The sequence below is a fragment of the Pinus tabuliformis genome, chromosome 9 (genome assembly GCF_031772625.1).
Source record: "Pinus tabuliformis cultivar Carrire ecotype Pingquan chromosome 9, CPIR1, whole genome shotgun sequence".
NCBI classification, from domain to species: Eukaryota; Viridiplantae; Streptophyta; class Pinopsida; order Pinales; family Pinaceae; genus Pinus; species Pinus tabuliformis.
Window position 1 is genome coordinate 1,865,569,315 of NC_142307.1, and position 72,089 is coordinate 1,865,641,403.

General features: G+C 38.8%; 1 long non-coding RNA gene across 1 annotated transcript; it reads right to left on the reverse strand.

Moving 5' to 3' along the window:
• Positions 1-35,976: 35,976 nt before the first annotated feature.
• On the reverse strand, positions 35,977-36,672 carry LOC149156331 (uncharacterized). Its single transcript, XR_016262415.1, has 3 exons — positions 36,588-36,672; positions 36,335-36,399; positions 35,977-36,257 (listed from the first exon to the last, which is right to left on the reverse strand). It is a non-coding gene; the product is annotated as an uncharacterized LOC149156331 (long non-coding RNA).
• Positions 36,673-72,089: the final 35,417 nt, after the last annotated feature.

Below are 72,089 nucleotides of genomic sequence, written 5' to 3' on the forward strand. Positions count from 1 at the left end.
TATAGTCGGAGAAAATGGCTAGATTTGATGATGTACTAGAGCTACTGAATACACTAATACACTCCACTATTGGTGGGAAGGTAAATGTTAGCAAAGACACTCTTTGTGACATTCAGACCTGCCTGCATGATGCACAAGAAAAAATCGATTTTTTGCAGCTTGAATCACAGCTACAGCAAGAAGAGCTACATCAAAATAGACACCATTCTGGACCTGTTTCTGTTCAGAACATTGAGACAACCACCCATCAGCATCATGTTACTAATGGTATAGTTCATTCAAATAAAGCAGTAGTTGTATATGAAGATGCAGAAACTAAGTCTGCACTTCCCAAGCCCATCATCAGACCTTGGGAACAGCTTGTCCACAACAAGCACAGAACTGGTCTTGGATATGAGAAGGACTTGTCCTTTCATATTCCAGACTATGCCAAGCCCATTCAGTTTCAAAGTGCTGGATTCATTTATGACAGTTCACCTGCTCCTCATGAAAGTTCACCTCCAGCTGTTCCAGATTCTGCCCCTCTTCCACAGCAACAACAACAACAAAAACAACAGATCGTGAAATTCCAACACGGTGATCGAGTTGGCCATCTGAAAGATCACTGTTTTGATCTTCATCCATGTAAGCATTGTCATAAAACCATCCATTCTTCACACAGATGCTTCAGAAATAAACATCCTGCAAGAACAAAGATTCATATTGGATGGATCGCTTCTTGGCAATGGGCATCAACAACCAAGAAGATATTCCAAACACATGTCAAAACTTGTTCCAGAGTATTAAACAGTCTTGCAGTTGAGTTTTCTCCATCTTCTCACCTTGTACCTGACAGGGGGGGGAAATGATGGTCATCTACAAGCTTCAAAGTCACATCAAGCGAGCCTGAGCCACAACCTGCCACACCAGTTTTAGAGTTGTAGCCAAAGACAAAGATTCCTGAACATGCCTTCAGTTGGCAATCTGGGACACTTCCTCTAGCAGAAGACTTCAGCTTCTTGCCAGTTTTGGAAGAGTTCCAGGAATCGCAGAGTTGTTGGTCATCCTTAAACCATCATAGATTGAGAACACTTCCTCTAGCAGAAGACACCAGCTTCTTGCCAGTTTTGGAAGAGTTCCATGAATTGCATTAAGCATTCCAGAGTTGTTGGTCATCCTTAAACCATCACAGATTGAGAACACTTCCTCTAGCAGAAGACACCAGTTTCTTGCCAGTTTTGGAAGAGTTCCGGGAACTGCACTAAGCGTTCCAGTGTTGGTGGTCATCCTTAAACCACCGCCCTTTATACCAACATTTCAGAGAGCACATTCAGCCTAGTGCTGCCATGCATTTTTTGCACATTTTGTATTACAGCTCTCTTCTTGGACTCATACATAACCCTTCGAATTAAGGGGGGGAATGTTGGACACCTAATCCTAAAGGGTTAGTGTGGAAGTCGAATGGACAAAAGGAGTCCAAGATACCTTGGGATCTGAAACCCAAGAGTCATATGTTGTACTATAAATGTATATCTTATGGTAATAAAAAACGTATTGAATGATTTATCTTTCATATGTTTGAGTTGTCCATGTGTGTTTAACAGATGGCAAAAAGCACCCCATATGGAAGTCTGTAGAAGCGTACTTATCTAGATAATTGTTCATGTGGTAGCAAAGAGGCAAAGATCTTTAAATTTTTTAAAATGGCCCAACAAGGATAGCAACACTTTTACAAAACCGTCAAACTTCGATTGACTTTCCTAAGACTTAACAAACTTTGGTACCCCAAATAATAGTGAAAAAACCAATACCTCTTTCAATACATTTTTTTCATACTTGATTTGGACATTGGAACATTAAACCATCGCAACACTTCAACCTGAATCTGAGAAGCTTCATGTGTTTTTCTTAGATTTTACAAGATGTTTCATTTATCATATGTAGGGAAACATTAGTTCTTCTACAAATTGATATATTCTATGCATAAATTCAACTAAATAAAGTAGAAATGGAATAGAAAACTTATGCTTGCTAATCAATGTAGTCAATGAACTCTAGATAGTTGATTGTTAAAATGTCTTTGTCTCAACATATATTTCTAGCAGCATAGTAATTCAATAACCATATAACGTGTTGAAGCACATATAAATGCTAACAAAATAGGAGGCATAGTATAAATCACCTCAAAGTCAACACATCCCAACTATTGGGATTCAATCTCACCACTGCAAATTATTTCTATATTCTCTAGTTGTTGACACCTGAATCTTTATTCTATCAATGTTAGAGTGGATATTTATTGTAACATGAATGATCTTGTTTTATATCATATCTTGTTCTTAGTGGAAATCCAACAATTCAATAACTACAACCATTAGTCACTATAGCAAAATAAAATAATTGATATAAAGAGTGTACACAACACTTATCTAGAGGAGAAAATATGTTAGGTCCCTATACTACTAGTGTAGCCTCTTATTATTATTCATGCAACCCCCTTATTGTATTGTTGTGCCCATGTAGTCCCCATGTTGTTATTATTTCGCCCCATAGAAGCCCACTATTCTTATTGTAGTGCCCCTACAATATTATTGTTATGCAAACTCTGATTATATTGGGACCACTTAGACTCTATATATAGAAAGGAAGTATTTCCATTTGTATAATTCAAGAATTATTCATTTGTGTAATGTAAAGGAGGTTTCCCCCTCAAAGAGGTTGATTTTGAAGTCATTGATCTATCTTTTATTCCATTTTGTGAGCTGGTTACATAACATTTGGTATCAGAGCTTTGGATTCTAGGGTGTTGCTGCTCCAAACAGGACATTGTGGAATTTTTGCTATGAAATTTTCTCTACAAAGTTTCAAAAGCTTAAACAAAAACTTGTTTGAGCTGAAATTGTTATAAATCCCAGGTCCAAATTTCACATCTTGTCTCACCATATTTTCGGATATATGATCCGAGGAAGTTAGGGTTTTTGCAAGCTCCAGAATTCCATCGCAAACCCGTCATCGTCAAATTTTCACTATAATTATTTATTTACGAAGTTTCAGAATCTAAAATTAAAACCCATTTGATCTAAAATCTTGATGATGCTTGGGCCCAAATTTCAAATCTTGTTTCACTGTAGTTTCAGAAATATGATCCAAGGAAGTTAGGGTTTTCCAGGCTACTGAATTACATCCCAAACAGGTGACCTTGGGTAAATCTTCATAGCTTTCTATCTGAGCATCGGATTCAAATTTAATAAGAATTTATAGAAAAAAGATGGACTTTAGTTTTTTTTGAGTCGATTTCAGGTCCGAAGGTCAAAGCAGTGAGACGTGGTAGGTCGTACAAGTTCGTTCTACTGAACTAGTCTATAATCAGGTCATTGTAGGAGATTTGGCATAACTCTTTATTGAAGAATCCAATATTGATCAGACTGGTGGGGTTAGAAATAGAACTCAGAGAACTACCATAGCTAAAAATTTCAAAACTTGAAGACCTGAAATTTCAGAGTTACAGTCATTTAAATATCGAGCTCCTAAAAGTAAGAAAAATAATGACTCGAATCAAGAAAATACAAACACCTAGTGAGAAAAATTGGATAGATGATTTGAAGAATGCAATCGAAGCTAAGATAAATAGTTTTATATCTATGATGGAAGCTAATATCGATGGTATGGAAGCATATTTGAAGAAAGCCATGGAAGATTGGAAGAAAGACATGGAAGGTTTGAAGGAAGGTGGGACAAAGCTGCTACAAGAAAGGCCTCCTAATGACGAAAAGGTAGTAGAGGAAACTCATGATGAGAAAAAAATAAATTTTAATCATGATTTCATAGAATCTAACAGTGGATTTAAGACCCATCATATTCCAAAGATCGATATGAGGAAGTTTGATGGCAAGGATCCCATAACATAGATACTACAAATGGAGAAATATTTTGATCTACATGATGTGCAACTATTACAAAAGGTACGTATTGCATGTTTATATTTAGAACCAAATCAATTTTTATGGTATAAATGGATTTTTTCTCGTAAACCAATTGTCACCTGGTCAATTTTCACAGAGGAAATGATAGCACATTATGAGGATACAAAGAGCAAGACCTTCTTTAGCCAATTGATAAATCTCAAACAAAAGGGTTTAATGGCAGAGCACATTGAGGACTTCCAATTATTGAATATAAGGGTAAACGATATTACAGAGAAGCAGAGGATTGATATCTTCATAGGGACTTTAAAGGATAACATTCAACATGAGGTTCATCTTTGGGAACCTCACTCATTGGAGAAGCCATTCATGTTGGCAAGAAAAATTGAAATCAAAATTATGGCAACAAAAATCATACCACTCACAATTATAAAGATGGAAGTGTTGTTTCTCCTAGCCTTCCACAACCTATGAGGTTGACACCACAACAATTGGAGGAAAAAGGAGAAAATGACTTTTTTTACAATTGTGATAGAAAATACACTAAAGTTCATAAGTGTGCTGAGAAGAAATTATTTTACATTGATTGTGAAGATGAGGAAGAAAAGGATCAAGAAATGTCAAAAGAAGAGGATATACAACAGGAACCAACCCAAGAGAAAGAATAAATGAATCCGACCATATATTTTAATGCATTGGCAAGAATTACCACTCCTAAAACCCTCAAGATAGAAGGACATATCAATAAGAAAAAGGATAACCTCACTTTCGCATAGAATCGAATGAAACAACAGGCAGATCAACATCGTAGTGAAAGAAGTTTTCATATAGGCAACTGGGTATTTTTACGAATACAACCATACAAACAAATGTCCTTCAAGCAAGCTAAGAAGGATAATAAATTATCATCAAATTAATATGGTCCTTACAAAGTGCTCCAAAATATTAGTACTATGGCATACAAATTGGACCTTCCTGCATCTTCCCGAGTGCCCCCAGTTTTCCATGTTTCATTCTTAAAGAAGGTTATACGTCACAAGCTTTCAATTCAAACAATATTGTTAGAACTTGACGAGGAAGGAAAAATCATATTGGAACCTGAAGGAGTCACAGAAACAAGAACACAACAGGTGCAAAATCGATCAATTTCAGAGTATCTCATCAAGTTGAAGAACTTACCCCCTAAAGGTTCCACATGGAAGTAAGAGAATTTTATATAGAAGCATCCAAAACTACTCAAGCATTGAGGAAAACACTTTTTGAAGGAGAGGGACATGTTAGGTCCCTATACTACTAGTGTAGCCCCTTATTGTTATTAGTGCAAACCCCTTATTGTATTGTTGTGCCCATGTAGTCCCATGTTGTTATTATTGTGCCCCATAGAAGCCCACTATTTTTATTGTTGTGCCCCTACAATATTATTTTTATGTAGGCTTTGATTATATTGGAACCACTTAGACTCCTCTATATAGAAAGGAGGTATTGTCATTTGTATCATCCAATATTTATTCATTTTTGTAATGTAAAGGAGGTTTCCCCCTCGAAGAGGCTAATTTTGAAGTCGTTGATCTATCTTTTCTTCTATTTTGTGAGATGGTTACATAACAAAATGAGATTTTGTGTTTAATCAAATGCAAATGGTGAGGATAAATTGCTGAAGATTCTATAGGACCCATTATTGATTCCCATACCCTTCCCAAAAGAATCATATTAAAAGTACTAGACTGAGTTGAAACAATCCTTTTCAGAATAGGACTTTCATTCCTCTCAGTAGGATAAAGGATTCATAGATTCAAACCCATATATTGTGTTCATTAACTAAATTTCTCAATGTATTTCAATCCATCTCAATCCTAACAAGGCAGATCGAGTGAAACAAAAATTCCAGTTGGGATAGAACCCCAAACCCAACCCCATAGAAGATAGGAAACTGAGGTCGGGACATTGAATCTCCTCCCAACCTTAGGAAGACTAAAAATAAACCTTTTTAATGTATTTTCCACCCTCGAGCCAGACTCAAGGGCATAAGGGGATCACTCCAAGGACATAGTCAAAGCTTTGCATTGCTTCTAGATGGCTACTAGAATCACTCTTGATGTGCACTCATGCATTTCTTTGACAATGTAACCTTCACAATAGTGCTCAAACCCCCTATCTCACTTTCTAATGTGTGCTTCTTTCCTAAAAATTATCTCGACTAGTCTTCCTTGTCTGAATCTATTTCTTGGTTATTTTCCAGTCTAGCCTCATTTCCTTTGACCAATAAACATAACTCTAGTTATACTTTGTACTCTAATTTTTTGTGGTGGTTGGCCTAATCTTCACTAGTCAATCTTGTAGGCTAATGATCGCCATGCCATTTTTCTTTTTTCCCCTTTCTTTCCATCTATCCCAAGTAGCATGTCCAGCTAAGCCTTGGAATCCATTGTCCCTTTTTCCTCATCACATGTGCCTATAATATTTTTTTTTTCTTAAGAATTATTTTACAAGGGTGAAAAGTGACCATGCTATTACAAACCCCTCCCCCTATGGGAACACAATCCTCGGTGTTCAATGAACATATATAATACACAATAATTGCATAAAAGGCACAAAAAAACTAATGTGGACTTTATACATACAACTTGTTTCATTTTTTTACAGTAAAATTTGTATGCATGGTGGCTCATCCAGCCACTCAATAACATTTTTTAATAAAATTATCCCTTTTCCCATGGCCCATTTTTGCTATATTTTGATTCATTCCAATCTTATATTTGTTCCCTTTCCTTGGACTGTTTCCTACCTACACTAGCCAACGTCATTATCCTTATTCTCCTTCTTCCTTCAATGAACAATTCCAAACTCATTATTTTTAGGAACACCCCTAATGTGCTTTTGATTCCACCCATCTATGCTCATGATAAAAAAAAAAAAGTATTTTTTGACCTTGCCTTCTATGTTTCATAATCCCTTGAGAATTCTGGTCACTACCCCCTTTCGTGCTTCCTCGCATTGAAGGGGTCTAAAAAACAACGCATATCCCTACCTAAAACTATCATATTGGTCATAGCATGCTTTATGGTGATCAATTGGAACCATTGGTGTAGGTGGCCCAAAATGGCCCCGTCCCTGAAATCTTTGACTTTTGCACACTCCTATTGTTCCATCTTGTGGCTAGGTTTGTTCATATGAAGTGAGAAGTCTCATGTCTATTCCTACATCATAGACATACATATCCCATGACACTCATCATAAAGAAAAGTGTAATGAATGTAAACATACCTTATTAGTGGTTTATCCTTGCAGTGAACTTGGAATTTTCCATAATTCTTAAAGCAACCATGTTGGTGCATAAATCAAATCATCATAAACTATAACATATCATTAAGCTAGCTCAATAATCCAAGTCATCATAAATCATACTCATAATTGGTTCAAAAAATTAATAAAGCATTGGTACTTATCTTGATTTGATGACTTCCTCTGTTCTCATATGCACATGGGGGTTGATTTCCTAAATGTTTATGGGAGGTTGGTTTATGGCCACTAGTTTTTGTGTATGTATCTACCACTAGATGACGACCTATTATTCCATGTGTACATTAGCTACTAGTATCTTGCTATGAAGCCAGGAATCTACCTTATCCCCATTCAAAGCTTTGTTAAATTATGGGACAAATATCTTGGTCTCCAATTTGAAGATTTCATAATTTTATTAAAACTAGGTTACTGGAACTAAAGTAAAATTAATTATGATAGTTTGAGGGAGTACACTAGGTTATTTTGAAGTTTGAACAAATAATAAATAAATAAGATAGAATCTATGAAAATGGTATTATTGGGAAAGGTATTCTCATGGCTTGTTGGCTTAGTGGGTCCTGACCCAAGTTCAGAGTTAATTGCGGCAAACAAAACTCTACACTACTGGCCCTTTCGGAATCAGCCCACATAGCATAGGCTGAAGTCACTTGAAGTAGTATGGGGTGATGCTGGAACTAATTTTCCACATCCAGAGATCAGTGTCATGTCCTTTTATGCCCTAGATCTACCTTCGCACAAATCTATAAGCCCTTAGGGTTTGGTACTGCAACTTCCTTTAAACGACCTTGAGACCTTCGCGAAGGTCTATGATAGGTCTTTGTATACCCCTAACAATTGAATCATCCACTTATGCGCATCAGAAAATAACCCTAGATTTGAGCTTGTGCAGATCTACTTAAGTATTTAATAAATATAATGAAATGTATTATAATCTTCGTGAAAGTACTTAACATGCTTTGTGTATAGTTATTAAGACTTATCCCATAGAGCCATGCATCAATAGATCAATATTTCATAAAGACATTATTCAATTACAACATATTTTGCAAACATAAATAACAGAAGTAACAGATAAACACAGAGATTGTTCAAGAGTCTTCTTTATTGATCTTCAATATGGTATTACAGAATCAAAACTACCCTGCACACTCCACTGCAAGGGTCCATGCACTTAGTCGTGGACTCTACTTTAGGCCTCCACGCACTCAGCTATGGAGGCTTTCTTCTTCTATATACTTGATCCTTACTTTACCTTTTTCCTCTTTCAAACCTAGACATGCCTTAGAATCTCTAAGAAACACCTATTTATATATTTTTACATATAATCCCATGGTCTGCAGACTAAGGGTGGATCTCAAGACCGACTCAACTTTCACATAAAAAATGGGCTTAAACCCCTTTTAATCCTAATTACCTACGCCCTCTGCATCCACAAATCGCAAAGACTTTACATCTTTTCAAAAAAATTACATCAAAAGTTGGGTTTTTAACCCCAAAGCTAACCTAGGGGACCCCATCCCAATAGGCACCCAACACAAAGGTTGTGACTCGCCCTCGAGTCACTCAGCTGGCACTACGATCTTTTTGCGAAGATACCCCAGGCTCACCTGCATGACTGCAACCTCGGTTGTGCTCTGCGTAGCTACCTTCTTGACCTCTTCTACTAGTTACTTGGTAGATGGTCCTCTCATGGCCATCCTCATCATTTGTTGGGTCTATTGCAAGTTCGCCAACTTCTCCTAAATGTTGGTTGTGACTTGATAACCTTCTTCTAACCAAGGTCCCAACCTGGCCTTAAGCACGACCTCCTTTTGCTGGGTTGCTTCTACCTGTGTGAGGAGCTACTTCCCCTCCTACAACTTGGCAAGGCGTTGTGTTGGAGAAATTGAGCGTGTCGTTGCCCTGATCTCATCGTTCTGCTTCTGCAACTCGCGAACCTCTGTATTCAATATCTGCAAGTTTGGGTCTTCCTACAGAGTCGTCACGACTTCCATTTCCTTCTCAAATAAGGTCGAGCAGTTAGCGGCTGTGGCATCAAAAGTGTCCATCCCTTCTTTTTTGGTGGCTTCGCACTAATCCCTAACCTCAGGCAGAGTCGTAGGCTATAATTTGAGTTGCGATTGTGTGATTTTCATGTTGAGTTCGAATTGAACTCATCCAACTTATGCATTTTCCTCGCGTACGCTAGTGGCTAACTTCTTGATTTTAGCTCCCAGTTATGCGTCCTCTGGAATGTGAAGCTTTGGCATTGTTTTGAATGCCTCTGCAACTGCAGACTCGAGTCTAGAATTTTGTGCCTGCAATGTTTCCTTTTCCTTCAAGGCCTACTTTTTCTTGATGAACATCTTCTCGTTTTTCAGCCTATATTCACTGATAAAAATGAGAGCATGATGCTCTCAAGCTCTCAATTCCTACGTCACCCCTACCTGTAGTGCATGAAGAAGCTCATTGGGGAGCACTGCAATGTTCAAACTGATGTTCTTAAGGGTACTTTAGATGATGTGGTCATCAGACGACTCTGTGCATAGGGATCATTCTTGTAAACCAACAGTTCAAAGGTCTAGGGTCCTTACCAATTCTACAGCCTAACTCATCCCCGATGCCAAGATCACTTGTACTGCGCTTGCTTGACCTGCTTCCACCTGTATCCTACTAGCTTGGATATGTAGCTCACACAGATCCTTTTGGACACTCCTTAGTGTCTACATATACTTCTGCTCAAACTATTGCATCACTTTAGTTGTAGTGTCCTGGACTTTGTCGCCAATCTCATCGAGATCACCCTCCATCAATACCATGGGATCACCCTGCAACTTTTCTGATTTTTTCTTTTTGCGGGGACCTTCCCGCTGCTCCTGTCTGCACTTCTTTAGTTAAAACGAGGTGCTCTGCCCCTCATCTCCTCTATCGCCTTGTTCGGACTGCTCTTCCTCCTTGGTCTCAGGCGAAGGGGATTTTCCACTTCGTTTTGATTTGTGATACTCTTGCTCAACCTGCTCCTTAACAACGTGCTCCTTCTCCATCTGAGCCTTCTTGGTGGCTTCCTTTTTTCGTTGCATGGCCAAAATTTGTGCAACCTTCTTGGCTACATCCTTCCTTTTCATTTCTACCGATATTTCCTCGCCCTTACTGGTTTTGGAATCCAAGTATGAGGGGGTGCGCCAATCTACTGGCCATTGCTTAATTACCTCTTGTATATCTGTATCTATGACCAAATATGGAAATTCATGCCATTTCTATTGTGGATCCTTCTATGCCTAAATGTAGACTCGGTGGAAGTTAGCATGCAACGTGGCATAAGCTGAAAAACACTTGTACAAGGTCGAGGACAACCTTGGACGCTAGTTGATGGCCATGCAGAGGCTTGATTTTGTCAACACCCAGAATATTTTTGTTTCTGTGACCCGCATGGGGTCCTTTGTGGCCCATAGGGAGGCACACTACACAGCCTCCAACAATCCTTCTTCTAATGGGAAAAACTGGCAGTCCTCCGGAAACTCCCATGTCACCAACAAAATGGAGAGCAGCAACCAAGAATAATGGAATGGCTTGGTCTCATCCTAGACCTCACAGCAATTCGCGAGGAATTAACTGCAAAAGTACCTTAACCAGTTAAACTGCACACCCTTTGCACATTGTGCAACTAGAGAAACCACAGGCACCGAGAATTCATCTACGCAACACTTCCTCATTACCTTCCTGGCTAAGATTTGTGTGGAAATTTTCATCACGGGGTTGTTTATGGAAGTGATTTAGTATCCACATGGCTTTGTCATGAGGGAAAATTCCTTCTTCATCTTATCTGCCAAATCCTTTTGTCCTGCCTTTTAAACTCCTTAGCCAGATTCAAACCCTCATATGGCAGGTGCGTGATCCTATGGATGAGCATGTCAGTGATGGGTATAGGCCCTCCTAGCCATAAGCACCCATCGTGCACCAAAGTAAGTAATTGATGCACACAGGTTGTGTTGATAGTGGTGTGGTGATAATGGGGCACCCACAATAGGTTCAACAATCCTGAATTCTCCACTCTGCGTATCCATTCCACCATCTCTAGCTCGGTGACACCCGAGTCTGTGTAGTAGACGTGCTTCATATAGTTGGTTTTCGCTAGGTGAGGGAACCTATCATGATTTGCAAGGTCCCAATCTTCCATCTTTAGCAGGGGGATCCACACAAGGCGCAAACCTTCAAAGGGAACCTGCTCCAGCACCAAGGGTGTAGAAATGACAAATTTGTCGAAGTCTGGGTCCTTGGTGATGTTCGAATTCCCCTTGTGCATAGGGATATAGTCAGGAAACTTTGTAATGGGATCCATTCCCTCAGCATCTATGTCCTTGGTGCATTGTCCTTCCTTGGCCTCCAAATTGACAACCTTCACGGGTTGGTTGTCTTTCTTCTATTTTTGATTTGTACAGTGTTTTGGGCGATTCGCGTACAAGCACTAACTTCTTTTATTTATCCTTCTTCGGTTTTTGGGTTTCTCTAACAGTGGTAGGCTTAGGCCTAGGTGACCTCGGTGCCATAGGCATAGGAGCTGGAGCTTCCATATTCACTACCTTTGGAGCAGCTCCTTTAGACGTGACATCACCCCCAGTACTCACAGTCTCGACAGGGCTTGGTCCTAACATGGTTTCAAGGATGAATTTATGATTCAACTCCATTAACTTGGAAAATATCAATCTCACAACCAAATCCTCAAAATACGAGCGATTCATAGGCAACAGACAACACAGCTCAACAAAAACTTTAAGGCTGCAAAGTGTTCTCTGTTGGACTGGCACACGTAATTTATAGGGGTTTTTGAATTCAAATCCAACACTTACCCCCAAAATTCAACCATTAATTTTGTTTTGGAGACAGATCTTCAACGATTTTGGCCTCAAATGTCGACAACCCACTCCTCTTAATTATCTTCTTGCTATCAAATCATGAACAGTGACTCCAACGGTCACTCTCCTATGGAGCTACGCAGTGCCTCCCTTCATAGTGCAATGTCCTTCATGCAGCCCGCCTACTGCGTAGTCATCCAACCTTGGAAGTGTAGTTTATATTCCCGCTCTCCCTTACAACTTCCTAGAGCACTAAGACTGTCCTACCACCATATAGTCATTGTGCTGGATCCCCTGTATATGGCTTCAATCGACTTCCATTCACCCTTCCTAGAAAAGGTTCTCCATTCAACTTCACAAGTTGAACTGTGCCTCCATCTGTAATTTCTTTGATAATATATGGGCCCAACCAATGCATCTGAAATTTCCCCAAAAACTTAGTGAAATTACTATCATATAACAATACCAGATCATTTACCTTGAAGTTGTGAAGCTTGATGTGTCGATCGTGCCATGCTTTTTCACATTCCTTTTGTACTTGTTGATGGAATCTAGCCAATAATCTGTCTTCTTCAAGTTCCATCAGCTACTTGAGTCGTTCTTCCAAGTCTTCACGATCTGCCATACCTATGAAAGATGCTATGAGTAGACTAGGCATGATATATTCCACAGGCCTCACGGCTTCTACACCATATACCAATATAAAAGGTGTCTTCCTTGTGTCATAATTTGTGTCGGATCCCTTGTATATGGCTTCAATCGACTTCCATTCACCCTTCCCAGAAAAGGTTCTCCATTCAACTTCACGAGTTGAACTGCGCCTCCATCAGTAATTTCGTTGATAATATATGGGCCCAACCAATGCATCTGAAATTTCCCCAAAAACTTAGTGAACTTACTATCATATAACAATACCAGATCATTTACCTTGAAGGTGTGAAGCTTGATGTGTTGATCGCGCCACGCTTTTTCACATTTCTTTTGTACTTGTTGATGGAATCGAGCCAATAATCTGTCTTCTTCAAGTTCCATTAGCTACGTGAGTTGTTCTTCCAAGCCTTCACGATCTACCATACCTATGAAAGATGCTATGAGTAGACTAGGCATGATATATTCCACAGGCATCACAGCTTCTACACCATATACCAATCTAAAAGGTGCCCTCCCTGTCATATTTTTACAAGTAGTCCTGTACGCCCATAGCACTGCAGGTACACGCACATCCCAACCATTCCACTATGTGTTGCAAATCTTCGTTAGCGAGTTCTCTAAAATCTTATTAAAGGCCTCAATTGTTCCATTAGCTTGAGGATGATATGGTGTGCTCTTCTGATGATAGACCTAGAACTCCTCAGTCAACACGTTGATTTTCTCATTTAGGAAGTGCATACCTCGATCACTCATCAACACTTTTGGGTAGCCAAACCTGTTTAGCACATACTCAAACAAGAAATTCGCTATTGTAGCTTATGTACAATCCTTAACCAGTTTTGCCTCTATCCATCCGGTTACATAGTCCTTCACGGTGATGATATAGTGTGCGCCTGTCTTCTTCCCTGGGGGCTGAATTGGCCCAATGAAATCAATTTCCCATTTTTCAAATAGCTGCAATGATACTTGAGGATTTAGTGGAAACTGGTCCCTCCATGATGGTCTGCTAGTTCATTGACATGCATTGCATGCCCTACAATGCACTTTAGAGTCCTTATGCTACGTAGGCCACCGTAAACCTACGTGTAAAATATTTTGTGATGTGGTCTTTCCTACATAATGTCCTCCCACATCCCTTCCATGAGCTTCAGCGAGGATGCTATTCCGCTCAAAATTAGGTACATATTGTCGCAATATCTCATCTACACCCATCTTATACAAATGTCCTGCAATCACTGAGAAATTTGCCCCATGCACTAATAGTTCCTTCTTTTGTTGACTTGTGTAACCTTCTGATGTCATCCATGTAGTCAAAAAGTGAATAATATCTCCAAAGTGGTTATCTACGACGCGTACAGTGAAGAGCTGCGCATCGGGCAACCCTTCCTCCAAATTGTAGGCTCTTCTCATGTTTCGATCCGCGATAGATGGCTAGGTCCTGCATTCAACCTACCTTGCTTTACAGTAACCTCAAATTCATACTCTTGGAATAGCAGCAACCATCAACATATCTTCCCCCCAACACAAGCTTATTGACGAGGTATTTCAAGGTAGAATGCTCTATGTATATTTTGAAATGTCTGCCCAACAAATAGAGCCTGAATTTTTGAAGTGTGTACACCATAGCCAATCCTTCGCGCTCTATCATTGAGTAATTCTTCTCGGCCTTTGATAATTTCCTACTCACGAAGGATATAGGGTGGTCCGTCTCTCCTTCACCAGCCTGTGTTAACACTGCTCCCAACACAATGCAAGAGGCATCGATATGTACAGGGAATTCCTTCTTCCAATCAGGGAAGACCAAAATCAGTGTGGTGACCATCTTCTCCTTTAATACATCCAAACTGCACTGACATTCTTCATCCTAACATAATGTAACATCCTTCTTCAGTGGTTTCTCCATAGGCATGGTAATCTGAGCATAAGCCTTGATGAACTTCCTGTAATATCATGTATGCTTGAGCATTGCGCGTAGCTTTTTTACACTTCTTAGGGCCTCCTAATTCACTATTACTGCATCCTTAGCAGGGTCTGCCAGCAGCCCTTGCTTGCACACCACATGAACCAGCAAGATCCCAAAGGGGATGCAGAATAAACACTTCTTCACATTCAACGCGATCTGGTACATGTGACACGTATCCAACATCAAGCGCAAGATTGCTACATGGCGCTTCACTAACCCAAATATTGTCCAGTCATCAAATTACACTTCCAACAACTTCTGAATAGACTCCTTAAATGTCACAATGACCACCCGAGAAAATATTGTAGGCACATTCTTGAGTCAAAACGACATTATAGTATACTGGAAACAACCCCATTCTATCACAAAAGTTGTTTTTCTCCTATCCTCTGGTGCGATCTTGATCTGATGGTACCCTAAAAAACCATCAGTGAACGAATAGGCCTCCTACCCTCCAATGTTGTCCAATAATTCATCTATAAATGATGCTAAGAATGGATCATGGACGCAAGCATCATTAAGATTCCTCAGATCTACACAAATCCTTATTTCTCCCTTCTATTTCTTCTCCCGAACCACCATCGAGCTCACCCAATTAGATTATTCCATAGGTTCGATGATCCCTACTTCTAGCATCTTATCCAACTCCAAGAAAACCTTTTCCTTCTATTTGGGATTAAGGCGATATGACCTTTGCTTAACAGGCTTCGTGTCCAGTTTCAAAGTTATTTTCATTACACCCAAGTCGCATATTATGCCCTTCAGGTCCGAAAACTTGGTAGGAAAAAGATCCTGGTACTCATAGAGTAACTCAGCAACTTTATCAACTATGGCATCATCCCAGTAATCCCCAATCTTCACAAATTTTGGCTCTTCTTTGATACCAATGTTCACTTGTTTGGTTTTCAATGGCACGGTGATGCCAAAGTTTTATATTTGCAGACCTTTGACCTTGAGATGGCCGTTTGCTTCTGGAATATTAATATTTCTTGGATATTCATCCTCCCCCTCAGTGGTTCACATTATAGAATTCAAGTGCATGGCACAGCTGTGTGGTCAAATCTAATTGAAACCAATCCAAAGGTTCTTGCATTATTTTGAAGATCACTGCCTTAATCTCCTGTAGAGCTTCTTCAATTCTCTCGAACCCATCTTCAAGGCTGAAGGTCATTAAGAATCCTTCCCTTAATATATCGCACTCTGTAGTGCCACGGTGGAGCTCCATTTCCAAATACCAATTCATAGGAATTGTATCCAAAGTGTTACAAAATAAGTGCATCCACTCCAGCTATGGCTTCATTCCATAAGCTTTAGTACACTTCACTAAATGATCACGCGGATCATTTCTCCGATCGTATTTCCTAGTCATTCGAATTTTAGGATGACCAAATCACAACTTCATCATCCTTTTGTAATCTTGCCATCCATCAAAGCTATCCTTGTGCATACCCCACCATCGTGCGGGTGTAGTGCGCACTGCCAAATCTAGTGCTTGGAAGCAATGATCCTTAGGGACTTCTCATTCAAAAGTATAAAAACTTATCTATGTCAGTTAAACCATCATAATGGGGCAAATTTATTACCTCCAATGACACACAGCATAGCGATTTAGTCATCATGTTGCAGCGCAACGTAGATACTTCATGCAGCCTATTCTACAAGTGCTCCAACTCTTCATCTAAATCCGAGGTACAGGAACTTTCCCGATCCCATGAAATCCGTACATTAGCTATTGGATTAATCCAATATTGATCTCACGTTGTTATTTTGTAGATCTGATCCAAAGTCATCATCACTCTCTTTGTAGTCATGAACTAGTTTAGTATAACACAACCCTTTTACAAGGTCCAATGGTACTATAATCCGAAGTGATTTCCTTTCAAACGACATCATCCTCTTATTTAAGTTGATGACTCCATTCATATCAATGGCCCAGTGAATTCCAAGAAGTGCGGGGTATGGATTGTTGTCATCGAAGATCTCTATTACTTCGAAATTAGCTAGCACACTCGCACATTCTATATCCACCATTATTCCATGTAGTCATCCCATAGGGATGATCTTCTTTTGGTTTTCCATTCTCATCTAGATCGGAGACCACTGCACCGCGGGTCTCCCCATTCTTTCCCATGTCATTTTAGGCAAAGCGTTCACGTCAAACCCCAGATCCAGAATGACTTGATCCATCTCATAATCTTCTATCTGCGCGATGAGCCTCATCTTGTGCCTTGTTCTTGCCTTATGTTTGCCAATTTTTCTAACCACGTAGTGTCCATCGAGGGCGTTTATTTACCAGCACACTTGTTTATCAATTCCCACACACCTTTCATAGCCTTGCTATCATGCAAAAGTTTCATGCAGGTCTCTAAGAATGTGGTTAGTACAGAGGGATCAACCTCTGTAGTCGCACTGGTTTTAGGTACTTTTTTCTGGCTTCCTGAGGTGGATGCTTGAGCGAAACTTTTTCCGGCTTCCATAAATGTCTCCTTTGTATGCACCAGATCGAACCCAACTTCCTTCTTTGGGGCCTTGTAGACCCATCTGTCCTCTTTAGTTTGCTTTCCCTTATCAAACCTAGTTGTGATCCCACTTCTCAACACAATATTCACATTTGGATCTTCCTCGCAGGGCTCATATCTCATCATTTGTAAGTTTTGTATAGGTTTTTGAGGCTGTGCATTTTTCTCTTACATATTAGCTATCAACATAGGGCATTCTTCTATTGTGTGGTCAAATTGGCTACAGTGTTGACATGACGGGCATGTCTAATTCTAACACTCTCATGCGTAGTTCCCTAGTGTTCCACAATTGTAACAAATAACCTGACCTCGGCCTCTACCAGGGCCTCCTCCTCCTCGACCTCATCCTCATCCTTGATATCCTCTGTGCATTCCTTTGGTACCCTGATCCAGAGGCTGAATTTCTTCTTACATCCATTACATAGGCATTCTTTCCATCATTAGTTCATAGCTGTGACAGTGGCGCTCATCGTGGCCCACTGATTTCCATAAGTTGTAGAACAATTGTTTCGATGTTTGAATGAACTTTTGAAGCAAGAGACAATTATCCACAGTGTGTTTTCCAGCGACCTGACAAAGAATAAACCATAGCGTGGCCACCATGCTTAACCCTACTAGAGCTTCTAGCCTCAGGATAATTGGTCCCCCTCCTGTGATATAGTTCACAAATACAGGACAATGGTCTTTATCATGCCCCTAGCTATTACATTTTAGGCACCAGACTTCCTGGCGTACCTCTGGTTTAGTCTCCTTCTCTTTCTTCAAGCTTTGCAATTCTAAGAAGAGGTTCTGCAACTGGGAATGAATATGTTGTACCCCCAAGGTTGCATCCTGTTGAGGTAAATTAATTACCTATCATTTAGTTGTCAACCCAGGGGTTTCGTAAAACTTATGAACCATGTAGCACTATATATGCTAGAAATTAACTTTTAATTTAAATAAATCTAACTACGAAACCAAATAATGACAAACCAAATTCACCTATTCTAATTCAACAATCAATTCAAAATAAATCATGGTAGAGTGCGAGGGATTGAAATCTTAATCTACCACACTTGCAGGAATTGAAATCTTGATCTACCACACTTACAAGAATTGGAATTTTAATCTGCCACACTTGCAAGAATTAAAAAGCACACCACTCTTTCAGAAATGAAATTGCATGAAATGATATCTACTCTAAGGGATCATGTGTGCATTATCAAATCAGGATCCTATGAAATGAATAATTAAAACCACATGACATAAAATTAAAGCAAAAACAATCACTCTTGATTTATAGATATGAAAGCAAATAAAAACAATCACTCTTAACTTCTCACACAAGAAAATATATGAAAGAAATAAATCTTAACGTATGAAAGAAATAAATCTTAATCTATGAAAAACAATAAATCTCACACATTATAGGTGGCTAATCCAAAAGCATGAGGGATGGAAAGTTGGGAGGCTCCAAATACAAGAATAACCAAATCAAAGTGAACATCACTCATGAGCATGGTGTCAAATCCAAATTCTATATTCAAAACATGAGCATTTCCCCAACTTTACACATGCCTTTGAAAGGCAGAGGCTCTCCTATTTATACAAAAACATAAGAAGCTACCTCATTAATGAGGGTCCATTATTCTCTCCCTAAATCCATAAAAAATCTCATAGAGTTACAACTTAAATAGGTAACTATGAGACACATCCTCTTTGACCTTTATCCAAATCTTCTTCCATATATTGAAGAGAATTCGAATTTTAGCATTGGAGGCCACATAAGGGTGCCTTGGAAGCTTTCAAATGACCTACACATGTCATGAAACTCAAGCCACTTTAAGTATTAGCAAGTATATGCCATTTTTCTAAGTTTTAACCATTTAATTCACTTATAATACTAGAAATCATTAACTTTTGGAAAACACAAATGGAACCCATATAATTATGAAAATGGAGGCTAATGAAAGGTTGTACAGTCATGGAGTTGCAACATGTGAGTTAAATGGTGGTGATAAAGGTGAAAGTGGACGATATTTTGAATACATTTTGAAGACTCTACATACCCCCCAATTGACGTTATTGCATTTCCTCATGCAATCTACTGCATTGCTTAATCATGATTTTGTTTTGAACGAGCTTGGCTTATATCAATTGTCCTTAAACTTTTCATTTGGAAATTTCATTTCTTTTTTCAAAGTATTCATTGTCATACATTGAGTTGCAACATGTTTGGTTGGTTATTGTGTGACAACCAAATCTTAATTGGCATTGGTTCTTGTGTTTCAATACCTTGTTTCTTTTTGTTGCAACAAGATTCATTGAACATATTTAAGAATGGATCTTTAAATTAGCCATATAATATGCTCATCATTTAGGCATTTACTTGCAAATCACATAACTTTTGAACCATAATTCTATCATAATGATTAGGACAAGTATGTTAGGATGAAATGAAGTGAGATGAAAATAAGTGATATGAAGATTGATCATAAATGGATGTCCCTTGCCCCCAATTAAAGGTGTTTATGGTTTTTTTTTAAATGAGAAAGGAAATATGGTGAAGTATTTTCCAAAAATTATAACTTATGTATTCAAGGAATTCAATGATTAAAATATAGAAAAGAACATACATTTACTTACATAGGAAGTGGACAAATTGCGCATATTTAGAAAGCCACTGCTGGATCATGGAATATAATGTATAATTTCATCTGCTTCTTGGTTTCATAAATGATGGATGAGGTGGTGAAGTGTTCTTTATTGTTGCTTCTAAATCTGGTGTATCCGCTGCAAAATGCTGAAATGATATAGTCTTCACCTGTTTCAAACCCCGATGGTACAATTCTAGTCATGCAAATAAATGTGTTGTTGTCGAGAATGAAGAGAAGTCATTGGATTACCGACCATTGATGAATGTCCTTAACCAATGCGAGGAAAAATCGCCATTAATTTCAACGAGTGCCAAGGTGCCTAAGTACATATTGCAAAGTGTGAATAGATGAGCTGATGTCGAGCCACTTGCAAGATCTAACAATCAAGGGAAATTGATGTATTCCCATGATTGTCAGCGAGAGAACTTGTCATTGATGCATACAAGCCTCAAGGTACTAATAAGGACTCTAGCCCTGAACCTAGATAATGTGCTGATGTCGATAGGCCAAGACTTGTTAGAAGGGAGGCCTTAATGAATCCTCCATCATCTAATGCAAGCATAAAAAAATAATTTTGAAGGACTATGGATGAAATTTTTTTGCAGTGGATCAAGGTTTATTTGAAAAAGCGAAAAGGGAAAATGGAATGAATCAGCTTTGTAAGGGAGTTGAATGGTTTTATTGTTGGGTTTAAATTTTAGTGAAAGCGAGGTAGGAAAATGACTGTGAAGGAAAATGAGATGAAGATTTTATTGACTAAATAAGTAGGGATGCAATGGTAAGACTGGTATCTAAAAGGCTTCCAAATGGTGTGATGGATCTGATTCGACATTCTTCATCCAAAATCATGTGCTAATTCTTGGATGTTTCATCTGTAATGTTGCTATGATCATGTTCTTTTGAATGAAATGTGGTCTTTCAGAGACACTGTTTGTTTGTGTCCATCTGTTTATCTTCTCGCAACCTGCAAAAACATAGTACTTTTTCTGCAATGAAATGTAAGATTATCAAAAAGAGAGAGGTGATTAATATCTCTATTTATGACATTTACACAAAAACTGAGAATTGGTACTAATAAAACAAATTCATGAAATAAAATCAAATGAATTTTTACCTATTTCGAAACTAGTGCCTTAGGTTACCTGTTGTGTCTTTTCAACAATTTCTTCATTCTTTATTGTTTCAAACTCTGATTATAGCTTTCTCATTGTGTATATCTCGTCGATATCTTCCCAACGATGCTTGAATCATCGAAATCCGATGTCGTATGAGAAAGTTAGGATGATTTGAAATAGTGAAAATTGTCATGCTTAAGTGTGGCATGGGAACATGATGCTGATGTGAAAGATGAAGTAGGCAAGTTAGATGGCATGCTGCTCATGAATTTTGATTAGAATGCATTGTCACAAAATAAATCATTGAATTAAATATAGAGCTGTAGAATTGTTGTTCAGCTGCAAAATTGTGGTTTAGCTACAAAATTGTGCAGTTTCTGTAGCTAAAATATTGAACAAAAAATTAATTACACACAACTACGCATTTTTGTTATGAAGAAATAACCAATCCAATCTTCAAATTGATCAATACCTTTTCCAGGAAAAAAAAAAATAGCAAATTCTTACTTGTTTTATTGATGTAGTAAACAAATTTTATTAAAAAGACAAAAATAATTATTATTTTTATTTTTATTTTTTTGCAATTTTGTATTTCTTTTTAGTTCATTAAATCAAAGATAGGGAGGGAGTACAACATATTGCACATTAAAAGAATACTTCTCCTCCACTTAGACTATGAGACCCTTAGCTCCTAGTAGTGAATTATTTTCTCACTCCAACCCTAAAGGAAGACCAACTCAATACAATGTAAGTGAGATTTTCAATGTGACATCAAAATAAACAAGATTTATTGTGCTACAGAGTATAGAGCATGCAGTGGTATTTACTTTGCTGGTTTAATTCCGACCCAAAGCGTCAAACAGAAAGTTAAAAGCATCAATATTGGCATCGAAATCATACCTTTCCATCAGATCAAATATCTGCACAACCTTCATCTCCCTGGAAGCTGCAAAGGCCTTTATGGCGATCTCGAATTGTCAGAACAGATCCCATCTTGCCCATCTCTGTCTCTGCGAATCAAGCCTCTTGTTGAAGACGATGGTGCAGTATTTACTCCTTCCATGACATTATTTCTCAGAATCAGAGAATCAAGCCCACTTGGCTGCTTATTGCAACTGTCTTTGTGCATTAATTAAAATTGTTTTTTTTTCTCACACAATTTGCCAAATAGGGCTCTAGAGAACCCCAAATATCTCACAATATGTTATGAATTTTAGAAAATCACCCCCCAATTATTATAATTGACCTCGTTCTGAATAAAACCCACATTTTAGTTTTTTGAAATTCGTTTTCAGTTGACCAGAAATCGTGTTTCAAAAATGACTGGTAAAAACTGTTACGTTTTCTAGGATATTATTTGTTTGTGCAGCGCGTCTGGGTAGCTTCAAAGCGTTCCATTGTAGACTCTGACTGAGATTGGAACTCGACCATGCTACAATCCATGATAAGTAAATAGGTTTCCTTTGCCTACATAAAAGGCTTTAGCTTACAAATGGTGTTAAGTTTACAGATTTGATAGAATTCATTAATTGTTTTTATTTGTAGGTGAAATTGGAACCCAACCAGCTAAAAAAACGAAAACATCCATTCGAAACTTCCAAGCGCCATCCTGGCAGACGAACCATTCTCTCTCCTCATTTTATTTTATGGCCGGGGTTCTCTTTGTTCGGCCCTTCATGGGGGTTTAATATTTTTTTTCCTTGAATTGTTTTTGCTTGTTTTTTTTTTAAATTATTGTCGTTTGTGTTATGTTTCCTAAGCGTTGAGTTTTGAAATTTCGTTTTTTTTTTTCTAAATTGATTATTTTATTATTTTATTTGTTGCAGGTTCAACGCACATGGATTGGTTCAATTTAAGATTGTATTCAGTGATGTTTTGCTTTTTCTTTTTATGCTTAGTATTTTTTATTGTTTAAATTGTATTTAATGTTTTGTTGTTTTTTTTTATTATTGTTAAAAAAAAATCATTTAAATAAATAAATCTAACAATTTTTTTATATGTTTAAAATTAAAAAGAAACACTTTATTGATTTATTTTATTTTTGTATTATATATATGTGTTTAAATAATTAAAATGCAAGAAAAGAAATATAATCTAGAAATTTAAAATTCTAAAAAAAAATGTAATTAAGCTTAAAATAAATTGCAATCAAGTTTGATTTTATTTTTCCTAATTTATCTACTTTATTATTTTTTTTTTTTAAGTATATGAATGCTTCCAATGGAGCCATGTGTCCAACAAAATGATAGATATACTCATATGCAAGTTTTAAATATATTCTTTGATACATACCTGTGTATGAGAGACCAACTGTCTTGATTGAGATGATGTCAAAAGATACTGAAGAATGGGATACTACGATCCAATGATTATCTTGAACCAAGATTCAACATAATCTTGTCTTCCTTGGCTTCCTTGTATCATGTCATGCAAGTCCTCACATATGTGATCTCCATTCATTGAATCTGGTGATAGGCATGCATGAAACTTTTCAATCTTAGGTTCCAACAACTGCTCTTTATCGACGGGCATCCATGATTCTTGGATCTTATCTGAATCTTCTTCTTCTAGTTGTTGTTATTCAATGACAGTTGGTGAATCATTTTGCAATACCTCAACATTGTAAGTGGATTGAGGTGTTTTATTGTTGGGGATTTGAAATGGTTGTGCAGGTAGTGGAGTGGGAATGGATCTTTAGGGTGTTTGTGTGTGTGGTAATGGGAAAGGTTGAATTGAGATTAACTAAGGGTGAAACTGATGTTGTGGTGGAGGTGAATGGTATGGATAACATTGATATTGGTATTGAGGATAGTGAGGGAAAGATTGAGTATATGGTGGATTTCCTCTGTAAGGCTCTTCCCAACCCTGTTTCCAAGATTGGTTTTGAGATTGGGATTGAGATAGCCAAGGTTGCCAAGGCAAATGCGTTTTCCAGTTACATTGAGATTTTTGTGCATAACCCTGAAATTGTGCACAAGGATATTGCATCATATTGGGTTGATGAGGCTGCCATGGTCCTCTTGGAGCTTGATTCACTCCATTATCCTTTTGGTAAACTACCTTTAACCCTGATAATGATGGGCAATCTTTAGTAGCATGTGATCCTGCACAAATTTTACAAATTTTAATGTTATCAAGTGGACATCATGCAAAGCAACATTTTCAACTTTTTGCTTGTTTTTCATTATTAGCATCTCAATTTGTTCATTTAAACTACCAATAATGTTTACAAAATTGTTAAGTTCAGTTTGACTTACCAGTCCCATTCTCAACTTACTTTCCCTTGCCATAACTAGATCGTGAGGATATCTTCCATACTTTGCTTTTCGTCTTGATATGTTCTTGCATAGTTCATAAATCTCTTGAAATGACAATTGATAAACATCTCCTTTTCCCACCAGGTTAAGAAGATCAATCCATTCATCCTTTATAGCATTTAGTAGGAGAGTTTTTAATATGTCTGATCCTAAATTATGCATTTTAGATCTTTTGATATTATAAGTAAATCTCTCCACTAGGTCTTCTAGATTTTCATCCTCTTTTTTATTCATCTTAAAGACTTCATTTCTAAGGTCATGGTGTTTGTAATGATTTTTATATTTTTCCAAAAATACTCTTTTCATATCATCCCATGTCCTTATAGAATTTGTTCCTAAATTCATGAACCATCTAAGAGCTTTATCCTTCAATGTTGTTGGAAACAAATTCAATTTTTGAATGTGTAATGAGTAGCCATAAGATCTACAAATGATTTCAAATTCAAAAAGAAAAGTTTCTAGGTCTTTTGATCTCATACCTTTGAAGTTAGGAAGTACAGATGGAGGGATGTTCTTCATTTGAACATTGACATCAGTTTCTTGAATGGGAAATCCAAAAGGATCTCCATCCATTTCTTCATCCTCCTTTGTCATCTCTTCTACCTGCAAAAATAAGAATTCATGATGTGGATGTGTGGCTCTTACTGCACCACGTGATATAGTGGGGGTGGTAGGTGATTGAAGGTTATATATATATATATATATATATATATATATATAATGATATGCAACTAAATGATTTATGCATCTACATGTTGTAATCATGCATCTAGAAAAAATATTCAGAAATGAATTCTATAATGAAAGCTAGTTCCTATGCACACTTCCCCGACAACGACGCCAAAATGTTGAGGCAAATTAATTACCTATCATTTAATTGTCAACCTGATGGTTTTGTAAAACTTGTGAAGCATGCGTGCACTATATATGCTAGAAATTAACTTTCAATTTAAATCAATCTAACTACAAAACCAAATAATTACAAACCAAATTCACATATTCTAATTAAACAATCAATTCAAAATAAATCATAGTAGAGTGCGAGGAATTGAAATCTTAATCTACCACACTTGCAGGAATTGAAATCTTGATCTACCACACTTACAAGAATTGAAATATTAATATACCACACTTGCAGGTATTAAAAAGCACACCACTCTTTCAGAAATGAAATTACATGAAATGAGATCTGCTCTAAGGGATCATGTGTGCATTATCAAATCAGGATCCTATGAAATGAATAATCAAAACCACATGACATAAAATGAAAGCAAAAACAATCACTCTTGATTTATAGATATGAAAGAAAATAAAAGCAATCACTCTTAACCTCTCACATAGGAAAATATATGAAAGAAATAAATATTAATCTATGAAAAACAATAAATATCACACACTATAGGTGTCCAATCCAAAAGCATGAGGGATGGAAAGTTGAGAGGCTCCAAATACAATCATAATCAAATCAAAGTGAACATCACTCACGAGCATGGTGCCATATCCAAATTATATATTCAAAACATGAGAATTTCCCCAACTTTACACATGCCTTTGAAAGGAGGAGGCTCTCCTATTTATACAAAAACATAAAAAGCTACCTCATTAATGGAGATCCATTATTCTCTCCCTAGATCCCTAGAAAATCTCATAGAGTTACAACTTAAATAGGTAATGATGAGACACATATCCTGTTTGACCTTTATCCAAATCTTCTTCCATATATTGAAGAGAATTCGAATTTGAGCATTGGACGCCACATAAGGGTTCCTTGGAAGTTTTCAAATGACCTACACATGTCATGAAACTCAAGCCACTTTTAATTATTAGCAAATATATGCCATTTTTATAAGTTTTAACCATTTAATTCACTTATAATACTAGAAATCATTAAATTTTGGAAAACACAAATGGAACCCATATAATTATGAAAATGAAGGCTAATGAAAGGTTATATGGTCATGGAGTTGTGACATGTGAGTGAAATGGTGGTGATAAAGGTGAAAGTGGATAATATTTTGAATACATTTTGGAGACTCTACACATCCCGCATGGGCATCTAATGAAACTTCATCGCAATTTCCAGGGCTTCTGCCTGAGTTCCTATGTTCAATTGTGACAGAGAATCCTCAGGTGGGGCAGAAGTGATTCTATAAACCACTCGCGATGCTGACCATCTGTGAGCTGCATATTAGCTTCGCGGATCACACATTTCAACCTTTGATCTAGCTCCCAAGGTGTTTTATCGACCCTCATCTTGGTCTACTTAAATTTGACTACTGACTACGAGTCAGACTTAGGTTTACTAAATTCTTTGTTTAAAGCAGACTTAGTCTTTGTTAGCATTGCCACAGGATGATCAAAGCACTACTTAGTATACCATGTCAGCACGCTATCCTATGCACCTTCTTTATGTTGTCATTAGTGATCTATTGCGCTGTCCACATAGCATTCACAAAAAACCAAAACTGATCTGTATCTTCGCTCCCTATGCCCTTAAAAATTGGCAGCTTCATTGTGTTCGACATGCTGAACGGCGGTGGTGGTGGTGGAGGTGTGGGCGACTGTGTATGTTGTCGAGGTGAAGGTGGAGGTGGAGTGGATGGATGATGTATCCATGGAAAACCCTTTCTTATCAGCTAGACAACAATCCGCAATGAGGCTTATATTATTCCCTTGTCATCGCTCGAAGGAGGTCCAATCAATGGGCTATACGCAGGACCTGCTTTCTCTCGTTCTCTGAAGAGTTTTCCACTTCGCGTAGCTCCAAACATCAAGGCAACGACATAACCCATTTTTCACACAAGAGCATCTTAATCTAGGTATTCAGATATCTCAGATACTTACCTTGCAATCCCTTGAATAAGTGTCGCTCTACTTCACTCTAGCTAACTTAGGTATCAACCGCAAACTCTGTAACAAATCCTCCTATAATCTGATCGATCCATTGGTCGACATCACATGCGATCTTGTCTTCAAAGGCTTCTAATCGTCGTATCAATTCTGGAGTTGAGACTGTTGGACCGTCAAGCTTCCACCTCCCTTGATCATCTGCCAACTTAGCTATCCACTCGTATAATTCGATCAGGAAGGTGCAGAAGAAAATTTAGTGTATTTCTATATACAAGTATCTATCTAACCACTTCTCCTTTGATAGGCGTGGATTCCTGTTTTCCAGTGCCACAAATTCATGAATCTTCCTATCCAACCACTTCTCAATCTCCTTCTTGGTAGGATTCTAGTGATGCAACATCACACATCTCCTTAAAGAAGATCCTGGTTCTGACAATGAAACCATTTGTTAGCTTAGTCGGTCCTGACCCAGGTTCAGAGTTAATTGCACCAAACAAAACCCTACACTACTGGCCTTTTCAACATCAACCCATGTAGGGTAGGCTGATGTCTCACCCGAAGCAATATGGGGGGATGTTGGAACCAAGTTTCCACATCCATAGATCAGTGCGTTGTCCTTTTATGCCCTAGATCTACCTTCATGCAGATCTATAAGCCCTTAGGGCTTGGTACTGCAACTTCCTTTAAACGACCTTGAGACCTTCGCGAAGGTCTACGATAGGTCTATGCGGACCCCTAACAGTCGAATCATCCACTTATGCGCATCAAAAAATAACCCTAGATCTGAGCTCGTGAAAATATACTTAAGTATTTATTAAATATAACAGAATATATTATAATCTTCGTGAAAGTACTTAACATGCTTTTAGTATAGTTATTAAGACTTATCCCATGGATTCACTCATAAATAGATCAATATTTCATAAAGACATTATTCAAGCATAACATATATCGTAAACATAAATAAAAAAAGTAACAAATAAACACAAGGATTCTTCAACAGTCTTCTTTATTGATCTTCAATATGGTATACAGACTCAAAAATGCCCAACACACTCAGCTGCGAACTCTACTTTGGGCCTCCACGCACTCAGCTATGAAGCCTTTCTTCTTCTATCTACTTGCTCCTTACTTGCACTTTTTCCTCTTTTAGACCTAAACATGCCTTAGACTCTCTAAGACACACCTATTTATGGCTTTCTACATACAATCCCATGGTCCGCAGAAAAAGGGTGGATCTCAAGAATGACTCAACTTTCACATAAACAAGGGGCTAAAACCCCTTTTACTTCTAATGACCTACATGCTCCACATCCACAAATCATAGAGACTTTATATCTTTTCACAAAAATTACATCAAAAATTGGGTTTTTAACCCCAAAACTGAGCCAGGGGACCCCATCTTGGGAATGGAACCATTTGTTAGCTTAGTGGATTCTAACCCCGGTTCAGAGTTAATTGCGCCAAACAAAACCCTATACTACTGGCCTTTTGGCATCAACCCACGTAGCGCAGGCTGAAGTCTCACTTGAAGTAGTATGGGGGGATGTTGGAACCAAGTTTCCACATCCAAAGATCAACATGATGTCCTTTTATGCCCCAGATCTAACTTTGTGTAGATCTATAAGCCCTTAGGGCTCGGTACTACAACTTCCTTTAAATGACCTTGAGACCTTCATGAAGTTCTACGATAGATCTTTTCAGACCCCTAATAATCGAATCATCCACTTACGCACATCAAAAAATTACCCTAGATGTGAGCTCATGTCGATCTACTTAAGTATTTAATAAATATAATAGAATGTATTATAATGTTCGCTAAAGTATTTAACATGCTTTGCGTACAATTATTAAGACTTATCCCATAGAGTCGCGCATCAATATATCAATATTTCATAAAGACATTATTCAATCACAGCATATATCGCAGACATAAATAACAGAAGTAACAGATAAATATAGGCATTCTTCAATAGTCTTCTTTATTGATCTTCAATATGGTATTACATACTCAAAACTACCCTGCACACTCAGTTGCAGGGGTCCACGCACTCAGCTACAGACTCTACTTTAGGCCTCCACTCGCTCAACTACAGAGCCTTTCTTCTTCTATCTACTTGCTCCTTACTTGCCCTTTTTCCTCTTTCATACCTATACATGCCTTAGACTCTCTAAGACACACCTATTTATAGCTTCTTACATATAATCCCATGGTCCGCGGACCAAGGGTGGATCTCAAGGCTGACTCAATTTTCACATAAACAAGGGGATAAAACTTCTTTTACTCATAATTACCTATGTGTTCTGCATCCACAAGTAGTGAAGACTATACATCTTTTCACAAAAATTACATCCAAAGTTGGGTTTTTAACCCCAAAACTGACCCAAGAGACCCCATCCCAACAGGCCACCCAACATGGCTATATTGTATAGTTGAAGTTCCAATAGTTTTCATAGGTTTTGTTGCAAAGTTTATTGCTATGTGGTCACTATTAAGAAATTTACGACAGAGAGATAAATTATTACTGAGATTTACCGAGATTTATAGAGAGGAATAATAAAGTAACCAACAACAATACATGTAAATATTATACACGTAATATTTATCCAGGAAAACCCCAAATTTGGGAAAAACCCAACCTAATGAGATCTCATTAGCGTTGGCCAAAACCTTGACCAATCCAACCAAGTGAGCCTTCACCGCTCACCTCCAAGCCTACATTACAATGAGGTATTTTCAACCTTTTATAGGCTCCATTAAATGCAATACCACAAACCATAATACCATGGGTACACTATACCATGTGCCCAAAACTAATACTATTTAACCAGGTCAAATTTGACTCAAACCCCGAGCCAATTTTACCTAACAATTCCCCCCTTAAACTTGACTTGGGTTCCTTGACTAAATCTAGCCAAAACCTGCTTAGTGAGACAACCCCGATCACTCTAGCCCTTACCCCCTTCAAATTTTTTACCATGTATTTGTTAATCCAACATCCCGCTATTACGTAGGTCTAACCCAAACTTTGCCAGTAATTACCCAGGGTATGCATGCCTTACTAGGTCTTATAGTAGTATGCCCATTTAGATGCAAATTAAAAATTTCACTCCATTATAATATAATTTTTTTTGTTTACCCTTGTTGATGTCTTTGTACAGATGACATCAATGTCCATATAAAAATAACCCATATACAGAATTACATGGGTCACCAACCACTGTAACTACCAGTTATCTAGGCATTCTTTTCGTGTACATGGTTCATCAATTAATTAATCCACGTGCACATATCCTCCTCATCCACTGAACCTATCATGACCTAATAGTGTGTACCTTTGCTTCACAATCTATGGCTTTTGAACAAGATCTGTAAGCAAAACTCAATTATCTATCTATCTACCAGGCAAATACAAACCCTCATCTTTTCGAAGCCAACTTAGCTCCGATACTAGTTGTTAAGAAATTTACAGTAGAGAGATAAATTATTACTAAGATTTACTGATATTTACATAGAGGAATAATAAAGTAACCAACAACAATACACATAAGTATTATACATGTAATATTTATCCAGGAAAACCCCAAATCCAAGGAAAAACCCAACCCAATGAGATCTCATTAGTGTTGGCCAAAACCCTGACCAATCCGACCAAGTGAGCCTTCACCGCTCACCTCCAAGCCTACATTACAATAAAGTATTCTCAACCTTTTATAGGCTCCATTAAATGCAATACCGTAGACCATAATACCATGGGTACATTATACCATGTGCCCAAAACCACTACTATTTAAGTAGGTCAACCTTGACTCAAACCCCGAGTCAATTTTACCTAATAGTCACTAGTTTCCACTACATTTGTTTTGTTATGTGTCAATTTTCCCTAGAATTCATTCTATTGCTAGCACTAAATAACAATTTTCTTCATCAAAAATTGGCTCCATTTATGTTTCTTCTGTTACATTTTTTTTTCCAATAGTTTAATCAAGGTGGAGTCCTAGGAGCCCATGGAGCCTTTGGAAGGGTTAAGGGTTTCCATGACTCAAGATAAAAATACAAACTTATGTTGAATTGGACCTAAAAGATATGGGATCACATGTAGTATTTGTGATATGTCCCCAACTTCGAAAAATATGCCTTTAAATGGATTTAAGGGATAATCTACTTTACCATGAGTTTAATTCATAATACCACATGTTGATTACACTACTACAAGGTGAATCCATAGTACGCATCCTAATAAAGTATTTGTGATACCAATCTATAGAAACTCACTATAACAAAATCAACTCACAGTGTTGCAAGACTTCAAGCAATAGATAGATGGATATAACCACTACAACAACAAAATTGAAAAATATTGTGGAAAATTTTAAGAAATGGGAAGAGATGGTTGAGCAGCAAGGGTTACTTCCATTTTGAGGGCACATAAACAAGAGAAAGGAGAGTCTATGTGCTATAAAAGTAGGTAATAGTTACCTCATCCAAAAATTGAGATATCTGATTAACTAGAATAGACCCATAGTAGTGTGGTCGTTTACATGGAAGAAATCCCAAATCATGTTTTTGATAACAAAACACATTTAAATTTATATCATAAAATAGTACATTCATAAGGTAGGGTGCATTCTACTTGAGTATGAGATCTTATGCATTATACACATAGATCATTTTTTTAAGAATATGCACCTAAATTAACCTTGTTAGCGCCTAAATCTGCCTTAGGCTGAAGGAAGGAAAAAATTAGGGTAACCACAAACCACGCTCAGTCTGGTAGCTAGCCCTACCAGAGTAGGAGAGGGCTCTCTCCGAGTCACACTCAGCGAATGGATATGCAAATGGTCTAAGATGACTTACAATGCAATATTTACCTTAGTCTAGTAAGTGAAAAGGGATTTTGGAAAAGATTTTATGAAGTGACCGAGCTTCTGGGATGTATATGGGATTGGCGCTCAGCAAAGAACAGAGAATTGAAAACGAAGGCACAGATTATTCCGTGAGGCAAAATAGGTGGCAAGCGCAACAATTTCGGCTTAAGGTAACGCAGAATGGAAAGATTGTTGAAGAGAGTGAAAAGGGCATGGTCGCATGGATCCTTTTCAACAGAAGAATAACATTGCACATGAAATTTTCCCACAGACAGAGCAATATAAATTGAATTCTACCTAATCTCACTTAGAAAATATCACTGAAATGGAGCATGAAATGAAATATGAAACATAAAAAGATACATATGGAACATAAGAACACATTTGTTACGCTCATGACCACAAGAATCTCATGAAACAAAGACGTTTCCTTTCATTAATCCTCTGTCAAAAATACACAGTGCAGAAACAGAGTTTCTTTCCCATAGTCTCCCAGAAGTTACAAGCCATCCAACCCTTTGCAAATAACTTGCATACAATATATAGAAAGTGTAGAGAAGAGATGGAATGCCCAGGGGTTGGGAAGTTACTCAAATCATTTCGAAAAGGAGATGGAGAGCCAACGATCAGCTACAGGTGCAACGCTCTCAAGCATGACATTTCGCTGGGGTGACACTTTACATTCTTTTTCCACTTGGATAGATGCCCATATGGAGAGAAAACTCTTTAAATGCTGCCTTTGGTGCCAAAAAACCGAAGTGTAGATGACCGGGCCCACTTGGAGAATTCGCGACCCGGAATTTCGCAAAACAGGAGCAAATTGGCCGTTTTTTCCCCTGTGCGAGCACCAAATTCTCTATGCATCGCGCCACTTTGGAGCCTGTTTTGGGGCACTTGTAGGTATTCAAAATGTGCCCAAATGGGCTTTTTGGAAAGCATATCCTATCTACTTTCTAACCCCATTGGAATTTCTCAATTTGGTGCTCATTTGCCCCTCCAAATCTTCATTCTCCCAAGATTGCTTTCTGTGTGTCAAAAAAGTGGCAGAGAGGCCATTTTTGGGTGTTTTTTGACCTTTAGGAGACCCAAAACTTGTCAAAATTTCTTGCCCGGACACTAGTAGTAGTATTTTTCGATGCTGAATCCAAATATGCAAGCTGTTCCTCGATTAGAGTCCTATATTTTTAGCGTTGCGCCAGTGGCGCGACGCACAGGGAGGAATTCCCTATTTTGTGCCCAAAAAATTTTCCTGTGACCAAAATTTGCCCAAATTTTTTGAAATTTGGGCTGGAGGTTCCCCATGAAGTGCTTTGCTATGCCAAGGAAGCCTCAGCTGAGGTTCGAAGCCGATCTTTCTCCTTTGCCTCCTTTGCCTCTTTTGTCGCTTTGCTCAATTTTGCCTTTAGGCTCCTGATTCTTGCTTTGGAACTCATGTTTCGAGCCTAGTACTGATGAGTCATGCACCTCAGCATGTATTTCTCCCTATTTGCTTTATCTAACCACTGCTCCAAGTGGACGTTCACTTTCTCTAACACATACTCCCGGTCTTTGTCTCTTTGCTCCATAGGTCTACCTAGCACTGCTAGGATGTGTCACCGGTTTTCCTTGATCATTTGCAAATCTATCTCAGCTAGCCGATCCTCAAGTTGCTTGTTCCTCTGCTCCAGATACTGCACGTTCCACTTGGCCCTATCCAAGTCTAGGGATAGGTTCTCAATCACAGACTGCTGCTCCTGAATGATCTCTCCCAACTCAGCATTTGTAGGTTCTGCATCTGTCTCATCATCCTGGAGGAGAACAAACTCGGTCTCCTGCTTGCCTGATGGCCCTTCCTCCTGCACTGGCTCCTTGCCCTTACCCTGCTCCTATGGTGCTGATGTTGGAAGCAAGGCCCCTTCCACCCCAGGTGGAGATAACACTCGCTTTACTACTGCAAACAACGGTCTACTGCCCTTCTGGTATGTGATGTATACTAGCATGGTGGCAGTCTCATGGTGCTCGAACTGATGTGAAGGACTTCCCATCTCAGGCTCAAACTGATGTGAAGGACCTCCCAGCTCATGCTCAGACTGATGTGAAGGACCTCCCACCTCATGTTCTGCCTCTGATATCACCGGTGGAGCGCTGAAGAAATCACGGGAGATGAAGTCCTCCCAAGCAATACCCTGCAATCCCAACTGATGGTCCACCAAAATCCGGATGAGAGCAAAATGATAGACACTATTTAGGTGCTGTCGTGGGGTATTGTGCTGCATGAAGTTTTTCATCTTCTCAATGTTGTTGTAGATAAAAAAATGGGAGGCTCATCATCCTCACCCTGGTGAAGTGCATTAGCAAGCCGATGTGATAGGCATAAAGGCGAGAAAACCTCCCCTCGCAACTGAAATACTTCATGATCAATCTCATGAGTGGGGCATACTCATCCCTCAAAAATCTGAATGGAAAAACTCTGGTGAGCTGGCTCAAGCAGTTGTTCTTGATGTAGGGCTCATAGTGCTGCCTCTCCACCTTCTTTTTCTTATGCCACTGCTCCCCTGTAACGTCCCTTGTGAAAAGTAACATTAGTAAATTGTGAAAGTAATTTTGAGTAAAAGACTTTATTTGAAATTATATTTATAATCATGTTATGAATTTATGTTAATAAAAAGACAACTGTGTGGTTACTATTTGAACGGAGTTGTGACTAATTATGGGTAGTAACTGAAGAGCCAGTTACATTGGAACCCTAACTACCTGGAGGTAGTTGAGACCCCAGGGGAAAAAGGGGAAAAATGCCAAGTCTGGTTAGGATCAGATGGCAGAAAAAAAAGAGGAAAAATACTGATGCTATGTCTGGTTAGGATCAGATGGCATAAGGAAAAGAATTTCCTGAGTACGTTATGTCTGGTTAGGATCAGATAGCGTTACTGGCGAGACCAGTATAATTGCGGTCGAGTAGGACCTGCAAGTGCTTGGGGGTGGAAGATCAGAAAAGGAATCTTCCTACGGATGGGCGGTTTGACAAGCATACAAGTAGGTTTGCAGAGTAGCAGGTATGGCATACTATGAAATTATTTAATTACTGAGTTAACTCTTATACAGTTCTGTGCTAATTTAATATACTGTTCTGCGAAAAAGGGAAACAGTAGAGCGTGTTGTTTATTATTCTGTCTGAGCATAAAAGAAAAAGAGAACGGAAACCAAACATTATCGCTGTAATGAAAACAGACCCAAATGCGGTCGCATTTGAAGAATAAGAATACAATAGTAAACCCTTGCATTTTTATGGAATAATAAACAATAAACTCAATTCAAACTATCAGAACCCTGATATCCAAGTAATGACCAATAACGCGGAAGAGATAGGGCCGTAGACCCGCTGTATTTTCATACTCAGGAATGAAATATAAATACATTCTATACAAAGCATCAACAACAAATGTACAGGTATTCTTAACAGAAGGCAATGTCCCACATCTACCGCTTTGTATTAAACCTTAATACGGAACTGGTAAGATATCGCATTTTAAGGAGTAAGATATAATTAGTTCATTGCATGCATATGATAAAGAAATACAAATACAGATTAAACCCTGTCTCGGATAGCCGTAGCTGGGAGCCGAGAATCTCATGAAGTGAGAGTCGAACTCCTGTAAAGGATACATGCACGGCTATGGACATATTTAACAAAACGCATTGCAGCTATTATTTAAGTCTACACTTGTAATATCCATGGTTGCATGATAATATGATTACATACATTCTTAAACCGACTCTTTAAAGAAACCCTTTTCGGTAAAAAAGGCTGAGACTTATCCAAGGCGGCATTATGCCATATGCGAATACAGCAAAATGAGATTTATCATGAAAATAGAAGTATATTACGAGTGCCGCAACATCACAACAGGAATAAAGTCTCTCATCCACAATGCTATAGTATAATCAAAGAGAACTTTATAGTAGCGTAATATTCCTCTGTGAAATAAACTGTGCATATATAACAGTAAACAACACCGTCTGAGATGACAGATAAACAAGTAGAAAATCGAACTCCCCTTGATACGAGGAATATTAAACGGTTTAAATAGAATTTAACACCAGAACATGTTCTTAACCAAAGTCTGCAGGTAAAACAAGCCGAATGGCTTAGAGTCAAAAATACACAAGCTATATAGACCCTGAACTAAATAATGCAAGCTCAATGTGCCGTGTTTCCAGATGTGGGTGTTCTGCCTGAGCATGGCAAGAAACCCGAGCTCTCGACAGAGAGAACACTGGACAGTGCAGGAATCGAACCAAAACGAATCATGCATAGTCATCCCTGTTCAAGGGAAGAAGGTCTCAGACTTGGCCTCAAATGAAATAAATATGGAAAAGGCCGACAGAAACTTCGCATACCTGCTGAGAGCAGCCAGTAGCTTGCAAGAAACCACCTGCTTCATCAATAGAATGATAGACAGCACCTGAAACATTAAACAACAGACGAGTTAGAACCCAAGAGCGAGATGAGGAACTGTATTAGAATGCTATTGAAACAAACGCAAACCTTCACAAGCTCGAAATTGCTGAGATAAGAAACCATAACAAGTAAACATGGCAATACCGATCAGGAGATTATCACAAGCGTCGTATACCTTAGGCGGATGCATACCTGAGTCACTGTATCGCCATGACAGCAGTTGGGGAAAGGTAAGAACGCGCGCAGAGTCACAGGACTGCAGCAATTTCTTACCATGCCAAATGAGAAAATGGGAACCGGGTTATAAAGCATCGTAACTCTTACCGACTCGTGGCGAGACATCAACCATCGATCCATCTCAATCTCTGAAGACCGTCCGATAGCCGGTGTGCATGGTAGACTCCTATGGCGCGAATTCAACATTACCGAGGTGCCAACTGTAAAAGCCTCGAGCTCCGGGATCACATGGCCAGACACCATCGCACCATTCATCATACCAAATGGACGACGCTGAGGGAGACACCTGGTGTCCGATGCAGAGGCCGGACGGGTGTAATAAACACGGGAGCTTTGGGATATGGAAACCCCGGACAGATAGCTATTGCATTAACACTAATCGAGCCTTGTGCACTGCATGTAATTTAATAGTGTTTAATGGCGTTCATAGTGGCGGACACATGTAAACCAGGATAGATCAAACGAGCACTTTATGTGATACCATAAATTTAGAAAGGAAACATCTTTTGCTTTGTTGTATGAGCACATATGTTTATAACATGTCCACGTAGGTAAGGAATCAACCTTAATACATATTAGGCGTTGTGTGTACCCGAAATTACTACATAGAAATTGAACAGTCCGCAGGATTGGAATTATAAGGTTATTACTATATCGTTGTAGTATTGAAATATATGTTTATTACCATATGGTTGTCAAATTAACGTTGACTACCCTGCTTTATTACTAAGGTAAAAGTTGTCATGTATTAATGTTCTTTAAAAATTTTTTTTACGTATGGGAGTGTGACAAATTGGTATCAGAGCCCAAGGTTTACAACTCTGTGACCTTTGGGAAAAGTTTCAAAATTACAGTAGCATGAATATAAATGGTATCATGATATAAAGTTCAGAATATGCCGAGATGAATCATACCTGTTTAATGAGTTATTCTGTAGCAGGTAGTAGCAGAATGAGGAGAGCAAATAGTGCCCCTTATGGTAATCCGGAACCACCGGATAACGTGGAACCACCTCAGGGAAATTCTGAGTTTTGGGTACAATTGGGGGCAGCAGGTCGCAGTGCTGATTCGACACTTTTGAGGACAGTCCAAGAGCTAAAGGATGAAATGGCCCGGCTGCGTGCGGATAACGAAAGATTGAATGTTGAACATGAGAGGATACTGAAAAGTCTATCTGATAAGCAACATCAACAGCAGTCACATCCGAGACCTGAACAACCCAGAGTAACAGATGAACAGAGCTATCATACTGAACAGGAGGAAGCAGAGGACAGAGGAGAGACGCGAGGAGAGAAGTCTGTTAACGCTTCTGAATATCAGACTCCAAAAAGACCCCGGATGGAATTACACGGAGAATTCAGGAAGATTAAACCACCTCATTTCGACGGAGAATCTGAAGAAGCTGCAGAGGCATGGTTGATTAATATGAATAAGTATTTTCAGGTATATGAATATGACCATCATCTTAAGGCAAGGCTGGCTATATTCCAGTTGCAAGCCAAAGCCACGCTATGGTGGGAAGAGGTCAAGATGGTGCGGGGAATAAGTGAACAGGATGTGACATGGGAGAAGTTTCAAGGATATTTTAAAGAAAAGTACCTGACAGAACGCTTTTATGATGAAAAAGCGCGAGAATTCCATGATCTGCGGCTTGGACAGCAGACCATTGATGAATTTGTAACTAAATTCACGTCTCTGCTTCGCTACGTGCCTTATATTCGTGAGGAGAAGGCTAAGGTGCAAAGATTTGTAAGCAGCTTACCTCTGACAATGCGAGAAAGGATAGAGTTCGATAATCCGAAAACCATGGATGAAGCAATTCGAAAAGCAAGACTGTGTTATCAGCAGAACAAATTGAAAGGAGAAAATTCTGGAAAGCGTTGGACAGATAAGCGGGGCAGTAAGATGCCTATGGGTAGTAAAGGAACTCGCAGCAGTTTTCAGAAAGGATTTTCGAAAGGAGCCAGCACTAAAAATCCAGCAAAAACTCAGAATAGATTCAAACCTCCTGCAGAATCCAAATACAGTGAACAACAAGTTAGATTGGACAATGAAGGCTCAGCTCGGCCACCTGTTCAGTGTTGGGGTTGTGGCGGACCCCATTATATCAGAAATTGCCCTCATCGGAAGGACAACGATCAATTGTCCCAGATCTACGAAGCTTCAACAGTAGGAGATGTGGCTCGATCCATGCCCAGAATAAATGCAGCACTGGAGGATCGGCAAGCTGATTACCAGCCAACAATGATAGAATTTGAAGGTAAGATCTTTGATCGAGTTGTTTCTGTTTTAGTAGACCCAGGAGCTACTTTAAGTTATATAAGTCCTAAAGTGGTAGAAAGCTGTGGTTTGCAAACCACTAAATTTAAAAGCCCATGGTTAGTACAGCTGGCCACTGGGACCAAAAGACGAGTACTAACCAAGGTCAGCAGTTGTCCATTAAAGTTAGCTGGCCAAACAATAACTACTGAGTTAAATGTACTCCCTCTTGGTTCCTATGACGTGTTGATAGGAATGGACTGGTTGGAACGACGCTGGTCTGTAATTAACTGTAAAACAAAAACAGTCTCCTACAGAGATGAGCTGGGTATGGGAAAAGAAATTCAAGGCATCCAGAAACCAGTGCAGATTCGGCCGATCACAGCCTCTCAGCTGGTTAAGTGTATCCGGAATAAGTGCCAGATTTATGCAGTACAAGTGGGGTTTGCAGATTCTGTGGATAAGGTTGCAACTGTTAAAGATATACCAGTAGTGCAAGAATTTGCAGATGTATTTCCTGAAGAGATTCCAGGGCTGCCACCCAGAAGGGATCTGGACTTCACCATTGAGCTGATACCCGGAGCAGCCCCAGTGTCCCGAGCACCCTATCGGATGAGTGTGCCGGAGTTAACTGAGTTAAAAATGCAGCTGCAAGAGCTGCTAGAAAAGAAGTACATCCGCCCCAGTGTCTCTCCTTGGGGAGCACCTGTGCTGTTTGTAAGGAAGAAGGATGAGGACATAGCCAAAACCGCTTTTCGTACTCGTTATGGACATTACGAGTTTGTGGTACTGCCTTTTGGGTTAACTAATGCGCCTGCAACATTCATGTGTTTAATGAATAGTGTATTTCATCAATACTTAGATAAATTTGTATTGATTTTTATTGATGATATACTTATCTATTCTCGGAATAGGAAAGAGCATGAGGAGCATCTAAGGATAGTGTTACAGACTTTACGGGAGCATCAGTTATATGGAAAATTCAGCAAATGTGATTTCTATAAAGAACAGATCCAGTACTTGGGTCACATTATTACAAAGGAAGGTATAGCTGTAGACCCCGAAAAGATTAAAACTATAATGGATTGGCCTACACCCAAGGATGTAGCAGATATTCGGTCCTTCATGGGGCTGGCTGGATATTACCGGCGGTTTGTAGAAGGCTTTTCTAGAGTTGCTTTCCCCATTACCTCCTTGCAAAAGAAGGGAAAAGCGTTTAAGTGGACAGCAGATTGTCAGCGGAGCTTCGAACAGCTCAAGCATTTACTCACCACAACACCTGTGCTGTGTGTGGCAGATCCTGAAAAGGAATATGTAGTCTGTACAGATGCCAGTAAGGAGGGCGTGGGTGGAGTGCTGATGCAGGAAGGCAAAGTGATTGCCTATGAATCCAGAAAGTTGAAAGAACATGAGCAGAAATATTCTGCCTATGATCTGGAATTAACCGCTGTGATCCATGCCTTGAAGATGTGGCGCCATTATCTAGTTGGAAGGAAATTTCTGTTGATGACGGATCACCACAGCTTGACTAGCTATTTTAGTCAACCTACTTTGAACGCAAGACAAGCAAGATGGGTGGACTTTTTAGGAAATTTCGATTTCGAAATTAAGCATTTAAAGGGTAAGGAAAATAGAGTAGCTGATGCACTGAGCCGAAAAGTGCACTGCATTTATGAGATTGGTATTAGTCAAGGATGGCCCACTCTTGACAAAGAGATTGAGGAGGCTGCGGCGCAAGATCAGATTTATTTGCAAAAGAAGCATTTGGTGCAAAATTCAGACACCCGTTCCATACAACAAGGTTATACCTTGAATACAGCCGGCATGTTATGCTTTCAGAAGAAGATTTACATACCCAATCAGAGCAGTATCAAAGAAAAGATTCTGGATGAAAATCATAGAAGTCCTTATGCAGGGCATCCAGGTTACCAGAAATTAATTACCTCACTAAGAAAGGAGTATTACTGGCCAGGCATGAAGAAGGATGTTGTGGAATACTTGGCGCGCTGTTTGGAGTGTCAGCAGGTGAAGGCTGAACATCAGCATCCTGCGGGACTACTACAGCCAATACCCATACCAGAATGGAAATGGGAGACCATAACCATGGACTTTATTACCGGTTTGCCGAGGTCCAAAAAGAGTAATGACTCTATAATGGTGGTGGTGGATAAACTCAGCAAGTCAGCTCACTTTATACCGGTTCAATCCACTTATCGTGCAGCCCAAATCGCAAACATTTTTATGCAAAATATATTTAAACTTCATGGACTGCCGAAAGTAATAATATCTGATCGTGATGTTAAATTTACCTCAGCTTTTTGGAGGACCTTGTTTGAAGGCCTAGGAACACAATTGAACTTCAGCACCGCTTATCATCCGCAAACTGACGGTCAGACTGAGCGAGTGAATCAAGTGTTGGAGGATATGCTGCGATCTTATGTGATGCAGCAACCTACGCGATGGGAGGAGTATTTACATTTGGTGGAATTCGCTTATAACAATGGTTATCACTCATCCTTGAGGATGAGTCCATTCGAAGTACTTTACGGCCGGAAATGCCGTACACCCTCTAGTTGGGGCGGACCAGAGGATAAATTCTTGTTAGGACCTGAGATGTTGGAAGAAATGGAAGTTATGGTGAAAAAGGTTCGAGCTAATCTAAAGATGGCACAAGACAGACAGAAGAATTTTGCAGATCGGAAGCGGACGTTTAAGGAATACCAAGTGGGCGAACATGTGTACATCAGAATTCGTGCTAGGAAAAGCACCCTTCAATGGAATGCCTGTGCCAAATTGGCACCGCGATTTTGTGGACCATTCCAAATTCTGGCACGAGTAGGGCCTGTAGCCTATCAGCTCGCCCTACCCAGCCATATTCGGGTTCATAATGTTTTCCATGTATCAGTTTTAAAGAGATATGTGTATGACCCTAGGCATATAATAAGTTGGCAGGACATTCAGGTAAGGGAAGACTGTTAAATAATGTAAATTGAGTTAGAATACTATTAAGCAGCTGACCTGATTGTTATGTATTTCAGGTGGAACCGGAAGGAGAATTCCTGGTAGAACCAGTGAGCATATTAGATCGGAGAAGGGTCGAGCTGCGGAAAAAGGTCATCAGCCAGGTTAAAGTGCGCTGGCAGCACTTTGGGCCTGAAGAGGCCACCTGGGAAGATGAACAAATGATGAGGGATACTTATCCCAGATTGTTTTTGGATGAACAACAACATCGGGACGATGTAGACTTTCAGGAGGGGGAGATGTAACGTCCCTTGTGAAAAGTAACATTAGTAAATTGTGAAAGTAATTTTGAGTAAAAGACTTTATTTGAAATTATATTTATAATCCTGTTATGAATTTATGTTAATAAAAAGACAACTGTGTGGTTACTATTTGAACGGAGTTGTGACTAATTATGGGTAGTAACTGAAGAGTCAGTTACATTGGAACCCTAACTACCTGGAGGTAGTTGAGACCCCAGGGGAAAAAGGGGAAAAATGCCAAGTCTGGTTAGGATCAGATGGCAGAGAAAAAGAGGAAAAATACTGATGCTATGTCTGGTTAGGATCAGATGGCATAAGGAAAAGAATTTCCTGAGTACGCTATGTCTGGTTAGGATCAGATAGCGTTACTGGCGAGACCAGTATAATTGCGGTCGAGTAGGACCTGCAAGTGCTTGGGGGTGGAAGATCAGAAAAGGAATCTTCCTACGGACGGGCGGTTTGACAAGCATACAAGTAGGTTTGCAGAGTAGCAGGTATGGCCTACTATGAAATTATTTAATTACTGAGTTAACTCTTATACAGTTCTGTGCTAATTTAATATATTGTTCTGCGAAAAAGGGAAACAGTAGAGTGTGTTGTTTATTATTCTGTCTGATCATAAAAGAAAAAGAGAACGGAAACCAAACACTATTGCTGTAATGAAAACAGACCCAAATGCGGTCGCATTTGAAAAATAAGAATACAATAGTAAACCCTTGCATTTTTATGGAATAATAAACAATAAACTCAATTCAAACTATCAGAACCCTGATATCCAAGTAATGACCAATAACGCGGAAGAGATAGGGCCGTAGACCCGCTGTATTTTCATACTCAGGAATGAAATATAAATACATTCTATACAAAGCATCAACAACAAATGTACAGGTATTCTTAACAGAAGGCAATGTCCCACATCTACCGCTTTGTATTAAACCTTAATACGGAACTGGTAAGATATCACATTTTAAGGAATAAGATATAATTAGTTCATTGCATGCATATGATAAAGAAATACAAATACAGACTAAACCCTGTCTCGGATAGCCGTAGCTGGGAGCCGAGAATCTCATGAAGTGAGAGTCGAACTCCTGTAAAGGATACATGCACGGCTATGGACATATTTAACAAAATGCATTGCAGCTATTATTTAAGTCTACACTTGTAATATCCATGGTTGCATGATAATATGATTACATACATTCTTAAACCGACTCTTTAAAGAAACCCTTTTCGGTAAAAAAGGCTGAGACTTATCCAAGGCGGCATTATGCCATATGCGAATACAGCAAAACGAGATTTATCATGAAAATAGAAGTATATTACGAGTGCCGCAACATCACAATAGGAATAAAGTTTCTCATCCACAATGCTATAGTATAATCAAAGAGAACTTTATAGTAGCGTAATATTCCTCTGTGAAATAAACTGTGCATATATAACAGTAAACAACACCGTCTGAGATGACAGGTAAACAAGTAGAAAATCGAAATCCCCTTGATACGAGGAATATTAAACGGTTTAAATAGAATTTAACACCAGAACATGTTCTTAACCAAAGTCTGCAGGTAAAACAAGCCGAATGGCTTAGAGTCAAAAAAATACACAAGCTATATAGACCCTGAACTAAATAATGCAAGCTCAATGTGCCGTGTTTCCAAATGTGGGTGTTCTGCCTGAGCATGGCAAGAAACCCGAGCTCTCGACAGAGAGAACACTGGACAGTGCAGGAATCGAACCAAAATGAATCATGCATAGTCATCCCTGTTCAACGGAAGAAGGTCTCAGACTTGGCCTCAAATGAAATAAATATGGAAAAGGCCGACAGAAACTTCGCATACCTGCTGAGAGCAGCCAGTAGCTTGCAAGAAACCACCTGCTTCATCAATAGAATGATAGACAGCATCTGAAACATTAAACAACAGACGAGTTAGAAACCAAGAGCGAGATGAGGAACTGTATTAGAATGCTATTGAAATAAACGCAAACCTTCACAAGCTCGAAATTGCTGAGATAAGAAACCATAACAAGTAAACATGGCAATACCGATCAGGAGATTATCACAAGCGTCGTATACCTTAGGCGGATGCATACCTGAGTCACTGTATCGCCATGACAACAGTTGGGGAAAGGTAAGAACGCGCGCAGAGTCACAGGACTGCAGCAATTTCTTACCATGCCAAATGAGAAAATGGGAACCGGGTTATAAAGCATCGTAACTCTTACCGACTCATGGCGAGACATCAACCATCGATCCATCTCAATCTCTGAAGACCGTCCGATAGCCGGTGTGCATGGTAGACTCCTATGGCGCGAATTCAACATTACCGAGGTGCCAACTGTAAAAGCCTCGAGCTCCGGGATCACATGGCCAGACACCATCGCACCATTCATCATACCAAATGGACGACGCTGAGGGAGACACCTGGTGTCCGATGCAGAGGCCGGACGGGTGTAATAAACACAGGAGCTTTGGGATATGGAAACCCCGGACAGATAGCTGTTGCATTAACACTAATCGAGCCTTGTGCACTGCATGTAATTTAATAGTGTTTAATGGCGTTCATAGTGGCGGACACATGTAAACCAGGATAGATCAAACGAGCACTTTATGTGATACCATAACTTTAGAAAGGAAACATCTTTTGCTTTGTTGTATGAGCACATATGTTTATAACATGTCCACGTAGGTAAGGAATCAACCTTAATACATATTAGGCGTTGTGTGTACCCGAAATTACTACATAGAAATTGAACAGTCCGCAGGATTGGAATTATAAGGTTATTACTATATCATTGTAGTATTGAAATATATGTTTATTACCATATGGTTGTCAAATTAACGTTGACTACCCTGCTTTACTACTAAGGTAAAAGTTTTCATGTATTAATGTTCTTTAAATTTTTTTTTTACGTATGGGAGTGTGACATCCCCAATGTTTCGTATCCCTGTTGCCACTGATATAGCCTCTGGGTGAAAGTGACCCCAGCCAAGACAGATTGGCCTCCTTGTAGATGAAGTGCAAAAAGGCGGGCCAACTCATGATGGACTTTGACATTCACCACCCTTTGACAAAATTCATAACATGCCAAGTGCTGGAAACAAGACATGGCAAGTGGGCATGCCTGCAGCTCAGTGAGGGTGCTTGGCTCATCTCTAAGATGTTTGTCGCTCCGGTGATGTCTCCTATGGGCCCTCTCTCCTGAAGATGTGTCATTGTGGGTCCCCTCCTCATACTCTGATGAATTTTCTGATGCCATTACTGCTGCTTGTACCCTAAGTTTTATGCTGCCCTCTGAATCCAATGAAACTGATAGATGCTCTAAAAATCTGTCACCAAGGGGACAATAAAACAGGGGAGTGTTAGGAGGGGAATGATGAAAAGGGGAATAGGGGTTTAAAGGAGAAATTTATTAGGGATTTGGGAGTGTTTGGGGTATGGTTTTGATGGGGTAGGTTTTGGGATATTCTGAGCTATAGGAATAAAGGGGACAAAATGGATATGATTACAATGTAGCTAGTGTAACTATTAGGGGAAACTGCTCAAGAGGAATTAGCTGATAGAGGTAGGATAGGAGCATATTTAGCAATCATGTTACTGTAGCAAAACCCTAGCTTTTTTCCCTTCTTTGTGTCATTTTTGTGTTTGCTTAATAAAAATTTTGCCTTTGATTTCATGGTCACCAAAATCATCTTTTTCTTTAAGTTAAGGATCAATGGTGAAGGTATCTAGGGCCACCTTTGCAATTTTGAGAGCCATTTATAAAAATTTGGGCGATTCGGTGCTTTTTTAGGCTCACAGGCCTATGCGCCACGCGCTTTGCCCAGTGCACCGCGCACCAGGTATGCACCGCGCCAGTGCAATGTTGACATTGTGGCCGGGCTCCCAGTGCACCGCGCGCTCTGAGGGCACTGCGCCACCTTGTGTGTGCACCGCGCACTATCAAACGACACAAATTTGCTTGGAACTCCAGGGATGGGTCTTAGTGGAGATTTCTAGGGGGTTTCCTTAGGAGACAAGGTGGAGTGGAGGTGACAAATGACGATTAGTGAGGGGACAAGGGGATGGGAGCAACCTTGGTGGCGTCTTCACAAATTTGCAAACCCCGTTTATCATTTTTGCTTTGATGACTATTTTCATGGATGGCCAATGTGCTTTGGATATCATTCAACATCTTAGAAACACCAGTCATTGACCAAATTAATAGAGAAGAGGTTTCATTCGAGCCTACCTCTTTCTTGCTAGACTTCAACCGGGATATAAAACCAATTTGCAAGTGTTTTGAGCTCCCTAGTTGTGTGCGTCGCGCGCCAAGCCTAGTGCGTCGCACGCCCTGAGTGCATTGCGCCTTTGTTGATTTTGCACTATGGGCTGGCTGCCAATGCGTCGCGCCCTCTGTGTGCACCGCGCTCCTTGATGTGTGCTCCGCGCCCTTTGAAAATAGGCTCTCCCTCACTCAAACCCTCATGAATTTGCTCTCTTACCTTTGTAATTTCTCTCTAAGCTTGCCAAGACACAAATGGTTTTTGTTTTGGGCAAAAACAAGTATATATAGGCTTGGGAGAGTTGGGTTTAATTTTTTCTTCTTTGAAAACCCACTTTCTAATGTTTGTATTTTGCACTTTTTTCATTGACTTTAAAACACCCTGCTTTTCATTTTTCTTTGAAATTTTGGCTCTCGTGATGAAATTTTCGGCATTTCTTTGCGGGGACTGTGTGACTAGGCACTTGGCCATGAAAACCATGACTGCATCTGAAAAATTCAACTGGCGATTTTTTGGAAAATTTTGTCATAGTTGACCTTGTTTGACTTTTCTTCAAAACAGAGTTTTGAAGAAGAGTCGATGTCTCTTCAGGTGATGATGAAGCCTTCTGAACCATAGCTGTATGAGGTCTCCCTCTGGCCTGCATGGCTTGTTCTGGACATGTTTTTCAAAGACCACATTGATGATTTCCTAGACCCAGCAATAAAAAGGACTTTGTCCTGTAATATGACCAGACCTTGACTATCATGAATTTTCAGTGATTATGGACAAAGACCTGAGCCAGCAGGGGCCAGACATGAGGGAAAATGAGTAGCATGACTTTCTCCATCAGATCATGACATGTCCCTAGCGAAATGCAGCTGAGTGGATGGAGCGGGACACCTAAAATTGAAATGCACAAAGAGCTTTGATCTCTGACGGAGGGCTGACCAGACCGACTCTAACAAACCTATCAATACTTAAAACACTATCTTTCAAAGAGAGTTACACCTTTAATCTTTCATTATTTTCGTCATAGAGACCATTAGGTCTGAGTGTTGAACCTAAGAGCTTTGATACCACTCTATAACACACACCCTTGTCTAACCAGAGGTGGTCACCAGGTTACCTAACTTTGGTTACATGGTTACAAGAATTGGGTAATTGTTTTTTTTTTTTATAAATTAATATTGTGATATTTTTAAATTTTGGGCTTACCTTGGCTTTCAAAACTTATAGACATCATAGTTTTATGCAACATATGGTGAAATTACACATGGCTCTTGTATCCATATGTTCTTTTTATTTTTAATCCATTACTCAAGAAAAACATAAACCACCTCTTTAGGTTAATGAAATTAGAGGATGAAAAATCATGGAGTCTAGCTCACATGAGACAATAGAAGGACAAAGTCCACTTGTACATTATCACCAATAAAATGTTGGATTGTGGAAAATTGTGGGCCTCCATAATTTAATTATCCAAGAGAAATATTGATAGTCAATAAATTAGTCTATCTCAATGTGAATCAAGCCTTCATTTCACCAACTAGAGTTTAATTTTTGAAATATAATGAGGATCTACATAGCCACCTCCCAATTAGTATTCTCTCCTCAATTTGAATAAATCATAGCAATGGTAGGTGAAGATTATTTTTATTGATTTCAACCAACAATAGTAAGAATTAAAGACAAAAGATAATTCAACCTTCCATATGTACTCTTACTTGGTTTGGATTATTTCTTTCCGAACACCTGCAGGCACAAGGTCTTCCAACTACAACTAGGTTATTCCTATCAATACCATTACCCAAGTTTTGGCTAAATATGTTGGGTAGATAATGCATATAAGATAAATTTGGAACGTCCAAGTACATAATTTTACTATGTAAGCGAAATAAAGATGCATTTTGAGCATATAATCTTTTATAGTCCTTTTTTAGTAGCATCATCTTCTAATTTAAAGGTTCATTTGCTAGAAGCAGATATATTTGTCCATAAACATTATATGGATCATTCATTCAACCATTCTAGTTAGTGCTATTAAATTTGGAGCTATGTAATCATACTTTGAAATAAAATTCTAATCATGTTGTCTCTTTTAATGGCATTCAATCCTATTTTACCCTCGAGCTCAAGGTATAGCTCCATTTTTTGTCATGTCAAATGTAGTTACAATATCTCACAACCCACTCTTAGTGTGAATCATAAGTGCATCAACCCTAAGAATCAAAATTCATAAGTGGAAAATTCATACCTCCCAATTCATAGTAACAACACGGATTCTTAGAGGCTAATAAGCATGGAGTTACATTTCCGCCTTGCACTCTGTCAACTCAAATCAAATGAACGCAATTTCTATAGTAGCTTAAGACATAATGGGGTGGTGATTACTACACATATACTTTTATAATCGTAAGCCATAAATGGATATTTTTAGGAAAAGGTTAATTCACTCCTTGATATTTGTACCCTCTACCTAAAACTGTAAAAACCCCCTCAAGCATGTGCACCCTAGCTAATTACAAGAATGTCTGCAGAATTGAATTGAGTTTGAGCTAAACTAGAAATGAGACTATAATGATTATGAACTAAAGACTGGCACATGTGTGTATGCATATGATCTCCTAAATCACCCATATATAATGTTGGCTTAGGTAGGCTGGACCAAGGTTCAAAGCATCCTATGCACCAACAAAACTCTCAACCACTAGTCCTCTTGGCAATGACCTACAAGTAGATCACAGTCTCACCAGAAGTGATTATAGGAGGTTGCAGAACTAGTGTTGGGCATAGCCCAACCTAGTCTATTTTTGGTCGAAGACTCTGCATTTTGAGGAGTAGAGTGCGTGGAGACCATGAAGTTGTATTTACCATGCAAGTGTCTAAGCACTTCAAGGTGGGTTGAAGCCCCTCCTTTTGTAATGGGTATCAGGGTTTTAGTTCATTGTTTTGTTGAGTCTATGGTAAGTGGACCATGGTTTTTGTAGCAATGAAATGTATTTAAGGACATGTAATTCTTTGTTGAAGATGATGGAATCATTAGATTAGCTAGAGAGAGCACAAGTGATCAGGTCTTTTGTTCTTAAGGAATGGATTTGCAGATGAGTGCACGAAGGGCTTGGAAGAGTCTGTAGTTGAATGTGCAGACCACTAGCAACAAGGTGCACAAGTCGAGGAGTTGTATATACTGAAAGATCTATCTTAATAAATAAGAAGAAGTTTTGGTGAAGTATTTTTTATCTGCATCTGTTATTTGTGTTCTATCTATTAATGTGAAGTATTTGCAAATAAATGATATGTTAGCACAACTGTTATTGTTCTATAATTTGTTTATATTAAACTAGATGTGACAAAGTATGTAGTTATAATACAGTGTGTAGTAATGTTATGAATGTTAGAAGTATAATTAAAGTGCAAAAAAGTGAGTTTAAGATCCACTCTGAGCAATCCCTCAAGGTCGCAAAAACCTAGTTCTACAATCACCCATAGACACCTCGCGTGAGACTTTGACCTGCTTGCAGGTTGTTGCCAAAAGGGCGGGTGTCTGAGGGTTTTGCTTGTACGAAGTCTAAGTTGAACCTGGGGCAGGCCCAAATGAACCAACAAATGGTTTCGTTGCTAGGACTAGGATCTTTTTGAGGGATTTGGATGTGGCATCCATCAAATAAGGAAATACAATTTTGAGTAGATCAGAAAGAACGATAATTTGTAGTTCAGGAAAACAGAAATTTGGGATTGTTGACTGAAACCTGGTTGCAAAAGTATCTCTTTACAAAATAGCACAAGATCTCGTTTGCGACGTTTTCTAATGAACTATATGAATGGGTATCAAAGTTGACTGAGCATACTTGTTGCAAAATCGATGAGCCTACCACATGGAGCCCTAAATTGATACAGCGACTCAGGAATACTAACAACAATATCTCAAGAGTGGTGATTTTTGGATTGACAATATCTTGTGAGGATTTATTACTGAGTTCACAGTAGACACAACTATATCTTACAATGAAGTTGTGAAAATATTTTTCAATGGTCTGTGAGGCAATTACTTAAATGCTTTGAAGTTGTGGATTAAAATTATTTTGTGTGAAAAGGGCGTACTACGAATGCATTCAGATTAATGTTTGGACAAAGAGGTAATAAGTCTAAACCAGGACCGGGGTCTATGCAAAGTGGAAAGAAATATGCAATAAAAAATGAACCAAAGAAATTTATTGAGACTGACTATAGTCCCTTGTTAGGTGGGTCTGAGAGTGAAGAATAAGGAAGTAACCTCACAACCCCACGGTATTCCCCCTCCCATCCTGAAGGTGCATCGAAGTTAGGAATTGAGAAAAATCAAGGCATCTTTGGGATTCCTCATCCATCTACTCCCCTTACCCTCCATCCCCCTCCCCATAATTCCCTTACGCCCCCTCCCCCTCCCCCTAACCCCCCAAGAATAAAAATGGTTGATGACATTAAGATGCCTATCTTTAGAGGAATTGGATCAGAGGATCCTGAGCAGATCTGGTTTGTAGTTGGCGCAATATGGAAAGAAAGACAGGTCACTGACAAAGATGTAAATAAGGTACAACTCATCACGACGCTGCAAGAAAGAGCACTAACATGGTACATGAAGTATTCTTACACTAATTTGGCTACTTTGTTGGATGATATTAAGAAAGCACTTGTATTAGATTTCAAGAAGCTGAAATTAGAATCACATTGCATTACAAAGCTGAAGGAAATAAAAAAGATGGCTACTGAGTATGTGCGGGAATTGAACCAACAATTCAAGTTTTTAATGGGACAAGTAAGCTTTAACATACCCCTAGAACAACATAAATAATGGATTATATTTGTGTTGCTACCACACATCAGGTTACCCTTGACGCAGCCAAAGATAGCAAGTCAATTCGAAGCATTGGAGATTGCAATGAAGTTGGAAGCCTCGCCGAGCAGAGATACTCATGTAGGAGTACATAAACTTTAGAGTCAACTAGAAAATTTGACCTTGGAATTGAGAGACCTCAGGAAAGTTAAAGAAACCATATTAGAAGTGTATTTTACAAAATGCAAAGTAGAGGGCCACTATAAGGATAAATGCCTTGTGTTCATAGATTACTTGGCAAGTGGAGCACCTAATCCAGTAAACCTAGGATCAAGTTTGTGTTGTGATATTTGTAGAAGAAGAGGTCAACATCGCCCTAAAGAATGCTATTTATTACAAATGTACGTGCAAACCCCAAAGAAGCTATTTTGCAACTTTTTTAAATCAATAGGCCATGATGAGAGAAGTCGAAGTTATGACTTGATGTTGGAGTGCACTGCTGATGATTATATACTACAAGCTGAAGGACATGAACACGAGGATCCAGGCTAGCATGCTAGTCGAAGAGGCTTCCAAGGACAAGGATGAGGATGAGGAGAAGGAGTTGGTCGAGGATGCAATGAAATTATCTATTATAACTATGGACAAGAAGGACACTTTGCAAGAGACTATCAGAACCCTACTACAACCTCCAACTACTAAAAATATTTTGATCACGTAATAGAGAAATGTCCTATCCTTATGAAGATACAGGAGAAAAGGAACTAGAAATCTGCAGCAAATATTCAAATGATGACTGCTGAACCAAGGGAGGATGAACCGCGCATCGACATCGTAACAAGGAGTGGAGCTGCAACAAGAGACAATAAAGGTAAGAAGAAAGTAGAAGAGACATGGGTAAGAAATACTACAGAAAAGGCCCCTGGATTTAGCATCCAAAATGAAAAACAAACGTTCATGGGAGTGAAGCAAAGCTTCATGGATGTTGGGGCTTCAACATCTAGTGCACAATCAAAGTTAATGCCAAAGAAGGAATGCGACAAAGTGTCTACTCTGACACAAGAATTAGATGCAAGTATTTTGAAGTAATTTTTACAAACTTGCATGAAGTTGTTAGGGAATCATAGGGTTTTCGAAGAACTCTAGGAGTTGATAGACTCCTGCGATGATAAACAGATACCGTGAAGTGATTTTCACATAGTGAACAATTTACATTGACACAAGAAGAGAACAGGGAAGGATATGAGATTAACTGTGCAGATGATATAATGTGATATGGATCAGGGAATCCTAGATTTAGGAACTGATGCCAATGTGTTACCTAAGAAAACTTGGGCTTCAATGGGAATTGTTGTCACTTTCTGCAAAATTTGTTCTCAGCTGTCCAAAGTCCAAAAGAGAATATAAGTTTTCAGCCATCCTCCAAGCCACTGAAAGGCCCAAATCCTAAATCAGACCCCCTACAAAGGAAAGTTCTCTGAAAAAGATTTCCAACAATATGTAAGAGTCCAAAAGTGGACTCCTGGATCATAATTTATGGTCTTCTATAGTTAAAGGATTAAATCCTAGAGGAAAGAAGGAATATCTGAGGTCTGATATTGCAGATCAAAAATTGGAGGTTCAGGCATGTCACAAATCAACAATTGTGCATCATAGCAACATCGCATATTGGCAATCGCACATCATAAAGCATAGAATATCGACAAGTGTAGCTTCACACACATCAGAATATCGACGATCGCATAATCAGAGGTGCAATATATTGGTAGTCATAGCCATCAGAGGTCAAGATAATAGAGGTTAATTAGATCAGCAAGGTCTGATACCAGTGATCACAAATGGAGCAGGCAGCATCGGATATCGGATATCAGTGCTAGCAGCGTGTTGTGCCTCCAAGTGAAATCCCCGATTGAGATCCACCGATAGATGAGCTCTGATATAGGGTGCGTAGTCATGAAGACTTAAGGAAACCAGAGGCCATCAAAGGAAGTGGTGTGGAAATATTTTTATATGATCATCATTTCAGTTTGCACATGTTAATTATGTTTTGTTAATCTTGTTCTTCTGGTTACTTTGTTTTCAACAAAAGCATCTTTTTGCTATAATGATTTGGGGTGATAGATCCTTGCACGCCGAGACAACTAGTCATGTGAATAGATGGAGCTTAGGTTAAGATATTTTGTAACTATTTTCAAGATCTCCCTCACCTTATAAAAGGAGGTAAGAAACACTTAAGAAGGGCTCATAATTTTTGAGAAGAAACTCTGTATTATTTTGGCAAAGGCTCTGGTTCTTTGATATGTATGACTACTCAGAATATTAATGCAAAATCAATGGTGATTCCTACATTTTGGGATTCCAGTATGTCTCCTCTCTTCATAATTTCATAAGTGTTCATGTTCTTCTCAAGAATTCATGTCAAGTCGCAGCTAGATATGTTTCCTTTCTAATACAGATTCGTTTAAATAAAAATGTTGATGGAAAATGCATGTATGAATTCTTGGAAATGTAATAGTTAAACACACTCTTTGAGTCTTCACATTCACCATTCTTTCGAAGACTGTAATTTCATTCTGAATCCAGATAAGTGTAGAATTCTTAATAGCACAATCTCTACATGACGGGTTTCTTCTCTTATTCCTTCTGTTGTCACACCTCTTTTAATCTAAATGAGATGGAAGTCCTTGAATGATAATGGCCCTCATTGATTGACACCTTATATCATTGTGTATATCTTATGTATTATGAACTCATGAAATTTTCCTTTTCAGAGTTTTTGAACCAACTGAATTCAAATGGTAAGTGACATTATTTGAGGTGGTATAAACTCTCCATTAGAAAATCATAGATGCACCCAATTCAGATGTATCAGGCATTGGTATTTTTGCAATATAGAGGCTATCTCTATGAACTAGAACATATTTTTGGCATCATTTTCGGGGAACGTATTAGAGGATTTTTCCCCTGGGATACGACATTCAATCATTCTTTGTTAAGGTGAGAAAAGAAGCCCATATTGCAATTATTGAGATAGGTAAACTGAAATTCCCCCTCTGAAAACCGTACATGAGAATTTCCCTTCATACGGCTTGAACAAGAACACGCAAATGCTTTTGGAAATGAATAAATAAATTTGGGAAAAGAGATACTTGAGGGTTCGTTGCCTGACCGGCTGGAGAAATGAAGATCATTCGAAACAATCTAGCATTTCTATTAGAAGACTCTCTAGTGCCAAAATTTCAAAAAGTGCCAAAATTTCAAGTCAGCGAGTCTATTATTCCATTCTTGAGGTATCATCCTAGCTTATAGAAGACCTCACACTCATTCTGATACATCTCAAAAAAATACACCATCTGTGTCTGATCCGGAGAAACTAATCTCTAGGAGAATCTGGAAAGAAAAGACTCCCACCACCAATGCCACTGTGTCTTCTCATCCTGAAGCCTCTTCATCCAATTCTCAGCATGCTATTATTCATTGCTCAGACTTCACCCCAAGAACTCTTATATACCCTAATGAAAGTAGCTTTCTCCCTAATATTTTCCCCTCAAAAATTAAAGAAGAATAAGTTTCAATAAATACTCCTTCCTTCTCATTTCCTCCTCCCCCTGAGATCAACAAAGAAAAAGACATCTTCACTGGCAGTCATACTCATCATATAAACAAATCCACCAGTATCAGTCTATATACTCTTTCACCTATTGTCATAGTACAGAGACCTATAATAAATCTAGCCCCACCCCATTTATGCAGATGGTGGTTCCAGGATTCCTACTAAACAAGTATGCTCCATTAGACTTGCCTCAACCTCTGAGTGCCATGCCAAAATATTACCTTAAATTCTTGCCCAGATTCAATGGAGAATATGAGATCTCAGAATAATGACATATAGAAGTCTTTTTGGGCGTTTGCATAGAATCTAAATGTTGAACATATGGACATGGTTCTAAGGCTCTTAGTTCAATCTCTTGATGGAGAGGCCAGAAAGTGGTTTAAATATTTACTCGATGCTTCCATTTATACTTGGGAAGAGCTAAAGAACTCCTTCACGCATAAGTGGGGAGAGAAGAGGGATCATAGATACATCTTAACAGAGTTCAATGCGATAAATAAAAAACCAAATGAAGATATTGCAGAATTTAGAAAGAGGTTCAAAAAGCAATGTAACAACCTTCCTGTTCAAATCAAGCCTCCCCAAGTTGTTGCCCAAGTAGTTTTCGTTGGTGCTTTTGAATCTGAGTTCGGTTTCCCAATAAGGGAAAGGAAGTCTCGCATGTTGGATCAAATCCAAATTGATACCCTCGAAGTGGAGGCAAATTTCACATCCATAGGAAATTCTAGAGGCAGGACTGATCATGGGGAGAAGAAGAAAGGAAAAGAGGAATCATCTTCCTCCAATCAGGTAAAGGAGACACAGGAGAAAAAGTTGGATGAAATGAATAAGTTGATAAAGGGCTTGTCAATAAAATGTGTTAAGCTCAAATTGGAAAATAAAATCCTCCCAAGACAAAGTACTCAAGATCCTAATCAAGGTTTTAACCCTGCGTACCAAAGGAAACTATTACATATATTACAAAGAGAAAGGAAGAAACGGTTATGCCATCCCCCCATTGTACATAGAAGATGATCTGGATGAGTAGTCATCAGATACTGATGAAATTCAGGGGAATTTGTACTCTTCTTTCTTGGAGGAGGAGCAAGAAATCATTTATCAAGAAGAGGATCATGATATAGATGCAGCATTGAACGATGGGGAGATAGGTGACTATTTTAAATAGATTGCAGATTTCATGTAGACCTAGCTACATAGGAAATATGATATCATATCCTCTAGGAAGGGATCCAGAGATCAAGACCAAAATGAAGGTACTCATCTCCCAAATATCCCTAAATCATCCAATAAGGAAAAGGGGCCTCTAGACCCAAATATGCTAAAAAAGAATGACCCCTTAAATCAAGACCGTTGTAAGCCTAAAGTCCCTAAATAAGAGAATCTTCCTCTTATCTCCAAGTAGGCAGTTTTAAAATAAAAACAACCAAACGAATTTGGTAATGCAAAAAAGGGTCTGAATGTCTTCAATCTACAAAAGGAACTTGAAAAAGTTAATATCCTAGTCCCTCTGACTAAACTCCTAAAAAATCCAAATTAAAAAGCTCATATCTCCTAGTTTATGCTCCCATCCACTCTAGGCCCTTCACATGACTGCTTGAATCTTTAGGAAGAAAGACCAATGGTAGTTTTTGGTCCCCATGTCAAAGAACAAGACCCCTCAATGGCACCTTTCTATGTTACTTTGGTAATACATGACCTCCTGCTTCATAATTGCATGCTAGATTTAGGTGCCTCTCACAACCTTATGCCCTTAACAGTTATGGAGCAACTCGGTCTGCAGATAACTAGGCCTTACAAAGATCTTTACTCTTTTGATTCAAAGAGGGTAAAATGCTTGGGGATGATAAAGGACCTGGTGGTGAACTTAGCTCAGATCTCGGTTAAGAGTGTGGTAATGGACATTGTGGTAGCTGATATCCCTGCCAAATTTGGCATGCTTCTGTCCAGGTCCTGGGGTTCTAAAATCAGGGGTTCTATTAAATTAGATTTGTCATACGCCATCATCCCTACTTTTGGAGGGGTGGAGAGAAGGTTGTATAGGGATTTCAGGTTCATAAAAATAGTTACTAATGATGAAGGCTCAAATAATGCCCCCATGTATGAAAGAGAGAGTGACCTCTCCTCCCTATTATTAGAAGAAGATGACTACATCTTAGAGTAAACTCAGGTACTCTCAACAATCCAGCCAATGGAACAAGGAAGAGAAAGGGATACAGTATGGAAATTATACTTTTATAGGGAAAACTCTAAGGAAGGAAACATAGCAGGTGTACTATTGGTATCTTCAGAAGGTAGTCTAATTCCTCTCTCATTTAAATTTAAATTTGAGGCAATGAATAATGTTGCAGAGTATGAGGATCTATTACTTGGCTTAAAAAAATCAAGGAATATGAATATAACATGTTTTTCAGTATATGGGGACTTTGAGTTAGTAGCGAAGAAAATACGAAATTAGTGTTAGACCAAACATCCCAGACTAAGGACGTATAAAAACAAAGTATGGGACTTAATTGACAATTTATTCTTGGCATTTAATGTTCAGTTCATGCCAAGGGAAGGGAATAGTATGGAATATTCACTTTCTATAGCTGCTAGCAATTTTAAGCCTCCTCAGAACCCACTCCTTAGATATGAAGTGGAAGTCAGATACTGACCTTCTATGCTTGATAACATAAAGAACTTGCAAGTGTTCGAAGATGACGAACATATTAAACACTTCATAGAGGCCATTGGAGAATTTTCCAATTCATCTGTTGATCAAGGAGAGGAGATGGGGATTGAATATGAGAAGACTGCTTGGGAGGAGACCATAGTGGGACACAAAGTATGGCAATTGAATGGCAACACTATCCCCAGGGGCTTGGTTCCTCTGGAAAGGTTATTCAACAAAAACGTTGTAGCTTCAAAGCCAATAGAACAAGTGATTGATGAACATGTAGACGATTGCAACATTGGGAAAAAGGAGGAACATCAACCAATCAAACTATCGAAAGCAACCCCTCCACTATAAAAACAAAGTTATTTAAATCTTTTCAAATCTTACAATGATGTTTTTGCTTGGTTGTATGATGATTTGAAAATATTTGATACTTACATTATGCAGCACAAGGTTCCCCTCAAAAATGGAATAAATCCATGTAAGCAAAAGCTGAGGAAAATTAGCCCTCTCCTACTTCCATCTATTGAAAGAGAAATCAAGAAAATTCTTCAAGCCAAAATCATAGTACCACTGAGATATTCGGAATGAGTGGCAAACGTAGTCCTGATTAGAAAGAAGAATGGAGAAATAAGGTTATGTGTGGACTTTCGCAATCTGAATAGAGCCTCATTAAAGGAAAACTACCCACTGCCCAAGATGGATTACATATTGCATAAATTTGTTGGTTCAGCTAGGATGTCCATGATGGATGGTTTTTTAAGATATAACTAGGTGGCAGTACACCCAAATGACCAAAAGAAAATGGCATTCACCACCCCTTGGGAAACTTTCATGTATTCCCATATGCCATTCGATCTCGTGAACGTTGGAGAGACATTTCGAAGAGTTATGGACATAGGCTTTGTGGGGGAGCAAGACAAATTTGTAGTGGTTTACTTGGATGATATCACAATATTCTCAAAAATAGATGAAGAGCACATATTGCACTTACAACTTACCTTCAAGAAATGCAAAAGATATGGATTGTTCTTGAATCCTAAGAAGTCTTGGTTTGCCTTAAGTGAAGGAAAATTGTTGGGACATATAGTTTCACAAGAAGGAGTTAAAATCGATCCCAAGTGGGTAGAGGCAATCAGTCACATCCCCTTACCAAGGAACAAGAAAGAGATCCAGGTGTTTTTGGGAAGAATCAACTTTTTGAGGAGATTCATACCCAATTATTGAAATAGTAAAAGGAATCACTGACATGCTGAAAAAGGAAAATGAGGTAAAATGGAGCCCAACTTCTCGGGAACCCTTTTCTAGAATCAAAGCAACCTTTGTAGAAGCACTTGTTCTAGTCAGTCTTGACTATTTTTCACCATTATATATCTTTTCCTTTGCTTCCCCTCATACTATTGTTGTTGTTCTGTTACAAAGGAACAAGGAAGGGTACGAACAACCAATAGCATTTTTCAGTCAAGTGCTAAGAGACACTGAGCTGAAATACAACATCTTGGAGAAATAGGCCTATGCCTTGGTCAAGGCATTGAAGGCTTTCAGATTTTATGTCCTGCAATCCATTATTATAGCCTATGTTCCCATAGCAGCAGTCAAGGACATCCTCATACAAGGAGACAGTGAGGGAAAAAGGGGAAGGTGGATCACTAAAATTCAGGAATATGACTTGGACATAAAGCCTACTAAGCTCATAAAGGGCCAGGGATTAGCCAAGATCCTGTCAGAATCCAACTACCAAGCATTGGGGATCAATTTGCTAGCAAGAAGTGATGAAGTAGGAGTACAACAAAAAGACATCAAGACCTCAAAACAAAATATTTATATCAAATATGAAACATCGGCCTGGTATAAGAATATTGTTCATTATATTTTGTTTCTAAGGTGCCCACTGGGAATGGATAAGTCCAAATATTGAACGTTGAGATTGCAAGCTCAAAAGTTCATCATATCAAATGGTCAGCTCTATTGGAAAGATCCTGTTGGGATCCTGTTGTTATGCTTAGTGGAAGGAGAAACTCACAAAGTAATTGAAGAGTTCCATGGAGGTGTTTGTGGAGGTCACTACAGCTGGAAGAAAACTGCTCACAAGATCCTGAAAGCTGGATTCTATTGGCCCACACTCTTTGGAGAGGTCCACTCTCAGGTCTGGGCATGTCAGAAGTGCCAAGTCTTCACTGAAAAGAAAAAACTAGCTCCTCTCCCTTTGATCCCCGTGAGTGTGGAAGAGCCTTTCAGACAATGGGGGCTGGATTTCATAAGAGAGATACACCCTCCCTCTAGTGGCCAACATAAATGGATACTGACTACCACTGATTATTTCACGAAGTGGGTGGAGGCCATCCCAGCTCGAAATGCTACTGATTCTGTGGTGATTAAGTTTCTGGAGGAAAACATTTTGTCACGATTTGGTTTCCCTATGAAGATCATAACAGATAATGCTCAGGTCTTTAATTCCACCAAGTTTATCAATTTATGTTAGAAGTTTAATATCATAATAGGGAATTCCACTACCTACTACCCTCAGGGAAATGGGCTAGTTGAATCCTCCAATAAGACAGTGGTAAGGGTTTTGAAGAAAACAATCACAGAAAATCAAAGAAATTGGGACTCTCAGCTGAAATTCACTCTCTGGGCTAACAGAGTGACTCCTAAACGGTCCACTAGAAAGTCACCTTTCGAGTTGGTATATGGCAGAGTGACAATATTCCCAATACAGTTGGCAATGCCAGTCACGAAGTTATTGTAGGAGGTAGAAGAGGAACCCAATGCTTTAACTCGAAGAATAAATCAGTTGGTTGAATTAAATGAAAATAGGGAACATGTTGGTGTAAAATTGGCCAGTTATCAGTTGAAGATGAAGTCTTTGTTTGACAAAAGGGCTAAAGATAGACCGCTACAACCAGGGGATTTAGTCCTAAGGTGGGATGTTCAAAGGGAAGATAAGGGAAAGCATGGGAAATTTGACCCGTTATGGTTCGGTCCCTTCAAAATATTTGAAGAAAAAGGTAATAATACTTTCCTATTGGAAAACTTGGAAGGAGAATCACTGGAACTGCTAGTAAATGGTCAGTTCCTCAAACTCTACTTCCAGCACTGAAGGTAATCCTCCCTCATGCATTGTAAATATCGGTGTGTATATGTAAATACTCTATGACGTTTGAAGTTTTATCTATTTTCTTTTATAAGAATTTTGTAATAAAATGACTCCATGCCCAATGGATAAGGCTACTAGCCTATAGGTCCCGAGAACCTTGCTATAAAGGCACCATCCCAAGTTGGAGCCAATGTTTTCACCTTCTGTAAAATGTGTTTTCAGCTACCTAGAGTGAAAAAGAGCATATAATTTTTAGCCATCTTCCAAGCCACTGAAATACCCAAAAGCCCATATCAAACCCCCCACAAAGTAAAGTTCTCTGAACAAGCTTTCCAACGATATGTAGAAGTCCATAATTGGACTCTTGGATCAGAAGTTATGGTCTTCTAAAGTTAAAGGATTCAAGCCTCAAGGAAATAAGGAATATCTAATGTTCGATATCACAGGTCCCAAATCGGAGGTTCAAGCATGTCACAGATCGATGATCACGCATCATAACATCATCACATATTGGTGATTGTACATCATAAAGCATAGGATATCGGAAAGCATAGCTTCACGCACATCAGAATATTAGCGATTGCATAATCATAGATGTGATATATCGACAATCGCGACCATCGAAGGTCTGGATAACAGAGGTTAAGAAGATCAGCGAGATTCGATATTGGAAATCACAAATGGAGTGGGTAGTATCAGAGATTGGATATCAACTTTGGCAATGTGTTACGCCTCCAAGTGAAATCCCCAACTGAGATCCATTGATAGAGGAGCTCCAATATAAGGTGCGTGGTTGTGAAGAATTAAGGAAGCCTAGGGCTACAAGAATTTTTACAAAGGAAGGATAGCCCCGGGGTAGGCCCAAAAGGCCCTAGCGCCTTAAGGCTCTACACCAAGGCATAGCTCTCGGTCAAATGATGAGAAAAGTTGAAAGAGGCTAAAATAAAGGAGCTCATCCAATCGGAGATCGGCAATCGGCGGATTTAAATGTGGCACCACTATGAATTTTTGATATGGTACTTCTCCGATATTACACTTTGGTGACATTACAAGGCATATCAGGCTCTAATAATGTAATATAGGGAAGTCTAAAATGATGGATGAGTTGGAAACTATGCTCAGAACAGGTTAAGGCCATCATGGGTGATCGCTCTTGGCTCCTAAAAATGAATAATTTGAGATGTTAAGACAAAAAGCGGTAGGGAACTAGCTGACACTACAAGAGGAAAGGACATTGGTGAGGGGCAAAAAATGTCACCATAAGCTCATTGGTGACGGTCAAAAGAGCATTCGCTACCAAAAACTGAATGTCACCAAAGGTGGCGTCACCAAAAGTATAGGTGTTGTAGTGACATACAAAGTATGTCCCCAATAAAGATTTATAATGATAGATAACGGTCGTCACCATTTCATATGAGAAATGGTGATGGACCATAGCCTCTGTCACCAAAAACTAAACGTCACCAAAGGTGGCATTACCGAAAGTATAGGTGTTGTAGTGACATTCAAAGTTCGTCACCAATAATGATTTATAATGATGGATAGCGACCGTCACCATTGCATATGAGCAATGGTGATGGACCATAGCCTCGGTCACCAAAACATGAATGTCACTAAAGGTGGTGTCGCCAAAAGTATAGGTGTTATGGTGACATTCAAGGTCTATCATGAAAATTGATTATAATGACAGATAGTGAATGTCACCATTTCATATGAACAATAATGATTTATTGTGATGGATCTATAATGGCCATCACTATTGGTACATATATATGGTGACCTTCATTGACCGTCACCAAAAGCCACATTGCTAGAAGTGTAGGTGTTGTGGTGACATTCAATGTCCATCACAAATAATGACTATAATGAAGGAAAATGACCATCACCATTTCATATCAACAACAACAATTTATGGTTACGGACCTTTGAGGGTCGTCACTATTGATGCGTATATATGGTGGCATTCATTGACCGTCACCATTTCATATTTTTGGTGAGGGTTGAAAAATGTCACCAAAGCTCATTGGTGATAGTCAAAATAGCCTCTGTCACCAAAAATTGATCGTCTCCATTCCATATGGATGTCAGGGAATGATGGAATCGAACCACCAACCTCCTTCTTGTAAAGTAGGTGCTCTTCCATTGAGCTAGCACCCTTTAAAGAATTATATTTTTAAAATTAGACCTTTAAACTTCATAAATTGTAAATTCTACAACTTTCAATAAATTAAAGTTTCAACAATATTTTACTAAACAAGCAAAGAAACATCAAAGATGTAGGTCTCTACCTAATGGTTATTGAAGTTATGAAAATTGGGTGGAGGGAAAAATAATTATGTATAAGAGAATCAATATGCTTAGTTGAATACTCAATTAGAAGTGAAACTCTAAAGACATTTATAACCTATAAATGACCTATAACTATCAAATGCACCAAAAATTGCAAAGGAAATGTCATAAGTGGATATCATATGGAAGAAGAGAAGGCAGGGACTCAGAACCCTTGTACATCTTGGCATGCCTTAGCACTTGGAACATCTTAGCTTGTTTGACATTTCTTCGTACAATCTGGCACATCTTAGCATGCCCTAGAATTCCCTAACACACCTTGGCAGTCATGAGCTCACAACTAGCATTGCATTATTTCATGACTTGGGAACCTTACATTCACTAAAACACCTTGGCACTCCCTAGTTGTTATGCCTATGTTATCCTCCATAATGTCCCAGGCTGATGAAGAGATCAACAGAGGTAACCGTAGACCAAGATTTTAGTTTGGTAGCTAGCCCTACCAAACCAGAGAGGGCTCTCTCTATGAAATCACAACCAAGATATGACTGGAATGTAAATTATTTTAGGCTAGATAGCTAGGGTTAGGTGGGTTTTTGGAAAAATTAGGGACTTGGAACTGTATCCACCGGTGTCTTGTCTGGCAGGGACTTTGTCAAGGAGGCAAGGACTTGGAACTCTGTCTAGGATAAAGCACCTAACATGCATGACATAAGCTCCATAGAATAGAGTACCTCGTACCTAGAATAGTGTCCCCTACACAAAATATAGAACCCTTCTCTACTGTGCACTTTTCTTAAAGATAAATCTATGCATAAAATAGTACTAAGAAAAACACCTAAATTAAGAAAAGTGAGCATCTAAGTCAAACTATAAAAGTATAATAAATATGGCTCTATATAAGTTTAGGAAACACTATACAAGCATGCTTTCATACAACAACAATAAGATGCCTAAAATCGATGCAATTCTTTCATCGTTTCTATACCCTCACAGAAAAACTGGAATCTATAGCATGTACCCCAAGGCTGCATGCATTTGCTAAAGGTGTAGATTGAAAGGATATGTTGAGATGAAGTACTATTGAAGGAGAAACACTTTCAAAACAATAGATAAAGCCTATTATGAATTCAACCCATTTGCACACATACCAAGGCTACTATTGGGTACACTTCTCCACTGAATGGAAACTACAATGTATTGTAGTGCTATTGAAGGAAAAACACCTTTAGTGCAACATGGATAAAACTCTAACATATATTGTCACTGTGGCCTCGGTTGTCGATGATCTCATCAATATAGGTAACAACTTCAATAAAAAGATGAGGTGCATAGATCATTTGAAATGACAGATTTGGACATACTTTATTATTGTTTAGGAGTGTTATTATAGAGAATGAAAGGTAACTTGTTGCGTCTTTATGTCATAGGCCAAGGATATGAAGAAATACATAAAATATTAAATAGCATAGTATAAGTTGATTGCTGGTTATCTTGAAACCAGAATGGAATTCTCCTTGTGCGGGTTATAATCTAGTGGGTATAACTTTAAATAATAAAATCATAGCTATGGGGTTGAAATTGTCTCACAATTCATGAAAAGTCACAAATTTGTTCACTAGAAATAAGTAGAGCAAGTCGTCAGGTTTATGGAAGGGAACACCTTATTCGCGGGAAGATAACTTGAAGTCAGTCAGCCATATTATTTCTTGTCTTCTTGTACGTGTGTGCTTTGAAAAGATAACCACATCCAAAGACTCAATAACAACTCTAGCATAGTTTATAGATGTGAAGCAATTCTGAGAAAACCCATCGCTCAATGAAAATTGAGCAAGGAATATGTCGAAGGATTCGACCTTGCACTCAATCATAAAAAGGAAGTTGGGGTGTCCAGCATCTAACCAAAAAACCAACTCCAACCATAATGTGTAAGGCAGGTTAATCGTGAAACCTCTTTCCCACTTTGTAGTATTGTTCTCTCTTGAATTCCAATAGGTATCTGGCTGCTTAGATACACAAAAATCATGCTAGGTAAACTATACATGATACAATTGAGACGTGCAAGCTTGACACACACTCTAGTTTCCATCCAAAAGAGGGTAAGTGTTACAAGTTATTTGGGCACATCAATCCCGACTTCCAGATCAGTACTATTATGGTCCATCAATCCCTAATTTAGTTGTTTTCATTCCCTAATGAGATCAATTTACATCATGCTTTCCTCCCAAGAGTTTCCATGACACCATTCATCCAAAAAGTGTCCCTAAGGAGATCAGCATAGGTAGCCTTCTATCAGGCTGCATTGCAATGCAAAAAATGCACTGACTGGGTGCATTGCAACACAATTAGCCTTTGTTTCGCCTATGCTAAGCGAGATTCATTGAATTTTTTATATGAATCCATTGGATTCCTCATACAATGGATACTTATGGAAGTTTCCAGGTTGATTGAGCTCACATTTGGATTAGGAAGAGGATGAATGAACCTCAATCCATTATCCCTTCCTCCATGGAACCACTTCCCAAATTTGGTAGAGCATTAATGAAGGCCATTAATGGCCTAACCTCCTCCATTCAGCTATAAATTAACCAAGCATTCAAAGGTTGGTCTAGGTTGGAATTTCTTGAGCTAAATTCTCTTTGAATGAGATTAGTAAGAGTATTGTAATGATGTCGAATTGTTGCTTCATGAGGAGAGAAGGGATCGAAACTCGAAGGAAGGCACTGAATTAAGCATGAACATTCATGGGTTGTAATCTTTCCTTTTATCAATAAAGAATTCAAAGCTTTTTCCATTCATTTTCTTATATGATGTATATCTTATTCTGGATTTTATGATATGTTTAATTAACAGATCTTTATTGTATGCTTTGATGGGTTCTGTCTTGGCTTGTGTGCAGGTACTTTCCAAGCGAGTTAACTATGGAAAGGAGTGGCAGAATCGGTCAAAGGAGAGAGGGAGCACGCGAAAGTTACAGGTTGGTTTCTTTTCCTCCTTCTCTTATCTGTTAATTATAGGAAAAACAGCAAATTACTTTGACTGTTGTTTCTAGACTAGCTATTAGGTCTAGAGGGTTAGGCATTTGTAGAAACACTAAATTTGCCCAAAACAGTAAGTCAAAATATTATGACAATCTTAACTATAATTTGATCATACAATATTGAGGTATTGCATGGAATAAACAATATACTATCAATGAACTAATGAAGAACTCAAAATGAATTTATTATTGCTACAATGGCGCCTCTTGGGATTCTTAGATAAAACACCTAACTTTCATGGAAAAATCTTCCTAGAATAGAGTACCTCCTACCTAGAAGTTGTCCCCTGCTCAAAATATAGAACCCTTCTATACTGTGCACGTTTCTTAAAGATAAATCTGTGCATAAAACAGAACTAAGAAAAACACCTAAATTAAGAAAAGTGAGCATCTAAGTCAAAATATAAAAGCATACTAAATATGGTTGTATACAATATTGAGGTATTACATGGAATAAACAATATACTATCAATGCACTAATGAAGAACTCAAAATAAACGAATTTCTTATTGCTACAATAGCGCCTCTTGGGATTCTCGAATAAAGCACCTAACCTGCATGGAAAAATCTTCCTAGAATAGAGTACCTCCTATCTAGAAGTGTGTCCCCTACTCAAAATATAGAACCCTTCTCTACTGTGCAATTTTCTTAAAGATAAATCTATGCATAAAACAAAGCTAAGAAAGACACCTAAATTAAGAAAAGTGAGCATCTAAGTCAAACTATAAAAGCATACTAAATATGCCTAAAATTGATGCACTTCTTTCATCGTTGCTACAACCTCATAGGAAAACTATAATCTACAACATGTATCCCAAGGCTGCATGCATCTAATAAAGGTGCAGATCGAAAGTATCTACTAAGATGAAGTATTGTTGAAGGAGAACCACCTTCAAAACAACAGATAGACTCTAATGTGCATTCAACCCATCTGCACATAGGCCATGGTTTCTACAGGGTACACTTCTCCCCTAAATGGAAACTACAGTGTGTTAGAGTCAGTCTTTGTAGCCTTCCTCCAGTGATCAAACATGCTCTTACAAAGTGATTTTAGGGTGTCAAGGTCAAATTTTGTCATTTCAGTGAGTCTTCAAGTAAAATTGGATCACTCGGTATTAGGTCTAGGATTTTTTTTCACTCCTTTCAAAGTTTTTCAAATGTCAGTCCATGTCCCCATTCGGCTGAGTGTACCATCATTCAAAAGGTTGTCATCATCATTTCAGGTTCCAATGGGTCATTTTACACCTTGTTTGTGCTTCAGTTGTACTTAGGTAAGGCTCATTTCCCTCTCCTAGGGTTTTGAAGGTAATTTCTCTTATATGGTCAAATCATCAACAAAACTTGTATCCTGATGCTCATGCACCTTCCCCTATCCTTAATGTAACTTATTAAATACTTCCCATCACTGATATTCTTCAAATTCATCATTTTCCCACAAACCCTAGCTTCTTGCTACAATTTGACAATTTTCTAGGCTAGGCCTGTGTTTTGCCCTTTTGGACCCATTCCCCTCACTCAATATTTTAAATTCAACTTTCCCTTCCTTCCTAAAATCCCTACCTATTTTCCAAAATCTTCTCAAGAATTTAGTAGCCCCTTATCCCCTTCATTTCCCTTCATTTCTACAAATCCCCTGTTCCACACATCGGGATAGGTTTTACTCAAATGATGTTTGTGAGAAATAGAAGATGAATTTGTAAAAGTGAGAGAGGTTTTTGTCCGTAATAGGCCAAGGAAGGAAAAACTCCTTCACTTTTTACACAGGTGCCATTTTTTTAGAGAAATGTCAAAAATACAGTTGCCTCGGGAGGATTGCTGCACCTCTGGAGTGACCTTGGTAAAAGCAAGATTTCTCCTAGCCTGGTTAGCCAAATGACTTGCTTTATGAGTCAACTGATAGCTACACACAACGATAATTCTAATGAGCTATCATGAGCCCAATTTGGATTTGAGAAAGACCTTCAAAGGTTGACTGCAACAGAACTCTGCATTTAGGTAGCCTCATTTTTCACATTTTGACCAGTCTTGGGAGATTTGACTTTTGACAGGGCAAATGAACTCCAAATTGAGAAATTCAAGATGTTCTTGAAAGTAGACTCGACAATATTTCCAAAAACATATCCTTCACCCCATGTGGACACTCGGAAGGCCTCCAAAAATTGGTCTGAAAGCAGCATTGCACATAGAATCAGTGGCGCTGCGCATAGAAATTTTGAAACACAGGAAATTGCAATAGGTGCGCAGTGCCACCGGCGCTGCGCTTTTTACTGGGGCACTTTTTGGAGGAATGGCTTGCATATATGGATTTATCATAAAAAAATAAGAAAACCCAAAAAGTTTCAGAAAATTTGGATCAAATCTAGGTCACCTAAAGGTCAAAAAACCATCAAAAAATGACCTCTCTGCCACTTTTTGGACACACAAGAAGCAGTCTTAGGAGATTCCACTTGTGATGGGGGAAATGACCTCCAAATTTAGAAATTCAAGATGTTCCAAAAACTAGACAGGTAGATCTTTCCAACAAGCCATCTTGGGCTCAATTTTGTTAATGGAAAGGCCCCCAAAACTGGGTTTGCAAAAGCACTATGCATAGGATCAGTGGCGCTGCGCATAGGATGAATTTTGCCAGTTTTGCTCAAAAATCAAAAGTTCGCCTAGTTTTTCTACAAGTTGAATTTTAATCTCATTTTGAATGAATATATGAATGTAAATGATGCTATTCTATGTAAATATAATTGTAAAATGACTCTAGAGTGTAGATACATCATTTTGAGGTGGTATGGGGGTAAATGAATTAGTTTCCTTGGTTTTAGAGGCAAGTTGTTCCACTGCCTATATTCTTGTTCTTAGTTTAGATATGGTTGAAACCACCCCTTTTCTCATGGATTCGACCCCTGATGGCTAGCATAGGTGGTTTGATGCCTATATTATGTACTTTCTTAGTCATTTGTAAAGGTTGGACTCTTGTGGATGCTTTGAGCTATATTGTACATCTCTACAGCAGTTTGGCAAGGAAATAAACCAGGGTTTGCAGCTATTTTTGTGGGATTCTTGTGGTAATGTGTCTTGGCATTGTTTCTCCTTTTTTCATTAGTTTTTCTCATGTGTTTGTTGGAAATAATACTGAGAGGGGGGGTGAATCAGTATTATCAGATCAATAAAACTTTTCAATGCTTAGAAACATATACGCTACTTCAGTTAAGTGAACCAGTGTGTACACGCTACTGTGTCTAAAGAAACCAACGTATAACCATAAATCTTATAATTCAGTTAGTTTATCTTCAGTTAAATGCATCAGGACATTGTTCATCATATTAAGAGTAAACAGACGCACTATAGCAGAACAAATCATCGCACAAAAGCCACACACATGAACACCATGATATAAGGTGGAAACCCAATGTGGGTGAAAACCCCTGCCTGCAAGTCGTCTCTATCTTTCTTTAATAAGAACTTTAGTTTACAATCTTATGTACTGGTGCACCCTTATACCCGAACGCAGGCTACAACCTGCAGAAGGCTTCAACCTTCTCTCGTTCTCCAAACTTCCTTGGAAGGGAGCTCCAACCCCCTTTGCTCTTGTACTAGCTAAGATACTAGTATGTAGGTGCTGGCCTACAATCTTCTTTCCTTCAGGTACCACTTTTCATCAATTTTCAGACTGGATACTCCAGAAGCACAACATTACAATCTAAAGACCATGATTCATTCACAAATCATTGAAGCATAAAACAACCAATACTAGCATCATCAATCTTTGAATCACTGAACCACTGAAACCCTGTCAAACCCAGTCACCAGAACACAGAGCAGACTACAGAACTCTGCAATAACAGTCAGATCCAGCTGCAACCCAAAAATCAAGCTCCAAAAGATATACGCTACTACAATGAAGGCAACCCGCGTATACACGCGGTTTCACCGAAGACAACCTGCGTACAGATCTAAAAATAATTTTTCATAACTTGCAGCTGTACCAGATTTCAGTTATACCCAGAACATAACATTGCGTCAGTATGCAGATCTAGAAATACGCATAATCAACCATATAAAGATAGTTCATTTCAAACCATTTGATCCCGATCTCTCCTTAGATCTTGTTCTCCATCAACTGATGAGATCTCTCCTTAGCTCAGATCAAACAATACATCATCAACCAATAACCTGCATACTGGATCTAATACTTCGTCAGATATTCAAGACTTTTTCAGATACTCTTGCCTAATGATTTCCTTCTCCTTATATAGCCTTAGGCCTTGTTCAATACCAAGGGCCAAAAACATAGAAATCCAATACCATCATCTTCAAAACTAGGGATCACCACGTCCGTCGAGACACCAAGGTCCAAAACCATAGGCACAACTTCCAAGGAATAACCGCCGTGGACCAAAGATAAGTTTTCCACATACACGCGCTTTTACTGAAGCCAACCAGCGTGTACACGCGACTTGGTATATAGCGAACCTGCGTATACGCGACTTGGTATATAGTGAACCTGCTTGTATACACGACTTGGTATATAGTGAACCAACTTATATATATTTTTCTTCATACTTGTAGACTGATCATCAATTCCTTGCTGCTATCCTTCTGCACTATGATTTGTTATCAGTGTGATTTGCCATCAAGGACAATACTTGGCTCATAATTCCAACAATCTCCCCCTTTGGACTTGATGGCAAAAACACCAAATCAAATCACTCTCCCCCTTTGTCATCAAGGGCAAAGGGCTGTGCTCCCCCTGAGGACATGCTGATATCTTTGCTTGGTTGTGCTGAAACATGCTCCCCCTAACTGTAGGCAAGATCTGCAAAAGATGTTCTTCAAAAGAACCAAGACTTATACATCATAAGGGACCTTCCTATCACCAAAAGACTCAATACATACATCCATGCTCCCAACCAAGAGGGGATACATCAGAAACAACCAATTATAATACATCATTCATCCCAGGCATAGTGGGGAAACCAACATAGGCCGTTACATGACCTTGACACCATAAAAGAGATATCACATAAGAGATACATGACATAGAGACAACAAATCTAGACCAAGACTTATGAAAGTCATAAGCAGCATCTGATACATATCTTTTAGATCAGCAACCAAGATTTCCTTCTGAGCTCCTTCTCCTGAAACCAACAAAGTTGTGTACTAGAACCAAAAGCATCTAAATGCCAACAATGTTTTATGAGACTTTAAGCTGCTCCCCCTGAACCTGTGCCTGTTGCACCCCCTGAAACTGTGCCTGAAGAATTTTGGCATACCCATCTCAGACCTTCTCCAACCAGAGTCTGCCCTTGCTGTTCAGAACTCCATATACGCAACTTCTCCTGCATAAAACAGCGTATGCACGCGACTTTCCCATACACGCGACTTTCCCATCACGCGACTTTCCCATCATAAATTGGCGTATATACGTGGATATCCCTTACGTAACTTGCGTATACCACTTTCCTGTAGAATAGACAAGCTTCAACAGCAGGATGAAGCATCAACTACTCCCAGTTTTTGTCTGAGATATTCAAAAGTTTCCCTGGGCAGTGGTTTTGTGAGAATATCAGCAACTTGTTCCTTAGAAGGAACATACTCCAACTTGACCTTCTGCTCAAGCACTTGTTCCCGAAGAAAATGGTACTTGATTGGTATGTGCTTGGTCTTTGAGTGCATGACTGGATTCTTTGAAATGCTGATTGCACTTGTATTATCACATAAGATAGAGACTGGTGGAGTGCAAGTGATTTGAAAATCCTGCAAGGTCTGCATCATCCAAAGAAGTTGTGTGCAGCAAGATGCCGCAGCCACATATTCTGCTTCAGCTGTAGATAAGGCAATCGAACTCTGTTTCTTGCTGAACCAAGATACTAATCTGGAACCCATGAAGAAAGCACCACCACTTGTGCTTTTCCTATCATCCACACTTCCGGCCCAATCTGCATCTGTGTAAGCATGAAGAGTGAGATCTGTATCTCTAGGATACCATAAGCCATAGTTTTGGGTCCCTTGAAGATACTTGAAGATTCTTTTGACTGCTTGAAGATGAGTTTCCTTTGGGTTGGCTTGAAATCTTCCAACAATTCCTACTGCATGCATAATATCTGGTCGGGTACCTGTCAAATAAAGCAAACTCCCAATCATGGATCTATAAGTGGGTTGGTGAACTGCTGCTGATTCTTCA